Consider the following 56,434-nt stretch of genomic DNA (forward strand, 5'->3'; position numbering starts at 1 on the left):
CTGGGGCACTTAAAATGCTGTGGAACAGGTGCGCCTGGCTGGCTCAGTGAGTAGAGCATGCAACTCTTTTTTTTTTCTTTAGCATGCAACTCTTGATCTCAGGGTGATGAGTTCATGTCCCATGTTGGGCATGGAACCTACTTAAAAAACAAAGAAACAAACATAAAATGCTTTGGGGGAATAAACAATGTACCTCTTACCTCTTCCCCAGGAAAATGTCAGCTGAGGAGATTGGAGAGCAGAGAGAGTCCTTCTGGGAACCACGACTTACCAGCTAAGGAACTGCTGACCCAGAGGGGCCAAGGCCGCTGGGCTGTCTGTCCATTACTCTGCCAAAGATCCCCAGCAGCTGACCACGTGCCCTGATGAGCCAGCAAAGGAAAATAGGAACACGTGTACAGGGACCTAGAGGAGAGCAAGAGAAAGAACTAGCACATCACAGAGAAGAGCGGGCATAAACCTACTGGAGGAGAGAGAGGATGCCCTGAACAGAAATCAATGATGAGAGCACCGCCGAGGAGCTACAGGTGCAGGGCGATACATGTGTCCTGGGTGGATGGAAAATCTCATGTTCAGACTAAACATCTCAGCAGAGGAGCAGAGGAGGGGATGGTCGCTGCTGGAACCTGACATGGAATACTACCCAGTGGAGACGTAAAACACGCATCAAAAATTTGAAGGGGGGATCCCTGGGTGGCGCAGCGGTTTAGCGCCTGCCTTTGGCCCAGGGCGCGATCCTGGAGACCCGGGATCGAGTCCCACATCGGGCTCCCGGTGCATGGAGCCTGCTTCTCCCTCTGCCTGTGTCTCTGCCTCTCTCTCTCTGTGACTATCATAAATAAATAAATAAAAATTATTAAAAAAAATTTTGGGGATCCCTGTGTGGCGCAGCGGTTTGGCGCCCGCCTTTGGCCCAGGGCGTGATTCTGGAGACCCGGGATCGAATCCCACATCGGGCTCCCAGTGCATGGAGCCTGCTTCTCCCTCTGCCTGTGTCTCTGCCTCTCTCTCTCTCTCTCTGTGACTATCATAAATAAATAAAAATTAAAAAAAAAATTTTGAAGGGATGGAAATTATAAGGTGAAAAAGAGAGGTTTGAGGAAATGACGCAGGCCACCGAATACCAGGCCATTGGAATTATTCAATATTGGAATTACTATTATTGAAATACTGGAAGCTCATAAGGTAGAGGAAATGGAAGACACGCATTGATTAAACAGAATGGAGGAAATCTTCCCTGAAATTTTCCCCATAAATACTTGATCTGAAGATTTGAAGGGTTTGCTGAATTACAAACAGAACTTAGAAAAAATAATACTCACCTTTAGGCATGTCCTGAAAAATAGACTGAGTTCCGAGGCTAATTACAAAGCTTCCCTGCTCCCAGGGAGGGAAAATAAGTAACTTACAAAGAAGAAAACCAATAAGGCAGGCATTGGACTTCTTATCTGCTACGCGGAAGCACATGATAGTGTAAGGATAACCTACAGACTTTTGAGAGAAAAGGAATCCTATGGGAAAGTCTACTATTAATATGGGAGGACCTCCACCTGGTATTTCAGGGGAGGGGCAGATGGAAGAGGAGGCTAAAAGCTTTTATGTCTCTTAGGGCCTTGGGGATCCTGGAGATGTAAAAGTGTTATAAATGGGTCATCTTAAAAGTATTATAAATGGGAAATATATGGTATTTTTTTCATATAATAGAATATTACATAATTGCAATTATGTACTTTATTCTAAATGTTAAAAGGGAAAAAGGTAACTGCTGTCAGAACGGAAAAGTATAGAACACTAAACTCTACAAGAAAAAAAAAGATAATGGCCATGTTATCAAACCAGCAAAAACAAGAAAAAGGAAATAATAGAGTAAAATAAATAGTAAGGCTGAATTAAAATGAAAGGAATAAAATATATCCATTTCTACACTATCTCAAATGGGTCTGTGGGGATACTTGCCAACTTGGACCCCGTGCCAGTGGTTTTGAAATACTGGCATCTCCCTCTTTCCCAGCATACTGTTATCTGTCATGGTCTTACAGGGCCCTTCTAGGGATCCAGCCTCTCCTTGAGTTGATGTGTTTGGAACCCTAACGTGGGCTCGCCTCTGGAAGCTGAGTGAGGGATTGTGACTTTTTTTTTAAAAGATGTTTTCTTTCTTTCTTTCTTTCTTTCTTTCTTTCTTTCTTTCTTTCTTTCTTCCTTCCTTCCTTCCTTCCTTCCTTCCTTCCTTCCTTCCTTCTTTCTTTCTTTCTTTCTTTCTCTTTCTTTCTTTCTTTCTTTCTTTCTTTCTTTCTTTTTCTTTCTTTCTTTCTTTCTTTCTTTTCTTTCTTTCTCTTTCCTCTCTTCCTTCATGAGAGACACAGAGAGAGGCAGAGACATAGGGTGAAGCAGTCTCCCTGCAGGGAGCCTGATGCGGGACTGGATCCCAGGAACCCAGGATCACAACCTAGCCAAAGGCAGATGCTTAACCCCTGAGCCACCAGGTGCCCCAGATTGTGACTTTTCAAAGGGATGATGAACAAGCTGATCAGGAAAGTTAAGTTGTGAAAAATATGTATTTAGCGTAGAAGAGGCACAGGATCACACATTTTATGTATAATGCATCTAGGAAAAGACTGGAAGGAAATATAGCGGATCGTTGGCCTTTCTTACCTCTAAGTGGTAGTATCGTGGGCCATTTTAATTTTCTTTGTACTTTCTGTATTTCCCACATTTTTGTACTGTAGCAGAGGCACTCTGTCACTCCAGAGATTACACGTGTGTAGGTGTGTTTTCTCTCCTTTGGAGAGAGATTCCAGAAAATCTTCTTGGCATAGGCATCATGAAAGTGGTTGTCAACTCCCCAGTCTCCAAAGGGAGTGTGTGGCTATCTGGCATCATTTGAGCAGGCTTCCCAGGAAAGACTCCTTTAGAATTGTGCAAGGTGGCTTCCCAGAAGAGTGGGAAAGGGGCCCCATAGGCCGGGCAAGGGGACTTTAATCAGCCTCTTTGTAGTCAGGTTAAACATGCATGTGTCATACAAGCCAGTGGTGTGTCTCCTAGGTATTCATTCAATAGAAATGAAAATCCATGTCCGCACAAAGACTTGCACGTGAATACTCACAGCAGCTTTATTCATGGTAACATCAAACTGGACTCAAACCAAATATCCACAAGCAAGTGAATGAATGGACAAATTTTGGTGTATTGGAATAGTAGTCAGCAGTACAAAGGAATGGACTACTAATGTACCCAACAACATGGGTGCATCTCAAAATAACTATGCTGAGTGAAACAAGCGAAAAAGAAAGAGTACGTACTGTTTGCTTTCATTTATATAACACTCTGAAGAAGGCAAACTCTTCTGCAGTGACACAAAGATCAGTAGCTGTTTGGGGATGGACTGGAGGGAAAAGAAAAAGGAGGGAACAGGATGGTGCAGGGGGAAACTTTTGGGAATGATTGTAATGGAACATTGGAACTTAAATTTTCCTTGGGGGAGTGCATTCTGAGCAATAACAAGATCTTGACTGAGGAGCTGTTGAGGTTGGACAGCACCATGGCATACCCCAAGTTGCCAGAGAAGGGATTGTCCTAAATTCAGATGTGGGGTAATAATGGGATGTTCTCTGGATTCATCTCCCCTTACTGCAGTGCTTCTCAATCTTTATTTTTTAGGTTACAGCCCACCCACCCCACTGAAAAGCCTTTTTAGATATTTTCCCCCTAATTGTTCCCTTCCTCATGAAATTTTAATTTAGATATATTGTATACCTGTTTATATACTGTGGTCCTCTGAAGGCTATCGACCACTGCAGTATCTAAGATTTTGGGTGGGACCCAAGAATCAATTTTCACCCAGTTGGGGGCAGACTGGTCCCGTTGAGATTGCACGCCTATTCCCATTTGAAAATAATTAAGGTGGGCAAGGAAAAGGAGGTTTTATAATTACAATGATCGATTGATTCTTTAACAGAAACACAGGGACACACAGAGCTGTGAAAAATGTTTCCTCAGCACTGTGCGTGAAGATAGATTTATGGAAACGGGAGGCTGAAATGCCGAGGCAGGGTCTGCAGGGCCTGCAGGGCCCCAAGCTTTCTGGGAGGCGGCCGTCTTTCATGTGCGAGTAGAGCCCCCTGCCGGCCATTTCGGGAACATCGCCCAGTAAATTAACGTAGCCCATGCACTCACCTGCTATTTTCCCAGTATCCGTAAGGTGTCGTTGTGAAGCTCCAGGCTTGGGTGGAGGTTTAGCCGAGTTTAACGACAGAGTCAGGACCCCACCGTGGTCAAGGGGCAAAACTAGAATTAAAAGTCAGGTGTGTCCGAATCCAAAGCTCATACTCTGCTCCTCTGGAGGTCGAGGTTCATTTCTCCATCTATACATGTCTGATTGCTGCAGCATCATTTGTCCAAAAGTCTACTCTTCCTCCATTGTTGTTGCACATTTGTAAAAAATCAGTTGGGCGTATTTGTATGGGTCTGTTTCTGGGTTCCCTATTCTGTTCCATTGATCTGTGGGTCTATCCATTCACCAATACCACACAGTCTCGATTCTGGTAGCTTTATCATAAATCTCCTGTAGACTCAGTCTTCCATTTTATTCCTCTTTTCCAAAATTGTTTTAGCTATTCTAGTTCCTTTGTCTTTCCATATAAACTTTAGAATAATCTTGCCTATTTCTACCAAAAGAGCCAAATCAAACCAAACTCCTGCTGTGATTTTGATAGAAACTGCATTAAACCTATGTATCAGTACGAGGAGAATTGACATCTTTACTCTTGTTAAGTTTTCCAATCCACGAACAAGGTATAGAAGTTTCTCCATTTCTTTAGATCACCTTCTTTTTTTTTTTAAAGACTATATTTATTCATTCATGAAAGACACAGAGAGAGAGAGACAGAGACACAGGCAGAGGGAGAAGCAGGCTCCATGCCGGGAGCCTGATATGGGACTCGATCCCGGGTCGCCAGGATCTCGCCCTGGGCCAAAGGCAGGTGTTAAACTGCTGAGCCACCCAGGGATCCTTTAGATCATCTTTGATTAGCATTATTTAGTTTTCAGCATGCAAGTTCTGCACATATTTTGTTAGATTTACATCTAACCATAGGCTTTTCCTGGAGCAATTTAAAATGGTATTTTATTTTTTAAAAGATTTTATTTGTTTATTCATGAGAGACACAGAGAGGCAGAGACATAGGCAGAGGGGGAAGTAGACTCCCTATGGGGAGCCTGATGTGGGACATGATCCCAGGACTCCCGGATCACTATCTAAGCCAAAGGCAGATGGTAGCTAAAAATCAAGCTACTATCTATTCCTATTTTTCTGAGTTTTTTTTATCATGAATTTCAAATACTTTTTGTCAACAGTTTTCCTTCATTGGTTGGTACAAGGTTGATTCCTTCATTGGTTGATAAACTTCATTTTAGGTTATTAAGATGATGGATTATATTGATTGATTTTGAATATTGAACCAGCCTTGCATCCATGCAATAATGCCCCATGGTATATAATTCTTTTCGATATTAATGCCTTTTCATATAATTAATAAATAATTCTATTTGCTAATATTTTGTTAAGGATTTGTGTGCATATAGTCAAAGGAATATTGGTCTGTTTTTTTATCGTGTATTTTTAAAAAATTTTTGGTTTTGGTATCTGTGAGTACTAGGTTCATACACTGAATTGGGAAGTGCTTTCTTCTCTTTGATGATCTGGAAGAAAGTGCATAGAATCGGTGTTAGTTCTTTAAATATATTGTAGAATTCTTCAGTGAAATCATTTGGGCTTGGATACGGCCTTTGGGGGAATTTTTACATTACAAATTCAGTTTCTTTAATTCTATTTCATATTGGGTGAGTTATGAGAGTTTGTATTTTTTGAAAAATTGGTTTATTTATTATCTTATTTTTATTTTTCAAAGATTTTATTTGTTTATTCATGAGAGACAAAGAGAGGCAGAGACATAGGCAGAGGGAGAAGCAGGCTCCTGGCAAAGAGCCTGATGTGGGACTCCATCCCGGACCTCAGGATCGCATTGTGAGTCAAAGGCAGCTACTCAACTGCTGAGCCACCCAGGTGTCCCTATTTTTTTATTTTATTTATTTTATTTTATTTTATTTTATTTTATTTTATTTTATTTTATTTTATTTTTTATTTTATTTTATTTTATTTTATTTTATTTTATTTTATTTTATTTTATTTTATTTTTTTAAAGTAGACTTCATGCCCATCGTGGTGCTCAGTGTGAGGCTTAAATCACAACCTCGAGATCAAGACCTGAGTTGAGATCAAGAGATAGATGCTTAATCGACTGAACCACCTAGGCTGCCCTCAGAATTGGTTTATTTAATCTAAGTTGTCAAGTTTATAGATATAAAGCTGTTCATAGATTTGAGGTCTGTAGAGTCTGTCATGATATTGAATTTCATTATTGATATTGGTAATTTGTGTCTTTTTTTTCTGTATCAATCTTCCTAGAGGCTTATCAATATTATTGATCTTTTTATAGAAACAACTCTTACCTTCATTGTTTTTTTTCTATTGTTTTTCTATTTTTAATGTCATTGGTATCTTCTCTGTATTGTTTCTTTCCTTGTGCTTGCTTTGGTTTATTTTATTCTTTTTCTAGATTTTTGAATTATGAGCTTAGATTATGTTTCTCTCTCTCTCCCTTTTTTAAGTTTTATTTATTTAAGTAATTTCTACACCCAATGTGGGGCTCTGACTCACGACCCGGAGATTAAGAGTCTCCTGCTCTTCTGATGACTGAGCCCACCCAGGCGCTCCATACTACACTGCTTAAAACCCAGACTTGGACTTTAACCATCTTTGAATTCTTCAGAGCATTTAGCCCAAAAAAATACCCTCAAGTGACCCCAGGAAACAAATGTTGGGTTAAAATTTACTCTTGCCTTCCAGTCCTTGGATTTCTTGGTATTTCTTTAGAGTTTGAGGCCAGATTGAATTTCTGTAGCTTCAGGATAGCTCACAGTCTTAGAACCCCTGTTTGAATTTGCCGGAGGCCAAGTTTGAGATTCCAGGGCCCAGCAGGTGCCATCAGACAGATGTGTTAGAGGTAGGGATCCCTGGGTGGCGCAGTGGTTTAGCGCCTGCCTTTGGCCCAGGGCGCGATCTTGGAGACCCGGGATCGAGTCCCACGTCGGGCTCCCGGTGCGTGGAGCCTGCTTCTCCCTCTGCCTATGTCTCTGCCTTTCTCTCTCTCTCTCTGTGTAACTATCATAAATAAATAAAAATTAAAAAAAAAAAAAGATGTGTTAGAGGTAGATATTCCATATAAAGTGGGCTTGGAGCCCAGACACTGACTCCACATAAATACACGAATTCTTGTGTGTTAGGAGGATACCCCAGGAATAATAATCCACCAAGGGGACACACATGAGACTTTTCACCAAAGCTCTGAGAAGAGGCAGGAGGGTTCCAGACAGGCAGCTGGGTCAGAAGAAATTCTTGATCCTCCTGTTCAGAGTGTGCAAAGTTTGCAGTGTTACCCTCTGCAGATACTGTCAGAACTAGGTGACGAAGGAAGGTTTGGGGCAACTTTCAGGGACGTGATCTGAGCTGAGGGGACTGGCAGGAAACAGACTCCACCAGAGAAGGACTATTACCAGAGTCTGTGAGCTAGGTAGGAGAGAAGCATCAGGCTCAGCTGAGGACAACCAGCTCCATGCTTGCCTTATTCTCCACTTTCTTTCCAGATCATCACCTTTGGCTTTTAAGGATGTGCTTAAAATTGACATACAAAGTTCAAAATGATAATACCAGAAAAATGTTATAGCTGTTTTTTTTTTTTTAGTTATAGCTGTTATGTCCTGTTTGTATCCCTCCAAAATTCACATATGGAAATTCTAGCCATGCCCCCCCCCCAAAGTGATGATATTAGGAGGTGTCATGAGAGGTACTTAGGTCATGAGGATGGAGTTATCATGAAGGATTAGTGCCCTTATATGGGACCCCACAGAGCTCCCTCACCCCTCCTACCCCATAAGGACACGGTGCACCAGGAAGGGAGCCCTCACCAGATGCTGCCATGATCTTGGACTTCCCAGCCACCAGCACTGTGAGAAATAAATTTCTGTTGTTTATTAGGCCCTCACTCTGCAGTATTATTATAGCAGTCCAAGTGGACTAAGACAATAATATGGTCTAAATCTTCCCTTCGATTTATTTATTTTATTTTATTATTTTTAAAAGATTTTATTTATTTATTCATAGAGACAGAGAGAGAGAGAGGCAGAGACACAGGCAGTGGGAGAAGCAGGCTCCATGCAGGGAGCCTGATGTGGGACTCGATCCTGCGTCTACCAGGAACGCGTCCTGGGCTGAAGGCGACGCTAAACCGCTGGGCCACTGGGGTTGCCCTGCTCTTCGTTTTAAAAGTTAATAAAATTGAGCTGGAGGGAATGTCAAGATGAGAAGTCAAGTTGCCCACTCTCAGTGCCCTGTCCATCATTCCAAGTAAAGTTAAAATAAGCACCTTAAAAACGTTTCTTAATAAAAATGACAACCAAGGGAGCATCTTCAATCAAAACGACACACATGCTTGAAAGCCCATTCTCTCCTCTTTCCAGAGCTTCCTTTGGATCCTCAAATCAGGGTAGGTTAAAACCATTAAGACAGAAAGGCAGCATCACCTGAACATATATTCATATCAATGGCTATTGCCCTATAAGATCATTTTCTTAAGATTTTATTTATTTCTTTGAAAGACAGAGAGAGACAGAGAGAGAGAGAGAGAGCGCACACAGCAGGGAGGAGAGGCAGAGAGAGAGGGAGAAGGAGGATCCTCACTGAACAGGGAACCTGATGGAGGGCTCAATCTCAGGATTTTAAGATCATGACCTGAGTCTAAGGCAGATGCTTGGTTGACTGAGCCACCTAGGCGCCTCCTTATGAGATTATTTTTGGTGGGAGGCTGAAGAACCTAATATTTAAGAGCACAGTTGAGTTAAATGATATAATCACATGACTTACCAGTAGGTAGTTTTGCTTTAGTGGATGAATGAAAAAAAAAAAGGTAGAAAAGATATATACCTATATTTATAAATATCAATATCTATCCATCTATATAACATCTTTTGCCCAATCCCGTAAATTTCTTTTTCTTTTCTTTTTTTTAGAGAGGGGGTAGGTAGAGGGAGGGAAGAGAGAGAATCTTAAGCAGGCTCCACACCCAGCATGGAGCCTGATGCAGGGCTCAATCTCATAACCCTGAGATTATGACCTGAGCCAAAATCAAGAACTGGATGCTTAATTGACTGAGCCACCCAGGTGCACCCCAATCCCTTAAATTTCAAACTTCCTTTGTCACCTGGTTTCAGATATATATATCTGAAATATATATATATATATATATATTGGTTTTTTTGCAAACCACACATAAGGTGGTTTTTATTTATTTATTTATTTTTATTTTTTTTATAAGGTGGTTTTAAACCAACAATTAAACCACCACTGTTTTTGTTTTTGTTTTGTTTTTTTAAAAGATTTTATTGATTTATTCATGATAGACACAGAGAGAGAGGAGGGTGGGCAGAGATACAGGCAGAGGGAGAAGCAGGCCCCACGCAGGGAGCCCCACATGGAACTCGATCCCAGGACTCCAGGATCACACCCTGGGCCAAAGGCAGGTGCCAAACCATTGAGCCACTCAGGGTTCCCCCCACCACTGTTTTTGATGTGTGAATTCAACTTATTCTCGTTTGGGAGAACTTTTATTGTTTTTTTCATTGTTATTTATATTTACTATTTAATGTACTTTTTCACTTTATTTTTTCTATCTTGGTCAATGTTCACTGTATTATTTTTAAAAAATTAGGATTAATTTTACTAGGAAGCAAAAGGCAAAATATAATAAAGAAAATCAAGATGACCAGGCAGGCACAAAGATGAGTGGTATAGACTCTTGAGAAGGGTCAATGTGGAAATTTTAGATACAGAAAAATAGATGAGGGCAGCCCTGGTGGCTCAGCAGTTTAGTGCTGCTTCAGTCCAGGGCCTGATCCTGGAGACCTGGGATGGAGTCCCATGTCAGGCTCCCTGCATGGAACCTGCTTCTCCCTCTGCCTGTGTCTCTGCCTCTCTCTCTCTTTCTCTGTGTCTCTCATGAATATATAAAATCTTAAAAAAAAAAGAAAAATAGATGATTTTTTTTGCTGTTTTTTTTTAAGATTATTTATTTATGAAAGAGAGAGAGAGAGAGAGAGAGAGAAACAGGCAGAGGGAGAAGCAGGCTCCATGCAGGGAGTCTGATGTAGGACTCGATCCCGGGTCTCTAGGATCGCACCCTGGGTGGAAGGTGGCGCTAAACTGCTAAGCCACCAGGGCTGCCCAAAAAATAGATGAATCTTTATGCCAAAATACCACTTTTTTTTAACATTCTAATGCAATTATCTTGAAGCTTGCTTCTTGAAAATTAGTCTATAAACAGAAATAGTTATATATGCATATATATGATATAAAATATTAAAAGCAATACCTGTATACTCATGAGTCATTTAAGAAAACATGAAGCTTTCTCTTTCTCTGTAAACATAAGTCCCTCTTTCTTCCACAGATGTAATTGCTATCCTAGGTTTTGTTAATCATCCACTTGCTTTCCTTTGTACTTTGACTGTTCACATTATATCTATCTTTCTTTCTTTCTTTCTTTCTTTCTTTCTTTCTTTCTTTCTTTCTTTCTTTCTTTCTATCTATCTATCTCCCTGAACAATGTACTGCTGAGTTCTTTGTTTTTTGAATTTTATTTTTGAAATGCAGTAAAATAGCTATATATTTTTTTCATTCAACATAATCATCTTGAAGTGTTTAATTCATTAATTCATTTTCATTGCCATATATTATCCCCATGGTATGACCAAAACCAACATTTATTTATCTAGTCTATTGTTAATGGACATTTTTTACTTTCCATTTTTGTAAATTGTTACTCAAAAAATTATTGCAGTGTTGCAATGAACATTCTGGTATAGGTCTGTGGGTGCACACATGCAAGAGTTTCTCCAGGGTGGTATTTTTCTGTGATGGAGCCACAGGCATTGTAGATGAGTCTCTTCTTCCTGTCCTTTTCCTGACATGTTGCAGGACATTTGGTGTCTTTGGCCCTCTCATATACTAACCACCTATAGCACTCTGCCACAGTGACAACCAAGCAATCCCAGTATTTCCAAACACCCTTTAGGATGCCCAGTTGAGAACTCTTGTTTTAGAGTATGTTATCAAGAGGTGGAACTGTTGGGTCACAGGTTACAGGACTGCTTGGTTTTTACTTAGTCTACATATACCATACTGTTGAGGTTCAGAGATAGTGGTGGGTTCCTATCACAAATCTGACATATCCATAATTCATGTTCTATGGCACACTCATGTACTACATGCCTATATATAGTTCAATATACCTCAGAAAGTCTTCACACATATATTTAATGCTGTTGTATCAACAATTTAAAGTATTCCTCCTTTTACAAAAGCTCCACATTTCACAATCTATTAACAGAATATTTTCTGTTATCCTTTCTGTAATAAGTTTGGTTATCACATCTGAAATAGGACTTCTAGTTAAACATTCCCACAAAAACATTCTTATCCATATTCCTTAAAATGATAAATCTCCCCTCAATATCTTTGAATGCTTGTTGAAAGCTTTCACATGTTCAAAACATTCGTAGGTTTCACTCCTATATTAATCCTCTAGTTCCAAGAAGCTATAACTGATTGATGAGGACTTTCCCACATGTGATGACATCTTAGCTTTCCTGCCCTGTGATTTTGCTGATGTTCAACGAATCTGATTTGTAGATGCAGGCTTCTGCATGCGGGCAGCGTTGATAGGAGTTTTCTTCTTGTGTGTTTTTCTTTGATGTTTGGTGAGGGCTGACCTCTGGCTGAAGGTTTTTCTACATTCATTACATTCATAGGGTTTTTCCCCTGTGTGAATTCTCTGATGTTTTGTGAGGGCTGATTTTTCATAGAAGGTTTTCCCACATTCAGGACATTTGTAGGGTTTCTCTCCTGTATGAGTTCTCTGATGCACAACAAGGTTGGATTTCACACAGAAAGATCTCCAGCATTCATTGCATTTATAGGGTTTCTCTCCTGTGTGGGTCCTTTGATGCTGAGTAAGGTTTGATTTCACACAGAAGGTTTTCCCACAGTCATTACATTTATATGGTTTCTCTCCTGTGTGAGTTCTCTGATGAACTGTGAGGGCTGACTTCTGGCAGAAGGACTTCCCACATTCATTACATTCATATGGTTTTTCTCCTGTGTGAGTTCTCTGATGTTCAGTGAGGTTGGACTTCACAAAGAAGGACTTGCCACATTCATTACACTCATAGGGTTTTTTCCCTGTGTGTGTGCTCTGATGTTGAGTAAGGTCTGTTTTCTTAGGAAAGCTTCTCCCACATTTATTACAGTTGTAGGCTTTCTTCCCTTTGTGAGCTTTCTGACTTTGAGTGAGGTGTGACTTCTTACTTATGGTCCTGCCACTTTTGGGATACTCATTAGTTTTCCTCCCCGAGTGCATTCTCTGATGTTGAGCAAATTTTAGCTTCTCACAGGAGGATTTCTCACATTTACTACCTTGAAAGCTTTTCCCTCTTGTGTTAATTCTCTGACTTTGAGTGAGGTGCGATTCCTTCCTTATGGCTCTCTCACTATCATTACACTCACTAGGTTTTTCTTTTGTGTGAGTTCTCTGATGTTGAGTAAGGCATGGCTTTTCATGGAAGGATTTCCCACATTTATCACTGTCACAGATTTTCTCTCCTGCATGAGTTCTATCACTTTGAGTGTGGTATGACTTCCTCAAGGCTCTCTCACTTTCATTATATTCATCAGGTGTTCCTCCTCTGTACATTTTCTGATGTTGAGTAAGATTGGACTTCCTGCTAAAGGATTTCCCCAGTTTATTACAATCATAGTGTTTCTCCCCTAGGTGAGCTCTCTGATGTACATGTGTTGACTTCATGCATGAGGGTTTCTTATTTTTACTGGATTCACATGATTTCCTTTCCTTAAGGGTTTTTGGATGAGCACTGAGCTTTAATTTTTGGGTGAAGGCTTGTCTGTATTCATTATCTTCAGAGGGTTTCTCTCCTTTGTGAGGTCTCTTATGTGTAACAAAGGCAGTCTTTTTGTGAAAGACTTTCCCACAATTATTATATTCAAGAAGTTTCTCCAAAACAGAATTCTTTTCATGTTGAATAAACTCCTCCTTATATCTGTGGGATTTCTTCTTTCGATCACTTTCATGGGGCTTGTTCACTGCATGAATTTTCTCATGCATAGCATGAAGGGATCCCCATCCATTGAGATCACTAGACGTTTTTCTTACATGGTTTCTATTACTAATAATTAATTCTGAAACACTTTCCAAGCTTGTTCCAGATAAGTCACATTTATGGGATATTTTTCTTGAGGGCACTGGGTTTCTCAAGGTCTTAGTTCTCTCCTTAGTCAATATTCTGTTGTTGAAGAAGAAAGCTTTCCTCGAATACTTATCTTCCTTTGCTTCGCTTCTTTCTTTCATGTTATTGGCTTCCTGGACTTCTAGAAATATAAGAAATTGACATACATCACAAATCTCAATGCATTTCTTAAGAAATGGCATTATACACAAGTGGCCTATATGGAATTGATTCTTAGGTTCTTAGATATAGTGTTCTGGGATGGAAGAAGTCCTGAGCAAATATTTATTCTCTTCTTTTGGTTTGGTAACATGAAAATCAAGAAAAAACACATATTATAATAGAAAAAAAAAGGAGAGAAAGTGGAAACTTAATACAAATACAAGTGGCTTTGGTTTGTTATAAATATGATGTCAAGATGGATAGTAAGTTTGGAAAAAAAAAAGACATAAGGAACATTGTGCTAAGTAAAAAGGATGTCAGGAAAACAACTGATCCAAGGATGGAGGATTTTCTTTTTTTTTTTTTTAAGATCTTATTTATTTATTTATTAAAAAATTATTTATTTATTCATGACAGAGAGAGAGAGAGAGAGAGAGAGAGAGAGGCAGAGACATAGGCAGAGAGAGAAGCAGGCTCCATGCAGGGAGCCCAACGTGGGACTTGATCCTGGGTCTCCAGGATCACGCCCTGGGCCGAAGGTGGAGCTAAACCGCTGGGACACTGGGGTTGCCCAAGATCTTATTTATTTATTGATGAGAGATACACAGAGAGAGGCAGAGACATAGACAGAGTAGGAAGCAGGCTCCCCGTGGGGAACCCAATGCAGGACTCGACCCCAGGATCTCAGGATCATGCCACCCAGGCATCCCAGATGGAGGATTTTCAAAGGATGGGCAAAGACAAAGGATACTGAGGAGGCAGACAAGGAAGACTGGGTGGTAATAGGGGAAGTTTCAGAGCCAAGATCAATTTGACAGCATATCAGAGACTTGAACCATATCCTCCTCTCCCCATGCTTCACCACTTGCAGTGGAATCCTTTACTCCACTGTCCATTTTCCCAATCTCTTCTGCCCTTTTCCCATTCTGTATACTAACTCCAAATTTACATATGAAATAATTAATTGCCTTGTGTCCAAAGGTCCAGTCCTATAGTTCATCCCTATCTCTTCACAGAACTGTGATATGGTAAAACAATGCCCAAAACATGTGTTAAAACAGGAGGGGACAAGCCAGGCTTGCAACAGGATCCAATTCCCCTCTGTATTCTGGTTGTTGGTGCTGTCAGTTGATTCTCTCAGAATAGATCAATAGTTATCTGGCCTGATTGACACCTCTACTTCTCCCTCTTTCAATCTACTGATTTGCTTTGCCAACTGATTGTGTCCTGTCATAATTAACTCCACCTTTATATCATGTTTTCTTCCTCTCTGATTTCTTTTTTTTTTTTCCTGTGAAAACTCAAGCAGCTGGCTATCCAGTTTGGTCCAAGGGCCTTTATTAATCTTTGCCTTAAAATTTTTTTTTGCTATGGGTGATTATTACTATCCTCTGTTCTTCTCATTTTATGCAAGAACATCAATTGTATACTTAAAAATACATGACTTTTCTGTAGCAGATAAAACAAACAGAAGCCAATATGCTAGTAGGGAAAATTTGATATTGGATTTTTACACCTAGAGATTACATTCGATTCTTATAATCTAAGTTCACAACACATGTTCAAGTGATCAGCTCATAAGTCTACAATATTGTCAGATTGTATCAGATCAGGGCATTTATTTATTTATTTATTTATTTATTTATTTATTTATATGATTTTATTTATTAATGAGAGACACACACATACACACACACAGAGAGAGAGAGAGAGAGAGAGAGAGAGAGAGAGAGAGAGAGAAGCGGAGACACAGGCAGAGGGAGAAGCAGGCTCCATGCAGGGAGCCCAATGTGGGACTCAATCCTGGGTCTCACACAGGATTCACACCTGGGCTGAAGGTGGTGCTAAACTGCTGAGCCACCCGGGGTGCCCTAAACTGGACATTTCTAGCCACAAATCCACTCTCATGTTTTTGACTTGGTTAGTACATATTCTGTCCCTAGCTCTACTCAGAATCTACACATCCCTTCAGGGCAATGCTACTGTCCCATTGTTTTTTTTTTTTTTTTTTAAGAATCTCATCACTTCAAGTTCCATTAATGGCAAGGTTTGCAAGTAAATACTATCTGTACAATGTGTTCTGACACTTTTTTTCCATGGCCAGTTTGTGTGATATTTTCTCTACTTAACTACCACAACTGAGCCTAATTTCCATTGCTTCTGGTTATAATCCATTTTCTTTCTTTCTTTCTTTCTTTCTTTCTTTCTTTCTTTCTTTCTTTCTTTCTTTCTTTCTTTCTTTCTTTCTTTCTTTCTTTCTTTCTTTCCTTTCTTCTTTCTTCTTTCTCTAATTAGGTAGTTAATTAATTAATTTTTTAAGTAGGCTCCACCTGGGGCCTGAACTCACAACTCTTGAGATCAGGACCTGAGCTGAGATTAAGAGTCAGATGCTTAACCGACTGAGCCACACAGGCGCCCCATTCCACTTTTTACTTTAAGTTTGGGATTTCTACTGCCTCCAACCTCCAGTGAAAATGGAGTTGATATTTTGTCTTTCTTTTCTCTATGGCCTTGAATAATATGCAGGAAAAGAAGAGGCAATGCTGAGTTTACACGTCCATCTGCATGCTGGAATTTATTCCTTCCTTCTCAGAACACTTTTTTCACGTGGCTTCTGGGACACCACTGTCTTCTGGTTCCCTCCCCACCATCCTCGGTGCTTCTTTTCAGTCTCGCTTTTTGCAGTCATGTGCCTCTGGCCCTGCAAACCTAGTAGTCCTTGCCTTTCCCTTCTCACCTAATGCTTCACTCAGATTTAGAAGTCAGTCTTACCAGGCCCATAAAGCTTTGTTCCTGCTAACTCTCTGACATCAGCTGCTACCTCCTTTGGAAGCCCCTCTGGTCCCACTGACACCTCGCTGTTCTCTGATTACACCAAGCATACTCCCATCTCGGAGACTTCATACCTGCTGCTCCCTCGAGCTGGAAATCTCTTAATCTGTGCCTCTCTCCATCCCTCCGTTCAAAACTCTATTCTACTGTTCCTGCTCAAATGTTCACCTCCTCAAAGAAGCCTCCTCTGATTTCCTTTCCAAAAATAGCACTCCCTATTGATCTCTATACCCATCATCTGACTTTAATTTTTCATATGATAACTACTAGACATATTACATTTTTTCTTGCTAGTTGCCATTTTTTTGCTAAATTTGCCAACTTACTCATTGGATCTACTGATAGGAGTAGAGACTTTGTATCCTCTATGCTTAGAATGTGACTGGTGTATAGCAGTGCCTAAAATAAATATTTGTTGAATATAAGAAGGCACCAATAACTGCATATTTACTGAGTGTTTGGCATAGGAGGGAAGATGAACAATAGTCATTACCAAACAGAAAAAAAAAACAGAGAAATAAAGGTCGAGGATGAGTACCAATCGGTTTCTATGAAAGCCAATCTTTCTACATATAAAAGTCAAACAGAAAAAAAAATAAAAGTCAAACAGAACATGAAGAGCATTTATATAGGAGGGTGCTATTTGGAGGTTTGTTATCTAAGGTAGGGTGATCATCTGTCTTGAGCCACTTCTAAAAGCCTCTAAAAGAGATTTCTCTCTTTTTTTCTTTTTTAGATATTTTATTTATTTATTTATTCATGAGAGACACACAGAGAGGCAGAGACATAGGCAGGGGGAGAAGCAGGCTCCCTGCAGGGAGCTCAATGAGGGACTCGATCCCAGGACCCTGGGATCATGACCTGTGCCAAAGGCAGATGCTCAACCATTGGACCACCCAGATGCCCCACTAAAATATATTTCTAAAATGCTTTCAAAAATACCCTGAACTGGCCACTTGGGAACCAGTTTCCACCAGTTGTCTTCTATCTACCCCTGTGAACTCACCTGGGCAGCTCTGACTTGGGAGTTCTTTCTTTGGTACCCATGGCTCTTCTCCTTGCTCCAACTTGAATATCAGCTCAGGTTTGGTGACGCAGTGCCCTGTTATGGGAAATGACATGGGACTTGGCAAAGCTGCTTAAAGTTCAGGCCCTTTGAAGAATCAGATGGGAGAAGCTTTAGAAGCTGTAAGGTGATAGGGCCTTCATTAAAAAAGACCTTTTTACCATGGAGGTGAGAATACAACATACTTTCAAGTTCCCTAAAGAGGGTCTTTTAATCCAAAATCTCAAGCCTGAAACTCATGGGGCCTTACAGTGATTTGGTTCCTAAGATAGAAAATGCATGTCGTTGACAGGTGCATGGAAGCCGTGCTTACCCAGTGATACCAGATGCCTGTAGTTCTCCAGCATCACATCCCTGTACAGGAGCCTCTGGGCAGGGTCCAGCAGCTGCCACTCCTTCTGGGTGAAGTCCACGGATATATCCTCGAACAACACCGATCCCTGTAACAGCCCAGTCCTGCTCACCATGAAATGCTCAAGATCAGATGGCATGGGAAATATATATGAGAATGAATTTCTACTGTGTTCATTTTTAAAAAAGCTTTTAGGGTGGAGAGAGAGGGTGAGGGGAAGGAGCAGAGGGAGGAGGAGAGAGAGAATCTTAAGCAGGCTCCACGTCCAGTGCAGAGCCTGACATGGAGCTTCATCTCATGACCCTGAGATCATAACCTGAGCCAAAATCAAGAGTCAGATGCTTTTTTTTTTTTTAAGTTTTTTTTTTTTTTTTTTTTTTTTTTATTTATGATAGTCACACAGAGAGAGAGAGAGAAAGGGAGGCAGAGACATAGGCAGAGGGAGAAGCAGGCTCCATGCACCAGGAGCCCGACGTGGGATTCGATCCTGGGTCTCCAGGATCGCGCTCTGGGCCAAAGGCAGGCGCTAAACCGCTGCGCCACCCAGGGATCCCAAGAGTCAGATGCTTAACTGACTGAGCCACCTGGGTGCCCGTACTGTGTTCATTGTTAAGAGTTTACCAGAAAATGTTACAAAGGATGACGTAACCAGGTACCTTCCTTTATGTTATACTTTATGGAAGAAACAGAAATCATAATAGAAATATTCTGCCTCTATATTTATTAATTTATAAACAACAAAAATTTGAGTCCCTCTATATATCTAGAATGATTCTAGTTGTAAGGATGCTAAGGCAAAGGAGACAATGGTCCTGTTATTAAGGTGTTCACAGACCAAGAAGGAGACTTTCTACAAAACACATTCAGGCCCAATAATAATTAACAATACATATAAAATTAAGGGAGTTGCAAGTAGTGCAGTGTGACAAAATAGGTTGGGGGCTTTGAAGAGACTCAGAACAAGTAGAGATATTTAGTGGTTAGTCACAGAGAAATACTGGATTTTCCCCCAGAGACCAGTGGCCTCCAGATACTTAGTCACCCCATTACTCGGAGTTCCTAAGCATCCCTCAATGTATTAACTTGTAAATTATGAATGTCTAGGACTCTGCAGCTAGCCAGCAAAAGTAAAGCTTACTTTCTTAGTTTTTTTTTGATACAAAAGAAACATGAGAGGGCATTCTAATACCTTCTTTACATCCTACACTACTTCATTGTCTCATGCGGTTCTCTAGGGTGCACACCTGACTTTGGAGATTACTTCCATGGGAATGGGGACATATACATAAGTAACATGATCAGATTTATATTTTGAAAGCAAAGACTTAGTAGCAGAGTGGGAGAATGTTTTAAAGCAGTGACTCTCATTCAACTTGATCTTGTCGGCAGCGGGTGAAGGGCATTTGGCAATGTCGGGAGACATGTGTGGTTGTCCCAACTGAGGAAAGGGTGCTTATGGTATCTAGTGGCTGGAGCCCAGAGATGCTGTGGGATATCTTACGATGCTGAGGACAGCCTCTACAACAAAGGATTATCTGGCCCCAAATACTGATTGTGTTGAGAAAGTCTGAGAAGGGTTTTTAAAGGGAAGGGAAGGGAAGTCATAGAGGAAGGTAATAACCATTATAAGAGAAGATTTTATTTATTTATTTATTTATTTATTTATTTATTTATTTATTTATTTATGATTGTATTTATTTATTCATGAAAGACACACACAGAAAGAGAGAGAGAGAGAGAGAGCGGCAGAGACACAGGCAGAGGGAGAAGCAGGCTCCATGCAGGGAGCCTGATGTGGGACCTGATCCCAGGTCTCCAGGATCAGGCCCTAGGCTGAAGGCGGCTCTAAACCGCTGAGCCACCGGGGCTGCCCAAGAGAAGATTTTAATGTAGTAGCAGGGCCATTCAGAAGTGGAGTTGATTCTAAATGGAATTAATCAGCAGTTGGTTAGGGCAAGAGGGGAAATGAATGGAACACTACTCCGAGATTATCAGCAAGAGCAGCTGGGTCAGTGCTGGTGCTGTATTTGGAGACTGACAACCCAGGAGAAAGAATAGGTTGGGTGAGAAAAAGATAGATAGATAGATAGAGAGAAATCCTGGACATGTTATACATAAGGCATCTGTGACACATACAGGTAGAGAGGTCACTACAGGTAGAGAGGTCCAGGTGATGGTTAGATATAAGGTCTTGGAAATCAGGAGGGAGGTCCAGGATTAAGGCGAAGTTTGGAAATCAGGAGTTTCTCAGCGATAACTGAAGCCATCTGAGTAGGGAGCTTGCCCATAAAGAACAGGGAGATGGAAGATTTGGAACCTAAGAGGGAGCAGGAGGGGGAGAAGACCTTGGCGACCAAAGAAGCAGGAGTTAGTAGTAGTATCTCCACATAGAGCAGAGCACGTCCACGGTGGTGCTCACTAAACAGCCGTTGAATGAATGAAGCCTGTCTCAGAGGCCACTGGTGGTGACAGTTTCAAGAAGAGATGCTCCTAACTCGACATGATGGGCTGGGCACACACACTGATCTCTTCTGCTTCCAAAACTATAGCAGGGAGAGACATAACAACACCAGTACATGATCAGGGAAGAGGGGTGCAGGGAAGGGGGCTGTCAGCAAGTGACAAATTCTGACTGGTTTCTGTAAGCCATAGAGTAGGAGGCAGATATTGGAGGAAGTGTGCTCATCCCCTAAAACAAACACAGACTGTGCAAGAGTCTGAGGTTCTGTTCAGAGCCAGGCAGGATCTCCCAGCTGGGAAGCAGCTGTGGCAGGAGATGAAGTGGGCTCTGGGCTCAAGACCCAGAGGAATGAGTGGGAATATGAGGCCTGTCACATTCCTAGGTCGTTATTAGCCCCCAGAGGGGTTGGCTAAGGATTAACACTTGGGAGAACCTTCCCTATAAAAAGCAGGACACCTGCCGCCAGTCTGCGTGAACTTTGCAACCCAAAAGAGAAGCAAGGTACTATGCTGAGTACCCTGAACCAGTCACAGCTTTGCTTTTAGGGCAACTCTAGGGAAACAGATCAACACCTTCTGTCATTGGGTAAGGCACTGCCAGCTTTGTCAGGGGGAAAGGAAGGTCCCCTGGGGCTCTGTCCCCCTCTGTACATCCTACAGAGAGGCCTGTCTGTACACATCTCCCACCAATCCATGTAAAAGGCCCCAGGTCTGTCTTTTCATTCAAGGGAAAAGCTGGTGGAGGAAACAGACCCTTATGCTGCCTAGATCGATCTTATGAGTTTTTTGCCTTTCTATTCACACAGAAAACTTTTTAAAAAAGGGCCTCAGATGCTGGAGGAAAAACAACCATTGGAAAAATAAGCATGAAGAAAAACTGCTTAACAAATTATTCTTTTATGTAAATAAAATCTAACAGCCAAAAAAAATTAAGTACCAAGAGGAATAGATTGGAGCCTATGAAAACAAAATTAATTTAGATACTGAAGACAATAATTTTTAAGACTTCAAACTGGTATCCCCAGATTGATGTCAGAGTCTCACTTCCATAAAATGAGAAAAGTTGGCTATGTGAAAAGCAAAGGGACCCAGATAGTACAGATGCTTTTTTAATTTTTAAAATTATTTATTTATTTATTTATTTATTTATTTATTTATTTATTTAACAGAGAGAGAGCACAAGCAGAGGGAGTGGCAGGCAGAGGGAGAGGGAGAAGCAGGCTCCCTGCTAAGCAGAGAGCCTGATGCAAGGCTCTGTCCCAGGACCTGGGATCATGACCCGAGCTGAAGGCAGATGCTTATCCAACTGAGCCACACAGGCACCCCAGATAGTATGGAGTCTGTTGCTGACTTAGGAAGGCCAAAAAATCTAAAACCCTCCAAAGAAGGCTCGAAAACAAAATGACGTGGGTGACAAAAATGAGCAAATCTCTTACCACACAGAATGAAAGCACAGGAAAATGAAAAGGATGACAGGAAAGGAAAGGAGGACAGATGGACCACCGCGGAGAGCCACTGACAGCCTCCCAGGAGCTCTGGGTGGCAAGAACCAAGAGGAGGGTGGGAGGGAAATAATCACGGGAAATCACTAGAAGTGTCCCAGAGCACTTGAGTGTTCATCGGCAGGAGCTGTCCGGTTAACCAAATAGGCACACTGGCAGACGCTGCCCGGCGAAATAGCTCAAACCCCAGGAAAGAGAAAAACTTGCAAGAAGAAAGAATAAAACAGGTGTAAGAACAGAAATGGCACTCAACTTTTCATTCTCTGCAGATGCTAGGGGATCCTGTTTACTCATCATACCCAGAAGGAAAAGGAGTCTGAACCCAAATGCTACAACCAATCATCCCTGTAACAGGGCAGAAGAAAGGTACTTCCAGATAGTCAGACTTAGAAAACGTATCACCCACACAGTCGTAAGATTCTCCAGAGGCCTCCATCAGAACTCAGCAATCAGAGAAGGAATACAACCAGAAAAGGAGAGTGTGGTGAGCAGACAAGAGCAGGAAAAACTGGTTCCAGGTGAAGCAAGGGGGGCTTACAGACTATGCAAGGAAAGAGGCATAGGGTAACTCAACAGGAAACTTCAAAAAAATATTTATAAACTATATGTAGGCAACATTTTTACATTTTTGGACAAAGCAACGTATTGTGAGCATGAAGCCTGAGAGTTCTCGAAACTATAGAAGAAGAGCTGCTATGGTGATTGTTGGGGAAACTGAGGCAAGCTGTGATGGTCCAGTAACAGGTCATCTGGAATGAGGTAGTAAAGTCAGCCCCTGAAAATACAGAGAATGACTGGTCCTCTGGATGGACGGGGACTGCCAGAGCTCACGGTCAGCAGAGTGCACCCGAAAACCCTCTTTCTGCCTAAGTATGGGTCCCAGATTTAGTAACCAAAAACGCAGGGCACCCAGTTAAACAACAAATAGGTTTTTAGTATAAGTATGTCTCATACAATATACTTTATGTACCCTGTGTCTTATTTATAATCTCATGCCTAAGAGCTCTCCCATTCCAAGTTCTTGGACAGGCTTGAACAGAAGCAGATGGTATCTTACTCTCAAAAATGAGTGAAAGCTTGTAGTGGACTTGCATACTAAGACATATTTGACCTATATGGCCAAATTGCTTTTTTTTTTTTTTTTTTCAGTTACCTCTATACCCAGTGTAGGACTTGAAGTCCAACCTCAAGATAAAGAGTTGCTGCTGTACCGACTGAGCCAGCCAGTTGGCCAAATCTCTAACGATGTATCCTTAGAACCATTCCAGCTAAAAGCACTTAAATCTATTATTTATACTTTCAGTAAAAAGTATAAATAATAAATTTCATAATGCTATTGTCCTAATTAAAAGAATTAGGCCAGGTAAGGAATTTAATAGTGACTGGAACATGATAAGCAACTCTAAGTTGTAGATAACATTATAACGCCTTATCTTCATACTTCGGACTGCAAAAATAACCAGAAGATGTATATTAGAATTGAAATAATTGGGCAGCCCCGGTGGTACAGCGGTTTAGCGCTGCCTGCAGCCCAGGGCGTGATCCTGGAGACCCTGGATAGAGTCCCACATCAGGCTCTCTGTATGATGTCTGCTTCTCCCTCTGCCTGTGTCCCTGCCTCTCTCTCTCTCTGACTCTATGAATAAATAAATAAAATCTTAAAAAAAAAGAATTGAAATAATTTTTGTTCAAGTAGCTAGAAGGTGTGATGTGATTGTTAACAAAGAATTCAAAAAACTATATTTATTATGTAAAGAGAGAAGAGAAAATGGGAGAAGAAAAGTATTTAGAAGGTTTCCATAGAACCTGAGATAAAGGAGTCTATAGATGGTACTGTGGATGAAAACAATCCCTGATGTCGACAAGAAGATAGGTTCACATATGCGTCACATACATCAACGGTAATCAATAATACAACACAAATCAAAGGTAGACCTTCAGAGCCACCAGAAGAGGAAAAAAGGAAAGTCAGATAATATCACAGGAACAAAGTCAAAAAATGAAAAAAATGAAGAAAAACAATCAATGAGAAAACATGGTCACTAATAAAAGGTGAAGTCACCTTTTCATTGAAAAAGTAATTAGTAAATGACTTACCTGGGATGTGTTCATTTTCTCCTGCTCCTGGAAAAGTTTTGAGAACTCTGAGGCCAGAGCTGGAGGAGGGAGAAGGAGCAGAGCAATTATGAGAAATGGGATCTGTCCTGAAAGTCCTCGGAGCCTTTGCTTAGAAACCCCATGCTGACAGATGGCCACACCGTGGGAGAATGTCTCTGACCCTTCAGAAGGGGCAGGTGCATGGAGGGGACTCTCATAACCCTTGTATAACTGTGGGGAGCTAAGAGAAGCATGCTTTTCATTGTGGGGGGGAGTAATATTTATCTTACTGGTTTCTTACAATTTACAGCTTTCTTTGATTTAATAGCAGAGAGATATAAAACAAGCCAAAGTCCAATGAAGAAAGAGTCAGTTAAACAAATCTTAGCATAGCAAGCATGACATGCCATGCCTTTGGTCATTATTAAACATATTATATTTGAAGTTTTTGATGTCGGGATTTACTTTATTTATTTTTATTTTTTAAAAAAGATTTTATTTATTCATGGAGACACAGAGAGAGAGAGAGAGAGAGAGGAAGGCAGAGACACAAGCAGCCTCCATGCAGGGAGCCTGACGTGGGACTTGATCCCATGTCTCCAGGATCATGCCCTGGGCTGAAGGCAGCGCTAAACCGCTAAGCCACTGGGGCTGCCCTGGGATTTAGTTTATTTTTTAAAGTTTATTTATTTATTTAAGTAATCTCTATACCCAATGTGTGGCTTAAATTCATGACTCCGAGATCAAGAGTCAGTTCCACAGTCTTCCAACTGAGCCAGCCAGGTGCCCCCGGGACTGAAAACAATCTAGTCATGGAAGGTGGAAGGGAAAATTTGTGTGTGTGAGTGTGAGTGTGTGTGTGTATTTTGGGGGCAGATATAGATGAAGCAAAATGGTCATAAGTTGATAATGGCTGAAGCCGTGACAAGTATATGGGAGTCATTACATTATTTTCTTTACTTTTGTAAAAATGTGTAAAAACAGATGCAAGAAACAACAAAAACCTGACAGAAGTCTGCTTATCTACTTTCCTACATATCTATATATCTCTCTATATATATTTAAATTTTTTTCATTTTTAAGTAATCTCTACATGTAACATGGGGCTGGAACCTACAACCCTGAGATCAAGTTTTGCAAGCTCTACTTACTGAGCCAGCCAGGTGTCCCTCCTACTTATATTTTTAACTCCTTTGAGTTAAAAAATTAATAGGAAGCTCTGACAACAGGGATAGATGTGCTTTACGGAAGTCTGCTTTTTAATTTTTAATTTTTATTTTTTTAAGACTTTATTTATTTGGGGGAGAGAGAGAGAGAGCAGGAGCAGGGAGGAGAGGCAGAGGGAAGCGGACTCCTCGATGAGCAGGGAGAGATCATAGGACCTGAGGATCATGACCTGAGCCATGAGCCAAAGGCAGATGATCAACTGACTGAGCCACTCAGGTGCTCTATAAGTCTGTTATTTTATTTTATTTTATTTTATTTTATTTTATTTTATTTTATTTTATTTTATTTTTTAATCTTTAAAAAGATTTTATTTATTTATTCATGAAAGACACAGAGAGAGGCAGAGACACAGGCAGAGGGAGAAGCAGACTCCCTGTGGGGAGCCCGATGTCGGCTCGATCCCAGGACCCCAGGATCATGACCTGAGCTGAAGGCAGATGCTCAACCACTGAGCCACTCAGGTGCTCTTAGTTTTTTTTTTTTTTTTTTTTTTTTTAAGGGATTTATTCTCCTTTGGTTTCAGTGTCTCCAAGGGATTTTTTATTTTTTATTTATTTTTATTTTTATTTTATTTTTATTTATTTATGATAGTCACACAGAGAGAGAGAGAGGCAGAGACATAGGCAGAGGGAGAAGCAGGCTCCATGCACCGGGAGCCCGACATGGGATTTGATCCGGGGTCTCCAGGATCACGCCCTGGGCCAAAGGCAGGCGCCAAACCACTGCGCCACCCAGGGATCCCTCCAAGGGATTTTTTAAAGAGTTTTTTTTTTTTTAATTTTTAAAAAGATTTTATTTATTCATGAGAGACAGAGAGAGAGACAGGCAGAGACTCAGGCAGAGGGAGAAGCAGGCTCCATGCAGATGTGGAGCCTGATGTGGGACTTGATCCCAGGACTCCAGGATCACGCCCTGGGTGGAAGGCAGACGCTAAACCGCTGAGCCACCCAGGGATCCCTTATTTTTTATTTTTTTTAAAAGACTTTATTTATTCATGAGAGACACACAGAGAGAGGCAGAGACACAGGCAGAGGGAGAAGCAGGCTCCATGCAGTGAGTCCCATGTGGGACTTGATCCCGGGACTCCAGGATCGCGCCCTGGGTTGAAGGCAGGTGCTAAACCGCTGAGCCACCCAGGGATTCCCAGGATTTTTTTTTTTTTTTTAATTAAGAAACTTGTTTCAACTTAACTGAGCCACAGTGGACCGAACAGGGGCTTGGAAGTCAGGGGGCCCCAGTGGTCCTTTAGGTTCTGGGACTAACAAATAATGTAAACTGAGATTATATTAATATTAATGATACTGACAATACTTGGATAGCGCTTACTATGGAACAGGCACTGCTCTAAGTACTTTACATATGTTACCTCATTTATTCCTTAAAATAAAGCAAGGTGTAAGTAGTATTATTACTCCCAGTTTATAGGTGAGAAATTGAGGGAAGAAGTGAAAGTAAATGTGGTAGAGCCGGGCTTTGAACCCTGGCAGTCTGGCTCCAGAAACCTTTTTTTTTTTTTTTTTTTTTTTTAATTTTTTTTTTTTAATTTTTATTTATTTATGATAGTCAGAGAGAGAGAGAGAGAGAGAGAGAGAGAGAGAGAGAGAGAGGCAGAGACACAGGCAGAGGGAGAAGCAGGCTCCATGCACCGGGAGCCCGACGTGGGATTCGATCCCGGGTCTCCAGGATCACGCCCTGGGCCAAAGGCAGGCGCCAAACCGCTGCACCACCCAGGGATCCCCAGAAACCTTTTTTAAAGATTTTTAATTTATTTATTCATGAGAGACACACAGAGAGAGGCAAAGACACAGAGGGAGAAGCAGGCTCCACGCAAGGAGCCCGATGTGGGACTTGATCCCAGGACCCCAGCATCACGCCCTGAGCCAAAGGCAGATGCTCAACCACTGAGCCACCCAGGGGCCCCCAAAACCTTGTACTTAACCGTATACTAATGACTCCCTCAGACCCAATACTGCTCACTTTTAAAATGAGACAGGCTTACATAACCCCTGAAGCCCCTTGCTATACGCCTACAAAGGCTACAAAGGCAGGAATGTGCGGGGCGGGGGGGGGGGGGGGGGGGGGGGGGGGGGGGCGGTAGCATATCTCTAAGTTCCAGGTAAGGGGATGGCCGTAGTTTGGGGACTGTACAGCATCCCCAAAAGGGACTGGAAGGAGAATAAAAAGGGGAGGAGTTCGGGGAGGAGAGGAGCTGGTGTCTCCATGGCCGTCCTCCCAGACCACAATCTCCTCAACTGTCCAGTGGATGTCCTCATCCCAGAAAGCCTGCCTCTTGCTCACCACCTTCAGCTCAGCTCACCTCTCTCTTGAAAGCCGGCCCAACCTTCACGGAGGGACACTTCTTGACAACCCCTGGTGCCGTGATGTTACTCAGGGCAGAAGGGTCACAGTCATTGCCTCCAAGCAAGCAGAGATAGAACCTGCTTGTTTCCTCGATCTGTGCCCTGCAGCTGTGCCCCGGCTTTCTCTGGGTAGGCTGGGGATCTCCCAGGTGGGAATCCTGTTCCTGATGGCCCCACCTTCTTTCCTTACAAGAGCTGCGGGATCCAAGGAAATGTGAACCTGGCTGGAGGAGGTAAATTCACACAACGGGAATCTCCAGCCCAGGTCCCAACGGTCTCTGGGACTTCCCCACCCCCTACAACAGAAGTTCTCAGTGAGGCTCCCAGACCAGCAGGAGCAGCAACGTCAGATACTTGATAGAAATGCAAATTTGGGGGCCCCTCCCAAACCTATCGGGTGGGAGACTCTAGGGGTGGGGCCTCCCCAGCTCTTGGGTTTTGACAAGTCCTCTAGGTGATCCTGCCCTGCCGCAAGCTTATTTGGGAACCACTATCAGAAAAATCTGGTTTGAGAGTCTGTAAACTGTTGCGGTCACAGGGCAGATGGACAATGAAGAAAGAGCAGAGAAGCCTTCAAAACCTGAGGGCTCTAAGCAGATGTCAAGAAATCTCCAAGAACTCTAGAGAGGACTCAGCTGGGGACACTCCAGGTTCTTCCGCCTGGCTCTTAGAGACTTGCCACTCTGTTAAGTGCTGTGAAGGATGCTCTGCTGGACAAAACCCAACATAGGATTTGGAAATAAAACTGTTTGAGGTTTGCATGCCAGCTCCTTCAATTACTGTCCATGACACTTCACCTCCAGAGTCTTGGTTTCCTTCTTGGTTAAAATGGGATTAGTACCAATTTTACAGGGGGTCTCTAGAAATCAATAATATTCTTAATGAAAAGAACAGTGATAAAGGCAATTAACATTTCCCAAGGGGGATCCCTGGGTGGCTCAGCGGTTTAGCGCCTGCCTTTGGCCCAGGGCCGATCCTGGAGTCCAGGGATCGAGTCCCGGGATCGAGTCCCACATCGGGCCGGCATGGAGCCTGCTTCTCCCTCTGCCTGTGACACACTCTGCCTCTCTCTCTCACTCTATGTCTATCATAAATAAATAAATAAATAATTCTTAAAAAACAAAACAAAACAAACATTTCCCAGGTATTTACTGAATGCCAGGACCTGTGCTGAGTGCTTTACAGGTGCTATCTGATTCAATCCTCAGAACAACCTGGAGACAGGTTATAGGAATAAGTTCATTGTACAGACAGGGAAACTGTAAAGTATGAGTCCTAGAGGCTCATCACTTGGCCCATGGAGACTCAGTGGCTGAGCTAGAATTTAAACTCATCTGAGTTCAAACTTTGGCTTTTTTTTTTTTTAAAGATGTTATTTATTTATTCATAAGAGACACAGAGAAAGGGGGTGGCAGAGAAGTAGGCAGAGGGAGAAGCAGGCTTCCTGTGGGGAGCCTGATGCAGACTCGATGCCAGGACCCCGGGATCACGCCCTGAGCCAAGGCAGGGGCTCAACCCCTGAGCCACCCAGGCGTCCCCAAACTTGGGCTCTTCCACAGCCCGCTACAGTGCAGACCCACCACCTGCCCTTAGCTTGCAGGCGTATAATAAATGTTCTGGGAATTCACTCCCACCTCCGCTGCTCTCGTGGATTTGACTCGCTGATGAAGGGTTAACCAGGGCACATGCAAATTCGAGGAGCTCCTGGAAACAGTTCTTTCACATTCAGATGTCTTTTCTTCTTGCACTTTATTCTGACCCGGAAACCCGTGCCCCCTGTCCTTCTCCTGGAACCTGCGGGAACGCAGCCACGCTGCTCTGTCCCTGGCTTTCTTTAGGGTCTCAGCCCGCGTGGGATTCGCTCAAGTTTTTGCTTCCAGCACGTGTGGACACAGACCTATCCCGCGCCCGGCAAAGCAACGGTGCAAAGAGGTTCTCACCTGTAGTGCGCATCCTTCGTGCAGGACTCGGCCCGAGCAGCGCGTCGACCCCGGGTCTCCACGGTTACCTGCGCTGCGAAGCTGGAGACAAGGGAGCGGGCGAACAATGAGGCAGAACTGCACATGCGCAGGAGCAGCTGCGAGGGACCAGTTGCCTGGGCTCCTCTGCGGGGAATCCATCAAATTCGGGACTCCGTTTCCCATCAGTCTGCGCGCCCCCTTTCTTAGGGAATGTCGGAAGAGTCTCTGCCTCATCTGGTGAATTAGGTTATTTGTCCAAAATCATCTTTACTTTTGCTTGGAGCCCTGGTTCCTCCATGACCCCTGGATTAGGAATCTGAACCTGGTTCCACCTACGACCCTGCTCAGGTCGTGATCCCAGGATCCCAAGGGTCCCAAAGAATCCCCTTTGATCCCTTTAGACTCAAAGCTACCTTGAGGAGGAAAGGTAGGTATCCACTGCACACATGAAAACATAACATTTTAACTAAAGTACTAGGAATTTTAAAGCCCAGCACTATGGGAAAAGATTGATGCCCACCCCCAGCCAGTTTTCTCCCAGGGATGCAAACACCATCTCCACTCAAAATTAGATTTCAAAGTACACTAAGATTGTTCCTAAAACAGCAGATACGCAAAAATTGAAGGAATATTTGATCAAGGACAGCCCTCATAATCTCCCCACCCAGAGAGGACCATATTCAGTGATACTTTTGTTAAACCAGGACTCTAAAAGTTTCAATGTGTTATTTTGATCTTTTCATTAAACACATCGTGAATCATTTTCTGATCCTTTTAACTTTTTTTATTTTGAAAAAGTTCAAACCTACAGAAAGGTTGCAAGCATGATTCATTCTGCATGAACACTTGGAAATCATTTATTTAGATGACGTGATGTTAGCTTATCCCATTTTTGGTAATGTTACCTTTGATCCCATGATTAAGATGCTGTGCAGGTCAATATACTCTTATATCAATTGCTTCTCTTATGCCACATAAGAATGGTAGTAATAGGGCAGCCCTGGTGGCTTAGCGGTTTAGCGCCGCCTTCCGCCAGGGGCTGATCCTGGAGACCCGGAACGAGTCCCACGTTCATCGTTAATATTTTGCCACACTTGCACTCTCAATTCTCCCTCTGTCTTCTCCACCTCCTCACCATTTGAGAGTAAGCTGCAAATATGAACTATCACTCCTAAAACTTCAGTATGCATCTCCTAAGTACAAGGGCATTCTTTTATGTAACTACCACACAGTGATTATTCATATGTAGGCCATATTCAAATTTCACCCATTAAAAAAAAAAACAAATTTCACCCATTGTCTCAATAATAGTTTCTTTTTTTTTTCAATAATAGTTTCTATAACATTTTTTTTCTTCTGATCCAGGATCCAACTCAGAATCATTCATTAGATCCAGCTGTCACACTGCTTAGACTCTTAATCCAGTTCCTCAGCCTCCACTGTCTTTCATGGCAGTGGCTGTTTTGCAGAAGACAGAGCAGTTTTGTTTCTGTTTTTTTTTTTTTTTAAAGATTATTTATTTATTCATGAGATACACAGAGAGAAAGGCAGAGACACAGGCAGGCCTCATGCAGGGAGCCGGATGTGGGACTTGATCCCAGGGCTCCAGGATCATGCCCTGAGCCAAAGGCAGATGCTCAACCGCTGAGCCACCTAGTTGTCAGAAACAGTTGTTTTGAAGCATGTTCCTTCATTTGGGTTGTCTGTCTCCTCATAATTAGATTTAGGTTATCTTTTTTTCTTTTCTTTTCTTTCTTTCTTTCTTTCTTTCTTTCTTTCTTTCTTCTTCTTTTCTGTTCTTCTTTCTTTCGGGCGGTGGCTTTCTTTTTCTTTCTTTCTGGGAGGTAGGGATTCGCGATGTTCTTCAAGTACTGGTCTAATGCTTCATCCTTCATCTTCTTTCTGGCTTTCTTATTCTTTCTTTTCTTTCTTTTTTTCTGTTTTCTTTCTTTCTTTCTTTCTTTCTTTCTTTCTTTCTTTCTTTCTTTCTTTCTTTCTTTCTTCTTTCTTTTTCTTTCTTTTCTTTTCTTTCTTCTTCTTTCCCCATGAGAGACACAGAGAGAGAGACATAGGCAGAGGGAAAAGCAGACTCCCCGTGGGGAACCTGATGCGGGACTTGATCCCAGGACCCTGGGATCATGACCTGAGCAAAAGGCAGAAGCTCAACCCCTGAGCCACCCAGGTGCCCTAGGATATCACATTTCTTGGCAGAAATTCTATTATCAGAGAGCTGTGTTCTTCTTAGTAAAATCACATCAGATCAGTTTCATATACGTGATGTTAGCTTGTCCCATTTTTGGTAATGTTACCTTTGATCCCATGATTAAGATGATGTGCAGGTCAATATACTCTTATATCAATTGTCAATTGCTTCTCTTATGCCACATAAGAATGGTAGTAATAGGGCAGCCCCGGTGGCTTAGCGGTTTAGCGCCGCCTTCCGCCAGGGGCGTGATCCTGGAGATCAAGGATCAAGTCCCACGTCAGGCTCCCTGCATGGAGCCTGCTTCTCCCTCTGCCTATATCTCTGCCTCTCTCTCTCTGTGTGTGTCACTAATGAATAAATAAAATCTTAAAAAAAAAAAAGAATGGTAGTAATAGGAAGTAAGTTCCATTGACAGCATTCAGTATGTAGGACTAGGTTATCAAGAATTTAGCTACACTTGTGGTAAACACAGATTAATGTATAAACCTGTGGAAACACTATGCTGTACACTGGAAAGTAATATAACATTGTGTGTAAACTATACTCAAAAAAAAAAAGCAAGAATTTGGCAGAATTACACAAAAGAAACTAAAAGAAACTATTAGAAAGAAATCTGCTGGTGACATTAAAGATATGGCATATATTGTATTGTAAAGACACATATTGTTGTCCTAGATATGAAAGCTCGACATTTTTAAACAAAATTTCAATCAAAATCTCAATAACTTAAACAAAAAAACCTCCCAAATTTCAGTAACGTGAGTGACATGGTTTCCTTCTTTCCCTCCCTCCCTCCCTTCTTTTCTTCCTTCCTTCCTTCTTTATTTTTACTTAACAGGACACATCTAAATTTCATCTGGAAAAAACAAACAAACCCTAGCAAAAAAGCTGAGACTCAAAAAAAAATTTTTTTAAAAGATTTTATTTATTTATGCAGAGGGAAATGCAGGTTCCTTGTAGGGAGCCCATTGAGGGACTTGATCCCAGGACCCTGAGCCAAAGGCAGATGCTCAATCATTGAGCCACCCAGGTGTCCTAAAAACAAAAAACAAAAAACAAAAACAAAAAACCTGCAGTATTTCCTCAGACATGTGTATGTATGATATGAATGTAATATTCAAAACGTTGCCTCTTGCTCTTAGAAGAATAGGTACCTGAGCCCTCATAAAAATTTAGAGCATGATAATGGTGGAATTTCCAAGAAGAGCACTGTGGGAGGAGGGGAGAAATGAGGTAGTTAAGAAATCATATTGGGAAATGAGGGGCTGTGGGAGGAGAGGGCAAGCTTATGTCTCTAGTATGGACACATTATAATATATACATTTCACATCAACTCTTGATTTAACATTTGAACAGTAACCTACCAAGAACCTAGAGAAAATATGAAAGAGTTTTCTCATTTAATCTCTGGGCAGGGATGGCAAGCTATCAAACCATAAAAGAAATAACTGCTGAATTTTACTCTAGAAAAATTTAAAATCTTACTTTCAGAAAGAAATCAAGTAAACACACACTTGGACAATATATTTGTTAAATATGTGAAAGAAATGGTTTATTGACTTCATTTAATTATCTCTTACACATTTATAAGAAGATCACACTACCATAAAAATGATCGATGGATATGAAGGGGAAAGTAATAAAAGGGAAAATGCAAATGAGGAATAAATATGCAGAAGCAGCCGATAAACTACAAATAAAAAATGCAAATGTTTAAATACATTTTTTGGCCTTTATGGTTGGCAAAGATTATAAAGAAAAATTACATCCAGGGTGGACATAAGTTTGGGGAAATGTTCATTCTAATAAATTTCTATTTGGAATGTAATTTATAAAACAATTTGGAGGCCACCCTGTATCAAGATTTAAAGGTGCATGTACTTTAACGCAGCAATTCTATTGTTAGAAATTCAACCTAAAGAAATAATTGTCTGAAGTTACATGTTTAAGTGCATTTCTTACAATTTATGTTATCAGCACCGCACTGTCAAAAATCTAAATCTAAAAAATCTAGAAAAACAGAAAAAGAAAAAAGAGCTTGTAGGAATCCATAAAGTAGGGAATATATCAGGTAACCATGAAAGATTATAATGCAGAGATACATTAACTGACATGGAGAGAGTTTACAATATTTTATTTATGTTTTATAGTATTTTAAAAAATAAAACTCTTCTTACACAAAAACATAAGGTGCTGATCTATTTTTTATAAAAATCATAAATGTCTTCTAAGGGCTTAAAAACAAATGTAAAAACCAAATACAGATACAAAACTGAACTCCCCAAATTAAAAATTACTTTCATATGTAACAGTGGAACAGTCTATGCAAAGATTTTGCTTATAAGACCTGGAGAAATTCAAAACCTGCATTATTCAGTACTCGTATCCCCATAGGAAGAGATGAATAATAGGAAGAATGCATTCTCAGGGAGCATAAATTCACACCCATTGTGGGATGTATCTGCTTTAATACTGCTTTTTTTATTTCAGCGGCCTTAGCTCTAATGTTGTATTGAGCGTTCGCCACTAAATTAACTGCACAGTGTATTATGGTGTTTGTTTAAGTGTCTTTGTAGTATATTATAACATCTAATTTCCACTTCAAAGTAATTGGTCTTCATGAATTTTTAAGCCCCCTAAGAGCACTACCATTTAATGAATATTTGGATGAGAATGGTATAGTAATTAAAATATTTTAAATTTTAATAACAGTGAATGCTAAAATAACGGCCAAAGTAACAAAATCATTCAAAATATTCTAAAGCATTGGTAACACTGTGCTCATTCAAGGACATTAACAATCCCAAGCTTGCTTGTTAAATGGGTGAATTTTAGTTTATCTGCTACAATGACCTAGCCAAATCTCAGTAACATAAACAAAGCTACAATTAGTGCTCTTTACTGCTTATAACTGATGAGGTTCTTTACAATTTTGGAAACTCCAAGAGGCTGTATTATATTGAAATTTGTACCTATTATGAGACAGTATACTCACTGTTGGTTTCTTATAAATGTCCATTATCAATCATATTTAGGAATTTTCCTTCTATTCCTAGTTTGCTAAGGATCTTTAAAATCATGAATTTAAAAAATTATGATTGGACTCTGAATTTTAACAAATGCATTTTCTATATTACTGATATGACCTTTATGTTGCTAATATATTTTTGCTTCACTGGTTAATTTTTAGAGTTAAACAAAATCTGTAATCCTGGACTAAATCCAACTTTGTCATGAATTCTTGCCTTTTAAAAATACTGTTTTTTTGTGTGTCTATGTGAGATGATGGATGTTCACTAAACTCATTGTGGTAACCATTTCATAAAATATGAAACTCAAGTCAGGTGCAGCTCAGTGAGGGGAGCATGTGACTCTATATGTCAGGGATGTAGGTAAAAGCCCCAAGTTGGGTGTAGAGATCACTTAAAAAGATAAAATCTTTAAAAAAAAGTCATGCTGTATATCTATGCTGTACATCTTAAACTTATACAGTAGTGTATAAGTCTTATACAGACTGTCAATTATGTCTCAATAAAACTGGCAAATATATTGCCCAATTTTATTTGCTAATATTTTGTTTAGAACTCTACTTGGAAGGAGGTTGACTTTTATTTTATTTTATTTTTTTAAAATTTATTTATTCATAGAGACACAGAGAGAGAGAGAGGCAGAGACACAGGCAGAGGGAGAAGCAGGCCACATGCAGAGAGCCCAATGTGGGACCTGATCCCAGGTGTCCAGGATCACGCCCTGGGCTGCAGGTGCTAAACGGCTGCACCACCAGGGCTACCCCCGGAGGTTGACTTTTAATGTTACATTCTTGTAATATCATTATTTTTTTAAAAAAAGATTTCTATTTATTTATTCATGAGACACACACACACAGAGAGAGAGAGAGAGAGAGAGAGAGAGGCAGAGACACAGGCAGAGGGAGAAGCAGGCTCCATGTAAGAAGCCCAATGTGGGACTTGATCCCGGGACTCCAGGATCATGCCCTGAGCCAAAGGCAGATGCTCAACTGCTGAGCCACCCAGGTGTTCCTCATTATTTGGTTTTGATGTCAAAATTATGTTGGCCAATAAAATAAGTTGAGGAGTATTTCTTCTTTTTCTATTCTCTATAACAATTCTTTAATATTAGGTTACTTCTTCCTTACGTATTTGGTACAATTAATCAGTGATAATATCTGGGCCCTTAAAATTTAAATTATAGAATCAATTTTTAAAAAATTTTAAGTAGTTAAAGAATTATATAGATTTTACACTTTTTTGTCATCATATTTTTCCGAAGATTAATTTATTTGTTCATGAGAGACACAGAAAGAGAGGCAGAGACATAGGTAGAGGAAGAAGCAGGCTCCCTGTAGGGAACCTGATGTGAGACTCGATCCCAGGAGCCCTGAGCCAAAGGCAGACGCTCAACCACTGAGCCACCCAGGCACCTCTCTCATCAGTTTTGGTCATTGATATTTTCCTAGAAATCCATCCATTTCATCTAATAACAGTGGGAGGAGGTTCCCCTCAATTTCTAGTCTTAATTCTGTCACAATATATGTGGCAAGTTACTCATTCTAGCCTAATTTTATTGCTATTTAAAACACGGAGCAAGATTTAGGTATCTTACAAAGTTCACCCCCATACTACCTTTTAGTGCTTTTTTAGCTAAGAGGAAAAGCTTTTCTTCACCTTGGCTAGGATGGAGGGGAAAAGAATCAATCAGGTATGGTAACACATAGGGTATAGGACCAGAGCAGAATCTGGAAAGAGGAAGCAGAAAATAGAATTGGTGTATAATGTAGGGAAGAATGGAGATACATTTCATCTGCTGGGGTTGGTGAGCTCTTATTCCAAGGCCAACCCCTCAAACACCCTTATAATAATGTTTATTTTCCCCTCAGACCCTGTCCTTTACCCGTCTCTTTTGCCCTGACTTACCACTCACCTCTCAAAGTTTGCCCACAGCTTCCACTGGCACACTGTACTCGATGGCCTGTGGATGTGGTTATATTATCCTAGTTTTGCTCACTATAAGCAGGAGACTCAGGAAGTGCTTCAAGCCAAGCTATCTGGGAAATACCAGGGATTCTCTTACTCTGTCCTAAGAGGTCTCAGGTTAGGCAGGGTGCTCTTCAAGGTGCTCCTGGAACTAACCCCTTATTCTTTCTCTTGAGCTCCTGTTTTTCTGGAGCTTGGATGAGAGGGTCAAACGAATTTGATCTAGAACCTCAGACTGAGCTATAAACTCTAACCTGGGCTACTGAGGATGGAGCCAGACTAGAGAGGTTAGAGGCTCACAATCCTCACTGTCAGACCTTTTGAACCTTTTGAAAAGCAATCGCCAGAATGGTAAGAGTGATTAAATATTTTCTCCATAATTTAAAAAAAAAATTTTTTTTTTAATTTACTTATGATAGTCACAGAGAGAGAGAGAGAGGCAGAGACACAGGCAGAGGGAGAAGCAGGCTCCATGCACCAGGAGCCCGATGTGGGATTCGATCCCGGGTCTCCAGGATCACGCCCTGAGCCAAAGGCAGGCGCCAAACCGCTGCGCCACCCAGGGATCCCTATTTTCTCCATAATTATTTGGCATGGGGATACATGTTATTATGGATATTTTTATTTTTATTTATTTAATTAATTTATTATTTTAAAGATTTTAGTTTTAAGATATCTCTACACCCAACGTGAGGTTTGAACATACAACCAAGAGTCCCATGCTCCACCAGCTGAGCCAGCCAGGTGCCCCAAGGATATTTTTACATTCTTTTGATATTAAAGATAAAATGATGCATACGTTTTTAATTTTAGGCATAAATATGTATTGAAAAGATAATGAAATTTAGAGTTAAATATCTGAAGCCCAAAGGAACTCCTCCATTTCACCTGTATGAGTTTTGCTTTACTTATATATTAAAATGAGGATTTAAACCCTAACCTCATGATTCTGAAGGTGGATATAGTTAAGAACCTAAGTAAAGAGGCTTGTGTGTTTTTTCTCTTGTGAGATGCAGCATCTTTCATTTAGGTATTTTCATTTATTTTATTTCTTTATTTTAAACAAATAATTATTTTATGAATAAAATAATTGATATTTCAGATAGAGCTCATTAATTCATTTTGACCTCAGATACATTTGCACATTTCTTTTTTTTAAATTTAAATTCAATTAATTAACATATATGTATTATTGATTTCAGAGGTAGAGGTCAGTGATTCCTCAGTCTTATATAACACCCAGTGCTCATTGTATCATGTGCCCTCCTTAATGCCCATCACCCAGTTACCCCATTCCCCCGCCCCTTCCCCTCTAGCAATTCTCAGTTTGTTTCCTATGATTAAGAGTTCTTATGGTTTGTCTCCCTCTCTGATTTCATCTTGTCTTATTTTTCCTTCCCTTTTCCTATGATCTTGTTTTGTTTCTTAAATTCCAATATGAATGAGATCGTATGATAATTGTCTTTCTCTGGTTGACTTATTTCACTTAGGTATAATATACTCCGGTTCCATCCATGTCTATGCAAATGGCATGATTTCATTGTTTTTTATGGCTCTGTAGTATTCCATTGTATATATAGACCATATCTTTATCCATTCTTCTGTCAATAGATATCTGGGCTCCTTCTATAGTTTGGCTGTTGTGGACATTCCTGCTATAACATTGGGGCGTGCAGGTGCCCCTTCAGATCACTATATTTGCATCTTTAGGATAAATGCTCAGTAGCGCAATTGCAGGGTCGTAGGGTAGTTCGATTTTCAACTTTTTGAGTAGTCTCCATACTGTTTTCCAGAGTGACTGCACCAGTTTGCATTCCCACCAATAGTGTAAGAAAGTTCCCCTTTCTCTGCGTCCTTGCCAACATCTGTCATTTCCTGACTTGTTCACGTTAGCCATTCTGACTGGTGTGAGGTGGTATCTCATTGTGGTTTTGATTTGTATTTCCCTGATGTCAAGTGATGTGAGCATTTTTTCACGTGTCTATTGGCCATTTGCATGTCTTCTTTGGAGAAATGTTCATGTCTCCTGCCCATTTCTTGATTGGATATTTGTTCTTTGGGTTTGAGTTTGATAAGTTCTTTATAGATTCTGGATACTAGCCCTTATCTGATATGTCATTTGCAAATGTATTCTCTCATTTTGTTGGTTGTCTTTTGTTTTTTTCCCCACTGGTTCCTTTGCTGTGTTTATATCCTGACGAAGTCCCAATAGTTCATTTTTGCCTTTTTTCTCCTTGCCTTTTGAGACATATCTAGCAAGAAGTTGCTGCGGCCGAGGTCAAAGAGTTTGTTGCCTGTGTTCTCCTTTAGGATTTTGATGGATTCCTGTCTCACATTTAGGTCTTTCATCCATTTTGAGTCTATTTTTGTGTATGGTGTGAGGAAATGGTCCAGTTTTATTCTTCTGCTTGTGGCTGTCCAATTTTCCCAACATCATTTGTTGAAGAGACTGTCTTTTTTCCATTGGATATTCTTTCCTGCTTTGTTAAGATTAGTTGACCATAGAGTTGAGGGGCCATTTCTAGGTTCTCTATTCTGTTTCATTGATCTATGTGTCTGTTTTTGTGCCAGTACCATAGTGTCTTGATGATTACAGCTTTGTAATAGAGCTTGAAATCCGGGATTGTGATGCCACCATTTTTGGTTTTCTTCTTCAATGTTCCTTTGGCTATTTGGTGTCTTTTCTGATCCATACAATTTTTAGGATTATTTGTTCCAACTCTGTGAAATAAGTTGAAGGCATTTTGATAGGAATTGCATTGAATGTATAGATTGCTCAAGTAGCACAGACATTTTTAACAATATATGTTCTTCCAATCCATGAGCATGGCATGTTTTTCCATTTCTTTGTGTCTTCTTCAATTTCTTTCATGACTGTTCTATAGTTTTCTGAGTACAGATCCTTTGCCATTTTGGTTAGATTCATTCCTAGGTATCTTATGGTTTTGGGTGCAATTGTAAATGGAACTGACTCCTTAATTTCTCTTTCTTCTGTCTCAGTGTATAGAAATGCAACTGATTTCTGTGCATTGATTTTATATCCTGACACTTCGCTGAATTCCTGAATGAGTTCTAGCAATTTTGGGGTGGAGTCTTTGGGTTTTCCATATAGAGTCTCATGTCATCTGCACAGAGTAAGAGTTTGATTTCTTCTTGGCCAGTTTGGATGCCTTTTATTTCTTTTTGTCGTCTGATTTCTGAGGCTGGGACTTCTGGTACTATGTTGAACAGCAGTGGTTATAGTGGACATCTCTGCCGTGTTCCTGACCTTAAGGGAAAGGCTATCAGTTTTTCCCCAGTGAGAATGATAATTTCTGTGGGCTTTTAATATATGGGTTTTATGATATTGAAGTATGTTCCCTCTGTGAAGAGTTTTAATCAAGAAAGGATGCTGTACTTTGCCAAAAGTTTTTTCTGCATCTATTGAGAGACATCATATGGTTCTTATCCTTTCTTTTATTAATGTAGTGTATCATATTGATTGATTGGTGGATGTTGAACCATGCTTGCAGCCCAGGAATAAATCCCACTCAGTCGTAATGAATAATCCTTTTAATGTAGTTGGATCCTATTAGCTAGTATCTTGGTGAGAATTTTTGCATCCATGTTCATCAGGGATATTGGTCTGTAATTCTCCTTTTTGGTGGGGTCTTTGTCTGGTTTTGGGATCAATGTAATACTGGCCTCATAGAAAGAGTTTGGAAGGTTACCCTCCATTTCTATTTTTAGTAAAGAAGCTTGTAATAACAACACTGATCAGATGGATGCCTATGTGTCTGTTAGGTGCTAGATGATGTGCACAGAATCACCTGGGAACCTTGTTAAAATTATTCAGCTGATGGGGGGTGGGGCACAATATTCTGCATTCCTATCAGTCCTCATGCTGCTAGGTCTTCACCACATTTTGAGTAGCAAGGTGCTACAGCTCTTCCTTCCTAATCTCATTCAATCCTCCTAACAGCACTTTGGTTTTTCAAAAGAGGAAACAGAATCACACAGATTTAATAACTTGCTCAAGGTCAGAGGAGCATCTCAGTGGCAGATATGGGATTTGAAACCTGGCATGTTCAGTTCCACAAACCACACAAGCACTGTAGATCATCACTTATCAGGGAAACTGAAACAACTAGTCAATGATCTTTCCAACTGTCTTCAAGTACTTCACTATCAGGTACTCTGCTTTTGTGGAATCAAGTCTGGTAATTCATTTTTTCTTTACTTTTTATTTATTTTTATTTTTTATTTTTATTTATTTATTTATTTATTTTAAAAGATTGTATTTATTCATCCATGAGAGACACAGAGAGAGAGAGAGGGAGAGGGAGGAGAAGCAGGCTCAAGGCAGGGGCCTGACGCGGGAATCGATTCTGGGACTCCAGGATCACACCCTGGGCCAAAGGCAGGCACTAAATGGCTGAGCCACCCAGGGATCCCTTCTTTACTTTTTAAATTTGTGAAATACAGGGTGCCTGGGTGGCTCAGTCGGTTAAGCATCTGCCTTAGGCTCAGGTCACGATCCTGGGATCAAGGCCTGCATTAGGTTCCCTGCTGAGCAGGGAGCCTGCTTCTCCCTCTCCCCTGTCCCTGCTCATGTTATTTCTTGCTATTTCTCTCTCCCTCTCTCTCAAATAAATAAAATCTTTAAAATAAATAAATTTGTGAAATATAAACCACTTATGGAGAAGTGTGGAAAACAAGTGTATAGTTTACCAAATGACTGGGACAGGAAAGCCAATGTAACCATACCCATGTCAAGAAAGAGTGTTCTTATACATTTCTACAGTCATGACTAGCATAGAGTACATTTATTGAGAAATAAATGAAGGCAAATGAAGCCAACCCCAGCTTCCTCCAGCCCTGGAAAGCAGATCTGGCTGAGATCTACCTTGGTCTGCTTTACTCTGGAAAAGGCTAAGAAACAAAAAACAAAGGGTCTTCACTGGCATGGATGGGGTGATCTTGAAGCTTTGCCTCCAACCCATAGGGGCCAATCCAGCTACCACATTTCCCCACAGACTTCCTTGGAAAGAAGAAAAAAAAGTAAAGAGGGAAAGAAAAAAACACATGTGAAGAAGCCACATGAAGAACACTGCACACACCAAGGCTTGTTTTGGTTTAACAAAATCCCAACCAAAATCTGATTTGTTTATTTTTGCTTTGATGTTTTACTTGATAGACATTTCTAAAAGTTCATCTGAAAGGAAAATAATTAGGAGAACAGACAGGACCTTTTTTTTTTTTCCTTAGAAAATCAGAGTAATACTTCTAATAATCAGAATGGCTCAGGACTGGCTCCAGCTAGGCTTCTTGTTCAAAGACAGGCAGAGGGGGAGCATTTGGACACCGGGGATCCCTCGCCTACTGACCAGAGCAAGAAAAAGTGGAGGAGCAGGAACAGCTTGAGGGACTGATGGCACTCACTTCCCCAGGGACCATATCAGGGAGGGACCTGGATGAGGACTACATCTTGGAAAGGACAGAGGGGAATGGACTTGACAAATAGCATTGGCAATCCAATGCACAGTATTTGGTAGTTGATGAGTGTGAAGTATTAAGTGGAAGCCAGTTCTGGTGGCTTATGTACCATTATTAACCTTGTGAAAGTCATAAATCTATACACATATTCTTACACAGCAATATTCTTCTGCATAATCTACATATGTAAAGAAAGGACTGAGATACCCACTCAATAGGTGATGCAAATGCAGTTGCAACCTACAGGGCACTTACCTAGGCAGACTCAAAGACACTCCATTCGTTACAAAATACAGATTCACAGTTACTATCAATGCAATAGTAACATTTGGCACAGTTGCATGTAGTCACACAAAAATCAGTACATGCTCTACTCACGTCCCAAATGTACCATATATAGTTGTCTCTATCATTACAATGTGCAAATAGAGACATGTTTTTCTCTTCTAACTCAGCTTGAAGTAGTGAGATTTTGATGTTTGTTTCTCTTTCTCTTTTTCAAAAGACTTAAGTAATCAAATGCCAATGTGGCATTTGAACTCACAGCACTGAGATTTAGTCATGTGCTCTACTGACCGAGCTAGCTGGGCTCTCCTTATTTCTCTTTCTTAGTGCTATTAAAGCAACTTCTCAGAAACATTGACTCCCAAGCTAGTCACAAAGGAAAAAGGGAAGGAGACAGCAAGCCAAAATCAGATAGTTCTTCTTGACAGGGGCTCTTTACAGAAAAAGGGAAGGATCATTCATTGTTAGGAAATCCTGCAACTTGGTCATTTTTCTTCAATTTGGTTATGGCTGCTATTGGACCTTTACATTTTCATGTACATTTTAGAATCAACGTGACATGTGTCACTGTAAAACCTGCTGGAATTTTGATAGAGAATACCTTAAATCTATAGATCACTTAGAGGAAATCGTAATCTTTATAATACGGGGTTGTCAAGTCTAAGAGCATGGTGCATTCTTCCTTTTATTCAGACCCTCTTAAATTTCTCTATTATTTGTTGTTTTCAGCATTGAGGCCTGAGATCGCCTTCACTAAATTTATTCCTCTGTATTAAATGATTTTGATGCTAAGTGAATATTTTAAACCTCTGTATTAAATGATTTTGATGCTAAGTGAATATTTTAAACCTCTGTATTAAATGATTTTGATGCTAAGTGAATATTTTAAAATTTTCATTTATTATGTGTTTGTTGTTGGCATATAGAAAAATATGATTTTTAAAAAATATTAATTTGTGCCCAGGCACCTACCAAATTCACTTAAATAATTTGTAGATTCTTTTGGATGTATTATGTACATGATCAGGTCACCTGTAAATAGAGTTTCATTCCTAATCCCCTGTGTCAATTTCTATTTCTTTCCTTTTGACTATTAAGTTCATTAAGATATGGAGTAGAAGACAGGATGGCAGGCATCCTTTAATTCATTCCTGATGAGATTAAATTAAAACTCATCTATTTAATTCCATTCAGGGGACAACTCTTGATATTTAACCATTTCTTTTCTTTTCTTTCTTTTTTTTTTTTAAATATTTTATTTATTTCAGAGACAGAGAGAGTGAGAGAGCATACAAGCAGGGGAAGCAGCAGAGGGAGAGACAGAAACAGACTCCCACTGAGCAGGGAGCCTGACCCAGGGCTCCATCCCAGGACTCCAGGGATCATGACTTGAGTTGAAGGCAGCACATGCTGCCCCTCCCAGTCCCCACCCACCTTGTTGATGAGGGCTCATGGGAAGAGGAGGTACAGTTTTATACCATCTCTCTGCCTAAAGGTGCCAAGTTACCTCTCTTCCTCCACTGCAGCTACCTTGTGAAGATGAGGATGACCAGGAGAGACCCTTCCTCTTGAGGATTAGAGTGAGGAAAGGGCCACAAGCTCTGCTGGGTCTATGTACTGGAGACATCACAAATGAGGCACAGGGTAGGCATTACTAACGAACACTCACAATTTTTCAGCCTAAATCTTTATTTATTCCTTAGGTCACTGGTTTTCAAACTGTGGTCCTCAACCAGCAGCATCAGAATCACCCAGAAACTTATTAGGAATGCAAACTCTTGGGCCCCACCCCAGACCTACTGATTCAGAGTCTGGGAGGGGGGTGGTGGCTAGCAATGGATGTTTTCACAAGCTCCCTGAGTGATTGTGGTGCAAGCTCAAGTTTGGGGATCACTGCCCTCAACATCCTCTCCTCATCATACTGAAGGGCTGGGAGATGTGGAGGCAGGTGTCTAGCCCAAAAGGAGAAACCAGCGGGTCCTGGGTGTGTTTATCTGAGCTCCATATAAGTGGGTTTGGATGTAGGCTGGGTCTGTCATAGCAGCTGGACTTCCTTCTCAGAGAAGGGGAGTTCACTCCTTGTCTGCTGGATGCCAGAGGCAGTTTCAGTTCCTTTTTATTTTTGTAATTTTTAAAAATTTTTAAAAGGTTTGGTTTTATTTATTTGAGGGAGAGAAAGAGAAAGAGAGAGAGAGGGAGAGAGTGAGCATTCAAGCAGAGAGAGGCAGAGGGAGAGGGGGAAGCAGATTCCCTGCTCATCAGGGAGCCTGAAGTGGGGCTCGATCCCAGGACCCTGGGATCATGACCTGAGCTGAAGGAAGACACTTAATCAACTGAGTCACCCAGGCACCAATCAGCTTCAATTTCCAGAGAAGATTTGGGGAGGGTAGTTTCAGACTCCAAATCACTGGGGCAGCATGCTCTACCTCAGGTCCTGGTTGCTGTAGCAACAACCATGTGGGGCCAGCAGGAGGACTGGGTGAGGTGGGGAATCAGGGCACAAGCTGGGGAGTCTGAAAAGAGCCTACAGTCTGTTCCTCTCTGGGGGTGGGGGGTTAGGGGTGTGGAATTCCTGGTTTCTCATGATTCTGTTCTCAGTTCTAAGGTGTGGCTTCTGAGTCTGCTCTTCTCTAGCGAGGGAACAAAGAAGAGAAGAGGTGGATAAAATGATTCTTTCATTTTTAAAAAAAATCATGTCCCTGGCGAGTTAACTTCTTCTTTCTTTTTTTGAAATGCCAATAGTCAGTTCCTAACACGTTAGTTGCTGTGGTGTCTGGGATTTTCATACTCTCGTGTCTAGTGGCGTGTTTTCCAAGTCTATCTCTTTATATGAAACTAGTCAGAAAGTGGAAGTTCTCTTCCAATAGCCACATATTCACTCAACAAACATCTCAAGGAGGTACTGACTGAAGGGCATCAAGAAGATGGTCTACTAGGAGCAGGGCCAGGGGATTTTCTAAGAATTCCACCGTGGAGGTGCAGGAGAGACCAAGTGAGTTGGGGATGAAGCTGGAGAGCAAGTTTTGGTCACTAGCATCAGCATCACCTGGAAACTCATTAGAAAGGCAAATACTCGCATCCCTCCTCAACCTGCTGACTCAGACCCTCTCCAGGTGGGGCCTAGCAGCTTCTAGGTGATGCCTGGTATCTCTCAAAGAGTGGTCCCAGTACCACAGCTATGGGGCAGCAGCATTAGCATCACCAGGGAACTTGCTAGAATTCGTAGAACCTGCGAAGGGTTGCAAATTCTCTGGCCAGAGTTTGCATCTGTTGCTTTGAAACTCCATTTGTCTGGAGCAAAGCAAATGGTCAGTTAGGAGAGAATAGAATGAACCTGTTCCAATGTCAGAATATATCTGACAAGAAAATAAGTTTAGGGATTATGCACGCTACCAAATTCTTTAATTAGTATCACCAAGGTACAACAAAAGGAATGGAAAGTTGGCCTTAGGGTTGAGAGGTTAAGTACAATGACAGTGAACATTCAGAAACAAATCAATGTAGACCAGACGATTAGGTGTCTGGTGACATTTTTGCATTATGACAATTTAACATAAGAGGATAAAGCTTAGTCAATGTATGATGCCAAAGAACTGGAAACAGGCCAAACATCCACACACAGAAAATAGGACTCCATTTAATTATACTTAATTTGATCAAAATATTCCTTAAAATGTTTCAGGAATTTTCATGAATATAATACACATGACATCATTGAGTAGAGTGCAGTGGTTATTAGGCTGGATCTCGAGAATTAGACAAAACTAAATTGAATTCTGTATTTGTCCTGGGACATCACTTCTCTTCTTTCAACCTATAAACTTATAACTTACAAATTCTCATATTAATGAAAAAAATGCAGGATAAAAAGTGAAATTCTTCATTGATCCCTAGCCCTATCTCATTTTCTCCACTTTTTATAGACTGTGCATCTTTAGGCGTTTACATGTCTGCATATACATACAGTAATGATACATATAATGAACACTCTCAGATTTTTATATAAAAACAGGATATCTATGTCATATCTTGTAAACATCTCTTTTAATTTCACAATATCCTAGAGCTATTTCTATGGCTATCCATGAAGAGCTCTATAATTCTTTTTTTTTTTAATTTTTATTTATTTATGATAGTCACACACAGATAGAGAGAGAGGCAGAGACACAGGCAGAGGGAGAAGCAGGCTCCATGCACCGGGAGCCCGACGTGGGATTCGATCCCGGGTCTCCAGGATCGCGCCCTGGGCCAAAGGCAGGCGCCAAACCGCTGCGCCACCCAGGGATCCCGAGCTCTATAATTCTTAAAACTTCTGCCTGCAATTCCACAGACTGGTTATTCCATAAATTATCCCTCTAATTATATACCCATGCAGTGCCTGTATATTTTACTCTTGCAATAATCTGCTATAAATGTCCTTTGTATGTGCAAATATTTTTCTACTAAAACCTAGTTCATCAAAAGATATGAGCTATATTGTTTTCAGAGGCAGTACCAAGTCGTACTTTGAAAAACATGGGCCAATTTTTAAACCCATCTCCAGTGTTGGAGAGTTCTTGGTTCCCAGAGCCTGACCACAGTGGATATTATGTGTTTAGGTATTGTGGCTTTCTTGCCAAGAAATTAGAGCTCATGAGTAGTTTAATTGCATTTCCAATTCCGACTGGATCTGACCATCTTTCACCTCTACTGGCCCTTTGCTGATTTAAAAAATGAATTGTTCACAGAATTTCATTCACTTACTAAGCAGCTCTTCTTTCCTAGTTACTAAGCTGTGCATAGATTCTGAATATTAATTTCAGCTATGCTCTATGCAAATGTCTCCAGATCTGTTGCATATCACTTTGATTCTGGTAGATTTTCTATCTTTAATATACTGGCATTGATTTTATTAGTCATTTCCAGTTTCCTGAATGTTAAGTCTTGCTTCAGACCTCTCCTCTGTGACTCTAAAGTATAATTTATTGTAATGCCGGTCTACCCTTCCCATGTAAGGGGCTATCTCATCTGGGATTTACTTCTGTGGACAACTCCAAAAACAGAGATCTTCTTCTTCCTCCCCTAGACGATGTTACCTCCTTGTTGTTCATGGAATCATTTTATAGCTGATAATGTGGATGTCTGGGTTGTTACTATATTCCATTGATCTACTATTGATCTACTCACCCATTCCTATGCCAATTATTATTCTATGATTAATTATTATAGCTTTATATTCTGTGGCTATAGGAACCCCTCCCTTACTCTCTTTTTAAAAAGATTTTATTTATTTGAAAGAGAAAGACAGAGAGAGAGAGAGCATGCTCTCGAGAGAGTGAGCACGAATGGGGTGGAAGGGCAGAGGGAGAAGGAGAAGCAGGCTCCCCACTGAGTATGCAGCCCAACACAACAGGGGGTTCAGTCCCAGGACCCCAATCCTAGAACCCCAGAATCACGATCTAAACCAAAGGCAGATTCTTAACCAGATTTTTCTTCTTTCTCCAGATGTTTTACACAGCTGTTTTTGAATTATCAAGTATTTAATGGGGTGTAATATTAGGGGTGCTTTGCCACTGAGAATGCAATGCTTTTTTCCTTCTCTAATTACTCATTTCTCCTGTATGGGAAATCTCCTGACTTAAAAACTTACTTACATTTTCATTGTTTTTTGGTTTTTGGCTTGGCTTTTGTTAATTCTTTTTCTAACTATATATATATATATATATATATATATATAATAATATATGTAAAATATATTTTATAAAGTTTGGCATGCATGTGTGTTTCTTATTGCTTTTGTCAGTTTTTTTTTTTTTAAAAAGAAAGCTAAATGACAAATGGGAGCATCCTAGACATTTTTGTTCCAATAATGAAAATGTTCCTACTGTTTCATTATTTCAGTTGTTTATTTGCTATGGGTTTTGAGTAGGAATGCTTGTTCTCTAAGTGATTTTCCTTTCTCCCTCAATTTTGAACAGTATTTTTTTAAGTTTTTGCATTAAAAAACTATCATTGAAGTATAGTTGACACAATGTTATGAGTTTCAGGTGTACAACACAGTGGTTTGACAATAATTCTATATATTACTCAATGCTCACCACAATAAGTGTAGTCACATTACTTTATTGACTATATTCCCTATGCTGTGTTTTTCTTCTCTGTGACTTATTTGCAAACAGTATTATTTTAAAAATTGGCTGAATCTTATCAAATTCAGAGTTTGGTACCCACTGGGAGTATTTCTTTCCTCTATTAATGTACTAAATTTGAATAACAAGGTCTTTGTAATCAATAATCAACCTTTATGTTTATCCTAGGAGTAAAATTTATTAACTATATGGCAGAATAATTTTGCTATTTTATATTTAGAAATTGTATCTGTTTAAAATAAAAGTGGTTTATTTATCCTTTTGTGGCTAGACATATGTGGTATGTTTGCTCTATTTGTTTTGGGGGTGTCTCTGTCTCAAATAAGGTGGTGACTTTTCCCATGCCTATTTTCTTTCTTCTGCATTGTATAATAAGGAAATGTATTCTTTGAAATTTTCATTAAATTGTTTTTCAATAAACTCTACCTCCAGCATGGGGCTCAAACTTGCAGACCCAGGATCAAGAGCCATACTCTCTAATGACTGAGCCAGGAAGACACCCCATTCTTGGAAATTTTGATTGGCTTTCTACGTAAAATGGTTCAGGCCATATTCCTTTTAAGGGAATGATTTTGTTTACTCTGGAGTCACTGGCCAGAAGTATTTTCTGAGTCCAAAATTGTTTGTAGCCCTATCTTTTGTTCTGCTTTCCCTAAAAATACCAATTTATCAGAATAAAGATGCATACTGTTCTCATTTCTTAAAAAATTATTTATTTATTTGACAGAGAGAGCACAAACAGCAGGAGCAGCAGGCAGAGGGAGATGGAGAAGCAGGCTCCTTGCTGAGCCAAGAGCCCATACAGGGTTCAATCCTAGGACCCCAGGACCATAACCTGAGCTGAAAGCAGACACTTAACCCACAGAGCCAGCCAGGTGCCCCCTTTTTCCATTTCTGAATAGTAATTACTATAGGTAGGTTATTCTTGCTTTTTATACTTGGTATCTCTTTTGTAATCTTTCTTAATACAAATACCTATTGGTTTTTAAAAAATTTTAATTTTTATTATTTTTTAATGCCTATTGGTCTTAAAGAATCATATTTTTTTTTTCCAGTCATACCATTTTTCTTTATGGTAGAAAGAGGCTGGGATGACAATCTGGTTTGGGCATGATGTTCTGTTCCCACTAATAGTTTTCCTTGCATTGTACCTATTTAAGAGTGTTACTCCAGGTAAGGCTATATATTTCTTTATTTATCTTTATTTTTTTTATCATTATTTCAGGTAGGCTCCAAGCTTAATGTAGGGCTCAATCTCATGACCCTGAGATCAGGAGTTCCATGTTCTACCAACTGAGTCAGCAAGGTGTCCCAAGCTATATATTTCTTCAGATACTTCTTTGGCCACATCCTGCAAATGTTGATATACATATTTCAATTTCTAAATAGCTAAAAAATCTGAGTTAATACCTCTTTTACTGTAGTGTTTGATAATTAAAATTTTTTCAGATAAGATTTCATTATTTCGTTTTCTGGCTTTTTAATAAACATGACTGCAGTTTAGGCAGAGAATCTGATATAGAATTTCTGCCTTTAGAATCTGTGGAGATTTTCTTTGCTCCTAATAGATTATCAAACTCAAACGGCTGGGTATTAACTGATTGTTGGAGAGAGCACAGAGGGAGAGGGAGAAGCAGGCCCCATTGGGATCATGGATCCATGATCCCAGGACCCAGGATCATGACCTGAGTTGAAGGCATACGCTTAGCCAACTGAGCCACTCAGGTGCCCCATAACCTGTAACTTGTAACATTTAGATCAAGTTTAATTGTGACACTCTTCTGCCTCTATACTCAATTTGTCCATGTAGACTATTTTCTGAGACAGAGATGTAAAATTCCTGTGGCTTTTTTGTTTCTTTTTCTTTTTTTTAAAGATTAAAAAAAAATTATCCATTCATGAGAGAGACAGAGAGAGAAAGAGGCAGAGACATAGGCAGAGGGAGAAGCAGGCTCCCTGTGGGGAGCCCCAATGTGGGACTTGATCTGGGGACTCCAGTGACTCCGGAATCATGCCCTGAGCCAAAGGCAGACGCTCAACTGCTGAGCCACCCAGGCGTCCCTTCTTTTTGTTTCTATTAAATTTTTACTTATAGAAAGCATACAGTGTTGGTGCATAAAGGTTAATGCAGACTAATATTTATCAATGTAAAATTCTTCTTTGGGTCTTTGACATAGAAAATTTGGACATTAACTTTCTGTGCTCTATCACTACATAGGTATTGAAAGGTGGAGGGGACTCTGACAGGGTAGGACTTAATGGATGCCAAAGGAATATTTTGGCACAAACCCATCTATAGTTTCTAAATTAAATTTAATAGGGAAAAGACAATTCTTGATCATCACGAGCTCTACCATACACACTGACTTCTTCACATTATTTTGTTTCCTTTGCATGGGCCCTCTAACCTTTTAGTGATCTCTCTGGCCTGGCAACTTTAACTGTTCCGTTAGGAGTCCTGAATACTTTATCTGCACCAAAAGGAATGTTCAAAGAGATGTATTTCCAGGGTAACTTCCTTCCCATAACACAATCGTGTCAGTTGCCCCAGGCTCAAGAACTGGATTCATTCATTCATTCATTCATTCATTCATTCTTTAGTCAACCCAAAAGTCTGGACAACTTTTCTGTTTCTACTAAAGCAATACTTTAAAAAAATCATACCTCTTCAATGAGAAAGTTGAAAATATGGATTACAAAGAAAATGCATCTATATGGCCACATCTTAGACCACCACTGTTTTTTTTATCAATTTATTTTTTATTGGTGTTCAATTTGCCAACATATAGAATAACACCCAGTGCTCATCCCATCAAGTGCCCCCCTCAGTGCCCATCACCCAGTCACCCCCATCCCCCACCCACCTCCCCTTCCACCACCCCTAGTTCGTTTCCCAGAGTTAGGAGTCTCTCATGTTCTGTCTTCCTTTCTGATATTTCCCACTTATTTTTTTCTCCTTTCCCCTTTATTCCCTTTCACTATTTTTTATATTCCCCAAATGAATGAGACCATATAATGTTTGTCTTTCTCCGATTGGCTTATTTCACTCAGCATAATACCCTCCAGTTCCATCCACGTAGAAGCAAATGCCACCACTGTTTGTAACTTTTCCCAGGAACCTATATATTTTTTTCAAAGTTACCCCATGTAAAATTTTAATATATATTATCAGTTTAACAAATTCTACAAGTCATTAAATTACAAAATACAACTGATAATATATAAACTATTGACTTTAGTGGTTTCTTTGTAGTATATCCCACAAATAGGTATAATTTTACCAATTCCTCAAAGCAGGCAATTTTCCACTTTTTTCACTATTGTAAAACACTACTATGGACATATTTCGAGTTAACTATTATATATTTATCTTAGGTTGCATTTCCAGGAATTTCTATGTTTAATCCTGCTTCTTTTTCATGTATACCACAATCCAAATTTATCTCCTTGCCTAACTTTTTTTTTTCAATTATTATTATTATTTATTTATTTATTTTTAAAGATTTTATTTATTCATGAGAGACACACATAGAGAGAGAGAGAGGCAGAGACATAGGCAGAGGGACAAGCAGGCTCCATGCAGGGAGCCCGACGTGGGACTTGATCCCGGGTCTCTAGGATCAGGCCCTGGGCTGAAGACAGTGCTAAACCGCTGAGCCACCCGGGCTGCCCTCCTCGCCTAACTTCTATACAAATTGTGGTCCCACTTTTTGACATCCCTTGGCCAATGTAAGACAGTATGTAGTTCTATCTGGTGTAACAATAATTTTTTAATGAAAATAAATAATTCATCTTCCTTAAACTCTGCAAGGGCAAAAATGCTCCCTATAGTGTTCAGTTGGCATCATAACTTGACAAACTAGTGCCATACGTGCTCCCCAGTAATCTGATGTGGATGACTTAAGGTTCCTCCAAGATTTTTACATCTTGATTTCACATCCAACTGCATGTTCTTTAAGCTTTTGAGTTATAGATTTATGGGAGTTACAAAAACAATATAGAGGGGTTCTCTACACTCTTCAGCCAGTTTCTACCGTTAGTTACAACTTATATAGTAAGTATAGTACAGTGTAAAAACTAGGAAACCAACATTGGTAGAATGTGTGTAAATCATTCTGTGTCATAGGTGTGGATTAGTATAACCACTATGGCATTCAGTACACAGAACTATTTCATCATTGAAAAAAATCTCATCTACTCCTTTGTAGGCACACCCAGCCCATTTCTACTCCATCCCTAACCTTGGACAACCACTAATCTGATCTCCATGTCTATAATTTTTATTTAAAAAAATCATGAATTCAATTTCCTTATTAATTTTAGGGAGATTATTTTCATATTGAGTTATTATGGTTTATGCTCTTTTTTGGGGGGGGTTTATGCTTTTTGAGGAATTGGTACCTTAAAGTTGCCAAAGCATGTGTGTAGAGTTGTTCATGGTATACCCTTTTTTTTTCTTTTTCTTTTTTCTTTTTTCTTTTTTTTTTGACATTGGAGGATCTGCAGCAATGGCTGCTATTTCATTCCTGGTATTGTTAATTTGTGTCTTCTCTTTCTTTTTAGTCAACCTTGCTATCCAAGTTTATGCTTACATTCAACCTCCCATTTTTTATGTTCCAGATGACCAAGACTAATTTTTCTAGGACTATGTGACCATATGGGCAGTTGGAGGTCATAAAGTCTTTGTTATTTCACAAGTCAATATAATTTGGAGTTGTGTTCATTGACTTATCTCCGGAGTAAAGGGAATATATAGATGCTATATAAGAAGATGATGTTGGAAAACTATAAACATCTGATGACATTGGGCAAGAATATCTTTCCTATTTGTTGATAAGCTGCCTACTTTGAAATTTTTCTTCCTGTTGTACAAGTATATACAGAACTCTCAAAATGCTTACCTAAATTTCAGCTCCCTATCCCTAAAGAATCTGTGGGAGCTTTCTGAAGGAAGAGATGGGCACATTCATGCTACAGACGCCCAAACTTCATGTATCCCAGCCTCAAATCTTCATGCCTTTCTCAAAGATAACAGTGCAAACACAATCCTGGATCCCAAAATGGGCTGGAGAACTATTTTTAAAAGGTGATTTGTGGGCAGAACTGTGAAAGAACACTGCTCTGAGGCTTCCTCTTTCTGCGCTTAGTGTCAATACATAACTTATCCTCCATCCTAGGTGGAGTGTAAAAGTGCAAGTGAATGTTACAAATGATGCTGCAGTAACTAAAGGGAACCAGGTCCCAGAGTCACTGTGCTAATAGTCAAATGTTGGGTCTTAATTCTCTGATACTCAAAGCATTGACAAGGGCATTTTATTTTCCTCTATGCAGGGCTCTTTAAAGCAAAAGTGAGGCCTTCTTTGAAGCAAGACAGTGATCCCCAGATTGCTGATGAGAGAAGGGACAAGCACTCCATGCTCAGATAATTGACACAGTGAGCACAGAAAGCCATCACAACGCACACCCCACTGGTCAGAGTAACCTGGGTCCCTGATGTGATGAGACATGAGCTCTCTGCATGGGCTTTGTTTAGTACGGGGGAGAACAGCATACGCAAATGGATATTTTTACCCATCATTATTCTGCTAGATTCCCTCTTGCTACATCCCTCTTCTTAAAGAGGTAGACACTCTTGTCTGTCTATAGGCACATCTTTTAAAACACTTTTGAAGGGCACCCGGGGGGCTCAGTTGGTTAGGCATCTGCCTTTGGCTTAGGTTATGATCCTGGAGTCCTGGGATTGAGCCCCTGCTTAGTGGGGAGCCTCCTTCTCCCTCTCCCTCTGCCTGCAGCTCCCCCTCCCCCCTTGTGCTTGCTCTCTCTGTCAAATAAATAAATAAAATCTTTCAAAACCAAACCAAACCAAAACAAAACACCTTGACGTAGGTCAGGACCCCTGCGAAATAGAATCTGATATCTGAAATTTACATGCAGCAAGTTTTGACATTGCTTTGGGAACGACACCCGTGCTGGGTGAGGGGAAACTGGATTGGGCCAAGGGAGAGACTGAACTACAATGATGTTGCAACCAAGGGTTCATCCAGTCCTCCAGGGAGTTTTGGAATTGACATGGTCCTGCAAGGTTGTTCTGAATTGAGGGAAAGGAGTAGAAACTTTGCATCCCTGGATTTATGTGGGTGCTGGCTGCATCCAGGAGGGGTGTAACCTTGGGCAAGGTCGTGGTCTTCAGGCAAGAGCAATGTTCAAAGAGTGACTCTCTGTGAGCCATAAGCAGCTAATACTTAATATAGTTGGAGGGGTGTCTTAGTCCTAAAGAGGGATCTGGATGATGGTCCACAGTAGCCATTATAGCCTTCCTTCAAAGCTTAGCTTTTCCTTTCAGATTCACATATGGATTTTTAAAAAAAGATTTTATTTATTTACTCATGAGAGACAGAGAGAGGCAGAGACACAGGCAGAGGGAGAAGCAGGTTCCATGCAGGGAGCCCAACGTGGGACTTGATCCCGGGTCTCCAGGATCACACCCTGGGCTGAAGGCAGCGCTAAACCGCTGAGCCACCCGGTCTGCCCTGGTTTCTTTTTTTAAAAGCTGATTATTGTTGTTTTTAAGTTGTCTTTGTTGGGAAGCCTGGGTCGCTCAGCAGCTGAGAGCCTGCCTTTGGCTCAGGGAGTGATCCCAGGATTTGGGATGAGTCCCACATCGGGCTCCATGCACGAAGCCTCTCTCTCTCTCTCTCTCTCTTTCTCTCTCTCTCTCTTTCTCTGTCTCTCATGAATAAATAAATAGAATCTTTTTTTTAAAAGCACAATTACAGAGATTTTATTTTTTTTATTTTTTATTTTTTTTATTTTTTATTTTTTTTAAATTTTTATTTATTTATGATAGTCACAGAGAGAGAGAGAGGCAGAGACACAGGCAGAGGGAGAAGCAGGCTCCATGCACCGGGAGCCCGACATGGGATTCGATCCCGGGTCTCCAGGATCGCGCCCTGGGCCAAAGGCAGGGGCCAAACCGCTGCGCCACCCAGGGATCCCAATTACAGAGATTTTAACAAATGATTATAGAAGAGTCTTTTTAAAAATGTTTGTGGTAAAGCAACAAGAAAACTGGGAAATAAAGCAAACTGCAAATAATCAAGAAGTTTATGTCTGACTGGGCAGGGACGCTGTGATCTTAAATATCAATGTTGAAATCATGAAGATTTCAAATCACATAGAACATAAGTTCAATACAGAGTCCAGATGTAGTAAGATATAATATTCTTAAATTTTATAATAAAATATTGAAGGAAGTCACTGTTCATTAGCTGATACCTAAAAATTAAGGGGAGAATGTGGCAGGAGAATATTATTTCTGATTTGGGTCATAATGAAGTTCAAAGAATAGGGAATAGATCAAATGTAGATAGGCTGTAAGCAGTTTGTAATGTGTACTGGAAGCCCAGAAGTAAGTTTAAAATCTATATTTCTGGGAATCATTCATAGGAATCACTAATAACATCCAGGTATTTAGTTTCCTGAGTTAAAAACTACTCCACCAAAAAAAAAAAAAAAAAAAAAACAAAAAACAAAAAAACAAAAAAAAAACCAAAACCAAAAACCAAAACAAAAAAAAAAAAAAACAAAAAAAAAACACTACTCTACAAAAGTGACCTTAATAAGCTTCAATTTACAATAGTCAAAGCATAAACCTGATTTCAAGATAGCATAACCTGAGTTGTGATCACTCATAAATATAAGAAAATACTATTTCCTGGAATTACATTTTAGAAAACATAAGGAATGACCCCAATCTCACCACTCTGTGAGAACTGAATTACCCTTTAGTTCTTACCTTAAAATTACCAACTGAACACTTACTAAGACCTAACCATTATCAGAGCATACCCATGTTAATTTATTATAGACACACACCAATGCCCCTGATTCATTTAGCTGGTTTCCAGTACTTCGGCA

General features: G+C 40.4%; 1 protein-coding gene across 1 annotated transcript; it reads right to left on the minus strand.

Annotated features, from left to right (window-relative positions):
* Nucleotides 1-10,356: 10,356 nt before the first annotated feature.
* On the minus strand, nucleotides 10,357-29,601 carry ZNF334 (zinc finger protein 334). Its single transcript, XM_038572505.1, has 5 exons — nucleotides 29,409-29,601; nucleotides 23,882-23,940; nucleotides 17,784-17,910; nucleotides 17,411-17,506; nucleotides 10,357-13,552 (listed from the first exon to the last, which is right to left on the minus strand). The coding sequence occupies exons 1-5, from the start codon at nucleotides 29,419-29,421 to the stop codon at nucleotides 11,781-11,783; spliced, it is 2,067 nt and encodes a 688-aa protein (XP_038428433.1). The 5' UTR covers nucleotides 29,422-29,601; the 3' UTR covers nucleotides 10,357-11,780.
* Between the last annotated feature and the right edge of the window lie 26,833 nt (nucleotides 29,602-56,434).

The sequence above is a fragment of the Canis lupus genome, chromosome 24, assembly GCF_011100685.1.
Source record: "Canis lupus familiaris isolate Mischka breed German Shepherd chromosome 24, alternate assembly UU_Cfam_GSD_1.0, whole genome shotgun sequence".
In the NCBI taxonomy this organism is placed as follows: Eukaryota; Metazoa; Chordata; class Mammalia; order Carnivora; family Canidae; genus Canis; species Canis lupus.

Excerpts from the sequence above, each read along its gene's own strand:
- ZNF334 (XM_038572505.1), bottom strand. Across the intron at positions 17,507-17,783 it reads CAGGCATCTGGTATCACTGG|GGCACTGCGTCACCAAACCT; the intron begins GTAAGCACGGCT and ends TTCCCATAACAG. Across the intron at positions 13,553-17,410 it reads CCCAAGTCAGAGCTGCCCAG|AAGTCCAGGAAGCCAATAAC; the intron begins GTGAGTTCACAG and ends TTATATTTCTAG.